Source organism: Hylobates moloch, unplaced genomic scaffold, assembly GCF_009828535.3.
Source record: "Hylobates moloch isolate HMO894 unplaced genomic scaffold, HMol_V3 SCAFFOLD_2, whole genome shotgun sequence".
In the NCBI taxonomy this organism is placed as follows: Eukaryota; Metazoa; Chordata; class Mammalia; order Primates; family Hylobatidae; genus Hylobates; species Hylobates moloch.
The window spans coordinates 58,225,929-58,278,420 of NW_026652277.1; the positions used below are offsets into that span (position 1 = coordinate 58,225,929).

Here is a 52,492-nt window from a genome sequence, read left to right on the forward strand (position 1 = left end):
GTGATATATATGACATATACTATATATGATATATATGATATATACAATATATGATATATATATGATATATATACATGTATAATGGAGTCATTAAAATGCTGCAAAATAATACTTAACGGCATGGAAAATGTCATTGTTAAGTGATAAAGACAAGATACACAATGGTACCCACAGAATGACCCCATTACTGTGTATACATACACACAGTCACATGCATGAAAGATTGCAAAACTATAAATGAAAATGTTAATAGTGGTAATTTTAACATGTAAGGGAAAAAAATGTAACTTAAACTTACTTAACATTACTTTGAAAATTTGCTAAAACAAACTTATTATTTTGTAATTAAAACAAATAATTTTCTGTAGTCTAGAGTATGACTTAAAGAGGTATAAGTAGCCATAAATTTAAAGGAAACTGTGAGCTTCTTATTAGATGTGTGCACATATGTAAACACCCACACCTTTATTACATGCTATAACTGGCTTCCAGTGACACAAGATCCTGCTACTGATGTTAGTGAATGACATTGAAGCCTGACCCCTAAACTTGTCCTTTGGTGGAATGTACACCCAGGAAGTCTCTTTTCCATAGTTGTAAACTGATGCATGACTGTTTTAAAGGGCCATGACCTCATGGATTTGTTTCCTGGGAAAGTATCCCAAGCCTGAAACCAAGTGCGGCACATTCTCACAAGAAAATGTAATAAGGTTGATTAGAATCTGTGGAAGAGGCATAGTTCTTTTTATTATATGCTAAATTTGCATGTTCTCTGTGTAAAAGCTTTCAAAATAATTCAATTACTTATTTTATAATTTAATTTCCAAGGTTAATTCCTTACATGTATTTTAGGACCTAAATTTTACAGGGTGGGCCTAGATTCAGAAACTTTTTCTGTTACAGTCTTTGTTTTAAGCCTTTTTACAACCTAGGTTGGTGCTAAGGAGGAATGACGAATTGCTATTAGTGTATTAATAATAAACATTGAATTCTTCTATTAAGTACCAAAGAATAACAAAGGACCAGAAAACAAACACATACTAACTACTGGAGGTTGCCCCCAACCTAAGGAATACCACAATGGAGATTCTCATATGAGGGGTAACAAATTGTTACCCCTGAAATGTCAGCTAAGATTTATATCCATTAGCCTGAAACCTCCTACTCATGATTTCTAAATTATACAACATTATCGACAGGTCCAGGAGACGCCGTGTGCATTGCAGGAGAATGAATTTTCAATATAGCTAATGTGTATGTTCTTCAATTCAGATTTCTGTTCCATAGCTCCACCCATGTATAAAAAGGCCCTACCCACTGATAAGGGACATATTCATATTCCCACAGCCAGATTCTCCCACTGTAATCAAGACTGCATCTAATGTAAGCACATGACTCACACACATTGGTCCCTTTCCTGAAACTCAGGGTGAGAGCCAACTCTCAGCTATCTGTGGTCTGAGTGACAGAGGTGACTGGAAGAAGTGAAAACCACTGGTATTCTCAACTTCCGTTTTAACTGATAATCTTAACCTCCTCCCTGATGTCAACTCTCCTTTACTAAAGATTGTAATGAACACAGAAAGGGCCCAAGAAAAAAAGCACAAGGCCTGCTAATTCTAAAACTATATAATCAACAACTGAACAATTGAGGGCTTGTCATTTCCATTTTCTTTCATGGCTAATATTCTAAATAAGTACTCTCTACCAACAGCCACCACCAGCTCCCTTAATCTAGTGCAATTCTGCCTCCACTTTCATCACTCACTAAAAGCACTCTCTTTCAACCTTCATGACATTCAGAGGTCAAAACCAGGGGCATTTTTCTTCTTTCCCAATTTTTTCTAGATTTTTTTTTTATTAGTGTTGCCTATCACTATAAACCTTGGATTTTTTTTTTCTTTCTTCTGAGTTTCATGCCATTATGTTCTCCTAGATGTCCTGGTTATAACTATCAGCAAGTCCTGTTGATTATAGTCTAGCTATACTCCCAATTCAACACTTTCTCATTACTTCCACTACTGCTATCTTTCCCCTAACCATTTAGGTGGGTTATTAAAATACTCCCCACCTTATCTTTCGGTCTTGTCCTTTTTAGTCTATTTTCGGCAGAGCAGATAGACTGGTCTTTTTGAGTTATTTCACCACCCTACCTCCAGCCCTCTGATAGTTTCTTATTGCTTTTTTAAGAAAAGGCAAAGACCTTACCAAATCTTATAGCCCCTAAAGTTTCTACCCTTGACTACCTCTCTGACTTCTCCTGCAACTGTCCATTGAGTATGCCCTGGGTCAGTCTGGTCTTACTGTCTTCTGAACATTAGCGTCCTTGCACTTATTGCTCCAAGCCAAGGATAGTTTGCCTCCACAAACTATAAGGATACCTCCTTGACCACCATGGCTAAAGACACCCTGAAATTGTAGCATATTAAGTTTTACTACCTTATTTTATCACTAACCATGAGACCTTGGACATGTTACCCTGTGTCTCAATTTCCTCATCTGAAAAATGCATTTTATATAAATAGTTACATAGCTCATCAAGTGGTTAGAAGGATTTCATAAGTTATTGTATTTGAAAAGCTTAACAACAAATAGCCCTATACACATTTGCAACTATTGTTGTTATTAGTATTTATTTTCTTTCTTTTCCTGATAGAATATAAATTTCAGGTTTTGTTTGTCTTGTTTATCACTTATTCTCAAGATACAGAACAGTAAGACACATAATAAGCCTTCAATAAGTATTTGAATGATTGAATGAAGAAATTAAATATTTAATTATTTTATTTGTCTGCAAAGTCTTCTTTTCTTTTACCCATTCCTTAGATAAAGTTTCTTTTATCACTTTCCTGAGACTCAGTAACTGGTTTTCTTGGCATTTTTCCTCTACCCTCATACCTTTGGAGTGTTTAACTTGAAGTGATTCTTTGGCTTCAGCCATGGTTACTGTGATGGGGGTTCTCATCATCACAGCTTTAGTCCAGACCACATACCCAACTTCTGCATTGGGGGGTTCCTCTAAGGGGAGAGAAATTTGGCCTGGGGCTTAGAGGATGCACTAAGATAATGTATGAGTTCTGTGACTTTACTGGCTTTGTGATCTGGTGCAAATCACAACTTCTCTGGAGACCATATTCTTTTTTAGGTAATAATTATGAATCTTACCTTCTATCTCAAAGTGTGCATCAAAACAAAGAGTTAATAGATGTCAAAGTATTTTGTAAATTGTAAAACAATAAATAATTCTGAAGTGTTGTCAGATACCTCAAATATGCTATTTCTACTATATGCCCTGCTGTTATTTTAGAGTCAACATATTGAAACCATTTTTCTTCTTTCCTAAACTCAATTCTTTCCAACGATGCTTTCTCTCATTTCTCATATCCAATTACTAAACAGCGGATTTTCCCTCTGTTATGTATCTAAAATGCTCCTCCTGTTTTCCCGGACATAATCCTAGTCTCAACTTTCTTCAGTTTACATCTAGGTCATTACAATACTCCATTAGTAGGTCTCTCTGCCTCCTGCCTCTCTCAAGCAGTGTTCTCAAATAATCTTATTTCAATCTTTCCAAAAAATTAACCATATTAGATTTCTTTTAATGTCAACAAATTGCTATGATTTCAGTGACTTAAAACAACAGAATTTATTATCTTACAATTCAGAAGTCTAATAGATGCCTGGGCTAAAGGAAAGTGTTGACACTGGGTGAAAATCGAGGTGTTGGCAGGGCTACATTCTGTTCTGAATAATATAGGGGAGAGTCTGTTTTCTTGTCTTTACAAACTTTCATAGCCCACCAGTGTTTCTTGGCTTGGGACCCTCTTCCTTTGTCAGCAACTGTGAGTCAAGTCCTTCCTTTTCACATCACATCTCTCTGACGATAACTGGGAATTACTCTGTACTTTTGAGAACTCATGTGATTAGATTGGGCCTACCCAGTTAATCCACGATCACCTCCTCATCTCAGGATCTGTAACCTTAATCATCAGTCATGTCCCTTTTACCATGGAAGGTAACATATTCATAGGTTCTGAGGATTAGAACACAGATATCTTTTGAGGTGAGGGGTATTGTTCTGCCAACCACACCAATTTATGGCGTCATTCTTCTGATTAAAAACTATAAATGAGGCCGGGCGTGGTGGCTCACGCTTGTAATCCCAGCACTTTGGGAGGCCGAGGCGGGTGGATCACGAGGTCAGGAGATCGAGACCACGGTGAAACTCCGTCTCTACTAAAAAATACAAAAAATTAGCCGGGCTTGGTGGCGGGCGCCTGTAGTCCCAGCTACTCAGAGAGGCTGAGGCGGGAGAATGGCGTGAACCCGGGAGGAGGAGCTTGCAGTGAGCCGAGATTGCGCCACTGCACTCCAGCCTGGGCGACAGAGCGAGACTCTGTCTCAAAAATAAATAAATAAATAAAATTTTAAAAACTATAAATAATTCTCAATGGTCCATAAATGTAAAGCTTATCTTTTTGGTACATCTTTACTGAGCCTTCAAACTAAATTAGTAACTGTTCCCAAATATAGATCCTCTGCTGTCAGGATAGTCTCCCTGACACATCGTAAACATGCTATGCTTTTTGTTAGTGTTTTTGCTGATTATTCTCCCATTTGAAATGTCCTACAATCTCTCCTTTGCTTATATCAAAGTCCTGTCATTTTTTCCAAGTCCAATTAAAGTCCTACCTCTTCAGTGAAACTTCCCCTCTTGAAGTTACCATTCTCTAAATTATTTTGTATGATACTATCTACTATATATGGTGGACTTCTGCTGTTTGTCTTTTCAGAATTTATTCATTCTTCTGGTAATAGCATTTTATTTTTCTTTGGGGGATTTTTTTTTCTTATTAGATACAGACTTTTGCTTTTCTCAGCTAAAGTGCCCTTCTTTGGCCAAGGGTGTACTCATATTCTCAGTTAGACAGTCATATGCCTGGTCTTCTTACACCATGAGCTCCTAAGAAGTAAAATGGTTGGAATACACAACTTCTAGAAACAGCACACTGCTACCTAAATCACTAGAACTGTCCTGTTTTTTAGCTTTTACTCTAATTCTATTGACTTTCTCATATCTTTCCTATAAATGTTTTAGTTTCACCAGAATTGGGTTTTTCCCCTAAAAATCAAGAAACCCTAACTATTAAAGCCTCCACTGTTCTTTAAATGTTCTCATAACTTTGAATCCCTCGTCTAAGATTTTGCAAACGATAGTATATTTTATACTCTTTTGAATATTCCACAACCATTTGCAAATTACTAGACACAGAAAAGCTTTTCAATAAATATTGATTGATTGATTCATAAAGCACTGTTTTTATCATTTTTTAAGAATGCAAATAGTTCCTGATAGTAACTTGAAGGTCAGAAACATGACACATACTTCTTTGGAACACATCCTGCCATCCCCAGAAGAAGGGACAGTGCTCAGAATAATAGAAAATCATTGATTCATAGATTAATTGGAAAGGTCATCAATGGTCAACAATATATGATTGTATTTTTATGTATATTTCATATCATCCACTAGTATAACCAATCCCTTATCTGTTCTGTATTACTTAGTCACATGGTCTCCATTTATTTAGCATGTAATAGATCCACATACATTATCTGCATTAAATGAGCGTAAGTTTTTCTTATTTTCTTAATAGGTACATTGCACTACAAGCTAATAAGAAAATTATGTAAGTCTTTTCCCAAGTATTTCTCTGAAATTTAGATAAACTGAGCAGAGTATCTGTGTTTGGTTTTGTATGATAGATAGTTAGCATTAGTGGGTGACCAGACAGGATATTTAAAAGAGATCCATGTTATATGTCTTTTCTTAATGAATTTATGTTGGAACTTAATGAACAGCACATATATTTCATGTTTTATGACTGCTTAGGGAAAAATATCTTCTAGAATTGATCAGAGTCAAATTCAGTGCTTATAATTTTATCCTTTTGAAGACTCTGATATTCTGTTTAACTCTAGTTTCTTGGAATCTTTTTCCCTCCTCTGCATAATTTCTTCAAAATGACCAATTCTGCCACCATTGTAAAAGTTTAGGGTATTTCTCTCTGAAATCACTTTAAGATGAGTAATTTAGCACCTCCCAGATAGAGATAGCAGGTTTTTGGTCTGAGATAAAAGAAAGATTGAGTTGAATTTTATTGAAATAGTAACTATATTGAAGAAACACAGGGGAATATTAGTTATTGAACGTGTCACCTTTGAATGCCTAGTGAATGTGTAAGTGGAGATGTTAAGTAATTGGACACAGATATCTGGAACTCATGGCAAATATCTAGACTGGGAGTAATCAGTATATAGACAGCAATTAAAGATATGAAACTGTATGAAATGAAGTAGGGAGTGGCTATACGGAGAGAAAAATTACAATATTGAGCTCTAGGGCACTCTACTGTTGATAGGTCCATGGTAGAGGACAGGGAAATATTGAGGAAGATCTAGCAAAAGACTGAGAAGCAGATAGAAAAGCAGATGAGTGTGATATCCTGGAAACCAAGAGAAAAAAAGTGTTTCTAAGAGTTATCTTCCTTAATCTTCTGGATTCTCAGACCTTGAACCAAATCAGTGTAATGATTCTATGACAATTCAAAGATTGTATTTTACAAGAATTTCTATTTCTCCCAAGAAAACTCTAAACTAGATCTGGGACTAACTCCTTATAATCTTCCTCTGCCTCTGACATGACCCGAACATCAGTGGAATTAGGAGTCAGAAGACCTCAATTCTCATGACAGCTCCACCTATTGCCAGTGGTGTGACCCAGGACAAATTGCTTAACCTCCTTGTCAAAGGGTTGAAGCCATCGGTCCCTTCCCCAGCTGCAAGCTAATGAAGGATCTAAGGAGCTAAGGAATGGAGCAAGTACTCTGTAGGCTGCTGAAGTGGTATATCAAGGAAGCCATCCATCACTGTGATGAAGGGTGGGAAGAATCAAGCTTGTCTGCTCTGAAGGCTCAGGGGAGCCAAGCCTCTTCACAGAGGCTGAGAGAATCATAAGACACTATTCTGGCTGATGAATCTTTTCAAATGATACTTCCCAATAGGAAATCTATTCTTTTTAGAAATACTCTTTTAAAATACTCTTTAAAATATTATTTTAAAAAATACTAACTCCAGGCTGGGCACGGTAGCTCACGCCTGCAATCCCAACACTTTGGGAGGTGGAGGCGGGCGGATCACCAGGTGATGAGTTTGAGACCAGTCTGGCCAACATAGTGAAACCCTGTCTCCACTAAAAATACAAAAATTAGCCTGGCCTGGTGGCACGTGCCTGTAGTCCTAGCTCCTCGGGAGGCTGAGGCAGGAGAATCGCTTGAACCCAGGAGGCAGAGGTTGTGGTGAGCCGAGATCGTGCCGCTGCACTCCAGCCTGGGCAATAGAGTTAGACTCCATCTCAAAATCAATCAATCAATCAATCAATCAATCAATCAATCCTAACTCCTAGGATTTTTAAATACCAGCACCTAGAATTTTATAACTAATGTGGCTCCTTCTATTTCAAGAAATTCTTCACTATGCTGGCTATAAAATGTGATACATTTATAGAATGTTTTCCCAAATTAACACCATTGAGTCTTTATATCTACACACATTATATCCCTGTCACTGCTTTTAAACCCTTTAATGTATTGTGGGGAAAAAAATTACAAAAGAAAAAAAAAAAAGAATGAGGCTGCATTGTCAGCATAGATTTTGAATGCATGATGTTCAATGCATTTTTATTTATTTCAATTTTTTTCAGTTCCCAAGAAAAATAAATAAAAATTAATAATATCTTGTAAATTATCTATTTTCTCCTTCAATATCTTCAGGTACACAATTATCAAAGCTGATATTGAACACAAACAAATTGATACAATTCAGTACTCCGATAACATTCATAGTCAAATAAGTTACTTTAAATTGCATGCAATACAACTTTATGTTCCACAGCATCTTTAATAAAAACTGTATACCAAAATGGCTCTTCAAACTTAAAAAGTGCAATTACAGAGTGCAAAATAAAAGGAAAATACGCTATATTACATTTAACATCATCAAATTTGAATAACAGATATTTAAATAAAATTATTCTTTTTAAAAACATTAAAATATACACCAGAAATACTGTTTGTACAAGTTGTCACTCCCCCTTCTCCCATATGAACAAGAATTTTTTAAAAGTCAGAATATGATGGGCATCGAATTAAAAACTTTTTTTTCAAAAGTCTACAGAATGGATATTGGAGCAAAAATTACAAAGTGGGTCAGATACAGGTTTTTAAAAACTGCATTATTGAATTTAACAAAAGTCAGACACTAGAATCATATATTTGCTACATAAAAGTTGATTTGATACCTGGTGGTGATTGAATTTAGTCTCAAAGACTCATAAATAAAAATCTGACTTTAGACGTAGTCATATCAGTATACCAATTCTCCCATCGCTTTGACTTTTGGCAGAGAGATTAGAGCAAAAAATATTCAAGAGAACGTGGAGTTACATTGTATTATGTATGTTTAATACAATGTCAATTTTAAGGTTAAGGTTAAGGAAATCTCAATTTTAAGGTTAAACCTTGAGTACCAGTTATAGAACTTAATATTCCTGGTTAAAGAGTAAGTTAACTGGGTTATTATGTGGCCTTCGTTGAAGACCCTAAATTATGCATTTATGCATTTGGGATTGCTTTGCTTCTCAATACACTGAATATGCATAGCCCCTTCTAGAAATATATATAGTGAGAAATCTGTAAAATGGGGGAGTTAGACTAAATGTGAACTAAAATCTTTCCACTGTGTACAGGACACATGAGCTGAGAGCAATCAGTTTTTATGTTTACTCAGCACCATCCTCATTAAAACAATTATTTTTGTCTTATTTTCACCCATAAAAAGTAATGTGAGTCATACTTTATTATTTAATATACATTTACAAAGGTCTAACTATTTTAGGGATTGGCTTTTTAAAGCATTCTTAAAGATGAAAAATACAAAAATGACTTGTATTTATGAATTGACATGCTTAAGATAAACTGACAAACCAAGATTGAGATGCTTACAATAAATCTTTTGTAAATGAAATAAATGGATTGCAGCTGATTTATTGAAGTCAATAGATTTTCTTTGAAACAGCCAAGATCACTGAAGATATTCAGACTCTCTTCACATCTAGTAAGTGTTAATAAATACAGTTGTATCCTGGTATCCACAGGGGAGTGATTCCCAGATCGCCCCCCCCGCACATACTAAAATCGGGCACAGATGTTCAAGTCACTTATATAAAAGGGCATAGTGCTTGCATATAACCTATTCACATCCTCTTGTATACTTAAATCATCTTTACATTACTTATAATACCTAATGTAAATGCTACGTGCGGTGGCTCACACCTGTAATCCCAGCAGTTTGGGAGGCTGTGGAGGGTGGATCACAAGGTCAGGAGATTGAGACCATCCTGGCCAACATGGTGAAACCCCGCCTCTACTAAAAATACAAAAATTAGCCGGGCGTGGTGGCACGCACCTGTAGTCCCAGCTGCTCAGGAGGCTGAGGCAGGAGGATCTCTTGAACCCGGGAGGCAGAGGTTGCAGTGAGCTGAGATCGTGCCACTGCACTCCAACCCGGGCAACAGAGGGAGACTCCCTCTCAAAAAAAAAAAAAAAAAAAAAAAAAAAAGTAATTAGTTGTTATAATGTATTGGTTTTTTGTTGTATTATTTTTTAAGTATTTTCCATCCTTGGTTGGATGAATCCACAGACGTGGAACTAACCACAGAGGGCCAACTGTAAGTAGAGTACTTAAAATGTGTTCTTACATACTTTGACTTCAGCTATATTAAAGAGGAAACAGAAATAACTGTTTAGATCTAATTGAGTTTTCTTTTCTCTTGTTTTTAAGTTTTATATAAATGGTTAATAGAGCACCAAATGACTGCAATTCTATGATCCATTAAGGTCATGTATACATACATGTTTGTATATGAATATATATACAATATGTCTATGACTATATATACAATATGTATAAGAACATATATATATTTACTTGTTTTTGTCTGTTTATTTTCCTAATAGTAAGGGTCAGGGCCAGGACTTTAGACGACAGTCGTGTGATTGCACCAGGGTATATAATGCATGGATACACATGGAGACAAGTCCTGGCACCTCGTGCTCCAGAGGTCAGCCATGGCTTATTATGTCTTCGTTGCCCTAGCACATGCCAGGATAAAAGTGGAGGAAGAACGGATCCTCCCTGACTTGGTATGTGATCCAGGGAGACTCTACTCAAAGGTTTAGCATTCGATGAAGCAGCCTCCCATAAAATCCAAAGGTGGTGGCAGCAGTGGCACCTTATGCAATAGCCCCAAAATACTCCTATTAACTCTCTGAGACCTATGGGCTCAGAGTGCAGAAGAAATCTTTGTCTCTTCCAAAAAATAAACAAATGTCAGAAAAATGAGCCCTAGTTTTCATCTCGGCCTCCACAGGAAGGTGTGTTTAAGTTTCTACATTTTAAAAGCTTTCAATTGAGATTTTTCATTTGGAAAAATACACCATATTAATTTTTAAGTTTTTTCCCATTTCCTGTGTCAAGATACAACTTTAAATGCATAACTTTACATTCTAGAAGAAGCCATTTACTGAGCTGTTTTAAAGTTAAAACTTTCTTGAATAAAAGATGAAATAACTGTATTTCCATCTTAAGACAACATGTAGAATTATTGTCTCCATATATTTTAAAATAATAATTAGCCCATCACATTTTGGGCTGTGATTTAAAGTTAGAATTCAGCAGAGCCCCTATAAAAAGAAATATTCTAAAAAGAAGCACAAATTTAGCCTTCAAGTGTGGACTTCGAATTGTCTGTTGAGCAATAATTACCTCACATAAATGTTGTAATATACAAAAAAAGGAACATTGTGAAGCTATGAAATGCCCACTACTTAAATAGAAGATTACAGAAAATTGTTTTTCAATTCATTTTACATAGGCAGAATCTGGTAGATGAGTGACTAGTACCTGTAGGAGTCGTGAGTTGGCATAGGGAACTGTCCATCATATAACAGAATTAGTAGCTGAGACCTGAGTCAAGAGACCATAGGCTCCCCAGGGTTAGCTTATTTCAAATGTGTAGTGTTAACACAGGACCTATATTTACTTCTCCCAAATTCTACTTGCATTATTGTTTTAGTATGTGACACTATGGTGCCAACTACATGTTAAACCGTGGTACACTCAAACCAATTATCATTGATTTGAGGAGCAGAAAAAAAATACTTACTAAATCGATTTGACTATATATATAGGCTTACAGAAATCTGTCATTTGCTAACAATTCTTGAGCTATGACCTGGGAATTGCTTACTTCTAAGCACTGTGCACCAGGCATATAAACTTTGAAGCTTTCGATGAAGCATTTAGCTCACGAAATTACTTTTATAAAAATATCAATTTTCTTTTGATATTAAATATTTTCTGCACATTATACATTAGCAAATAGTCTGTCAAAAAGAAAACAAAAATAAAAACATTTTTCAAGTATATTAAAATACAGTGTTATTGACCTAACACTTGACTCAACATAAATATTATTAATAAAATGGGAATATTAATATTAACTAGGCACACTGTTATCCCTGCCCATAAGTTTGACGGCGCCATTCAGACTTGCGGCAACTCTGGATCCCCTGAGGTAACTCTCTCATATTCCTTCTTTGGTTCTTTACTTTTTCGATTTCTGTACCTGGAAATATTCACAAACGAAACTGTTAGCACTGCAGTTAACAGGAAAGGAACAAGTGTGTTATATATGGACTCCAAAGGCACATTAGCATAGTGTTTCCAAAATGACAAAGTTGAACAGATTTAGGTTGGACAATGTTAAAAAAAAAAAAGAGGGATGAAGAGGTGGTGTGCTGTAGTCAAACAATTTTGGAATGAAATGATAAAATACACTTAAAGAGTTTCTCAAAGTCTTTAACGTGATCATGAATATTGTGAAATTTCAAGAGGCGTGTGGCCACATTTAAGTCTGAGTTTTAGGTTTTCTTTTTCTGTCTCTCTTTCTTTCTTTTTCCTTCCTCCCTTCTAAGGAATGAATATTTACAAATCATGCTACATTAGTACACTCTGTCCATCACATTGATATAATGCTATCACTAATCAAAATAAAAATAATATTTATCAGGCACTAATTTGGTGACCTACAATTTTCTAAGTGCTATGCATGCAGTATTTATTTTACCTTCACATTTGCTGTTACCATCCTCATCTTACAGATGAAGAAAGTGAAATACAAATGGGTTATATATAATGTGCCCAAAGTCCAAGGACTCATAGCTAGGATTCATAAATTTATCATAAATCAGAATCTTCTTTCATTTATTCATTAAGCTATTTTCCTAATATTTTTGAGTTTATTTTGTCCCTATTTTGGAAATGAGACATGTAGCTTTTAGGAAACCACATCATGTCTATGTTTACTGGAAGAATATGAATTAGAAAGAATTTGTTCTTCACTCTGGCATTTGTCAACTATATGAGCTGGGACATGTGAATGAACCCCTCTAAGGCTCAGTGCCCCATCAGTGCCCACAAAGGAAAGGATTGTGGTCAAAGATTTTTCAGGCATATTTCAGTTTTAATAATATTTAGTTCTGTCATGGCAACTTATTAGGAAGGCATTATTATTTGTTGGATACTTAGAATCAAATGTGGACAAAATAAAATTAATATTATGAAAGTAGCACACTTTCAGACCTTCAAAATTGGAAGTGCACTATTTTCACAGAAAAATAAAAACTTAAATTCACCTTGAGTAATTTGTACCTGTTTCAAAATATGTTTCATGGAGACATTTTAAAGGGAACTGTTATTAATTAATTCACACTGTTCCCATCCTTTGCTCCCAACGGTTAAAAAAAATGCCAAACTATACTTTCAATGTTCACTTTCTATTTTTCTGTTTTCAGCTTGTGACAACAACGCACATGAGGATGAGGTACGACTGTTTTGGGAGACTGACACAAACTATTTTTTAACAACCATTTTTTATAATTGTCTAGAAATAGTTCCACCAGTCTGCCTTAAACTGTAAGACAACCCAAGCTTCTAAGGTTATTAATTTACAAGGTTGTTTTTTATAAAATAAGAAATGTGACTTGATGGATTAAATTCAGGTGGTTGACTATAACAGTAGCACCTTTCCTATGATTTACTTTCACGTGAAATATCATATTACATACTAAAAGCAGCCACCCTATAACTAATGTAGGATAAGAATTTCTGTCCATATTTTATGAAGGAAGGAATTGATACTCTCAATTTGACTTATGTAAGGTCACATAGGTAATAAGTATTAGAGCTGATTATAAAGTTCAATCCAGATGTTCTGCAGCAAAAACATATTTTTTAAAAATAATTTCAAGTTATTTCAGATTCAGGGGTACATATGCAGGTTTCTTAACAGGGTATATTGTATGATGCTGAGATTTGGGGTACAATTGATCCCATCACTCAGGTATTGGGCATAATACTTAATAGTTTCTCAATTCTTGTAAATATCATTTGTACAAGTTCAATCTTATCTCTCTAATACTTTATCCATATTTTTACCCAGTTTATAGGTCTGCATTAATAAAAGTAATTTATAAAAGCAGAGTATAAAACTACAGTGACTTACCATCTACAGAAATAATATGTGGAACCGACGACTGTGATAAGAAACAAAATAATAAGAATCACGGTCAAAGCCATATATTCTTTGCTTAAAGGTTGGTGGACGGTTAAAAAGAAGTGTTCACATCGGACACCAGTATAACCCACTTCACACCTGAAAGATAATACGGAAGAAAGAAAGATCAGTTATTTAAAGAGGTAATCATGGTTGTGAATTAGTTTTATAGGGACTAACATCACACTGTAATGCAAGAAATCAACAAAATTTGCTAAAGGTTGTAAAGAGGATTTCAAAGATTAAGTTAGACCAGTAACGATAAAAGGGCTCCACATAGCTCTTGGACTAAATTGTAGTATTAAAATGATGGTTGTGTTCAGCTGTCATGGTGGCTGACAGTCCACAGTGGCGGGTGAGTAATGACAAAAGGGCTCCACATAGCTCTTGGGCTAAATTGTGGTATTAAATGATGATTGTGTTCAGCTGTCATGGTGGCTGACAGTCTACAGTGGTGTTTTATAAGTTGTATAGGTTTGAGATTCCTTTTGTCTAAATCAGTGGAATCAATTCTTTTTTGTTTGTTTGTTTGTTTGGTTTTTTTTGAGATGCAGTCTCCCTCTGTCTCCCAGGCTGGATTGCAGTGGTGTGATCTCTTGGCTCACTGCAACCTCCACCTCCCAGGTTCAAGCAATTCTCCTGTCTCAGCCTCCTGAGTAGTTGGGATTACAGGCATGCGCCACCACACCTGGCTAATTTTTGTATTTTTAGTAGAGGCGGGGTTTCACCATGTTGGCCAGGCTGGTCAGGAGCTCCTGACCTCAAGTGACCTGCCCGCCTCAGCCTCCCAAAATGATGGGGTTACAGGGTTGAGTCACCGCGCCTGGCTTGGAATCAATTCTTTTTTTTTTTTTTTTGAGATGGAGTCTCACTCTGTCACCCAGGCTGGAGTGCAGTGACGTGATCCCTGCTCACTGCAAGCTCCGCCCCCCGGGTTCATGCCATTCTCCTGCCTCAGCCTCCCACGCAGCTGGGACTACAGGCACCTGCCACCACGCCTGGCTAATTTTTTTGTTTTTTTGTATTTTTAGTAGAGACGGGGTTTCTTGATCTCCTGATGGTCTCGATCTCCTGACCTCGTGATCCGCCCTCCTCAGCCTCTCAAAGTGCTGGGATTACAGGCGTGAGCCATCGCGCCCGGCCTGGAATCAATTCTTAAAACAATACCTGATATAGAAGTTGAAGGAAAAGATCCAAAGCAGAGAGACACCATCTTGGCAAGTGTGAGAGGCATCAGAAGCCCTCCCTACTCTGCACCTCTGACATATGTGTGCAATTTAAAAGCTACTATTCACTACCTAATTTTTAAAAACTCAGAAAAATTTCTAATAATATATATACTGCATTTAACAGCCCATGGAAATATAGGGTAATTTCAAAATATAAAAATAGAAATACTAAGAGTAAAACTGCATTTGTTTCTCAAATGTTCTCACTTACAAGTGGGAGCTAAATCATGCGTACACATGGTCATAGAGAGTGGAGTAATAGACTCTGGAGACTTCAAAAGGTAGAAGAGTTTTTGGGGGATTAAGGGATGAAAAATTACCTAATGGGTCCCATGCACACTATTTGAGGGGTAGGTACTCTAAAAGCTCAGACTTCACCACTACTGAATATATCCACTAACAAATCTGCACTTGTACCCCTAAATCTATAAAACAAAATTTTACAAACTGCATTTGTTTATTTCTGACATATTACCTGCAGTAGTTTTGACTCATGTCCACCAGGTAGATGCACTGTCCGTGCAAACAGTAGCCATTCATGTCAGAGCTACACTTTGTTATTGACACTTGAGCCACACGTGGATTGTCTTCTGTCTGAACTGTAAAAGAAGTGGAAAGTTGAATATATTCTGCAGCCTTCATGGAAGAATTTCTCACTCTTTCGTAACCACTGAGCTACTTCTACAAAATAGATCAGATGCCAATCAGTCGAGGAGAATTTTGAGAAGTGAAGTCACTCTAGTTGTCACACCCCCTAGACCAATCAATAAACACTTGAATCCAAAGGAAAACGTCCAACAGACTAAACAAAAGAAGATAACATGCGAGGATTTCATTCTCAAAAGACAACCTGTAAGGGTAGAGAAGGCAAATTTAACACACACATGTGTCATTATCCTCCAAGTGGGTGTTATTCACTTCTTCAAGCAAAATTTGTCTAATTTTTCCCAAGTCCCAAAACGTTTCTGAAATCTATTACTCCCCAAAGCAGTTGCGAGCTCATACCATTAATTAATTCAAAGGAGCTTAATTCTACGGTGGATTTTTAATCAGTAAGCCTGGCTTTGGTGCATGTTCTCAAGTTGTTGAGGTTACCATTAATGAAATTAACCAGTCTCCCAATATCTCTAATGATGAGGCCTGAATCCAAACTAGACAAACCCTGAGGGAGAAGGGCCTCTGGTAGACAAATACAGCCATGAAAATAGGAGCCTCGGTGTAAAATTCACTTTAGAAAGCTTTAGATACCAAAATGTGAAAGACACTTATAAAATTACTTTTAAAACAGCAATTTGATTGTAATACTCTTGCCCAAATAACCAAAGAAGGAAAAAAAAAAAAAAAAAAAAGGTGATGCGGGGGAGGCTGACCAAACCTCCAGAGAACCTGATGGTGAGGGACAAAAGATAAAGTTGTTATGGAAAATATCCTGCTTCCTTAAAATAACTCAGTTATCTTGATTCAATAGCTCAGAATGAAGATAAAGCTGATCCCTCTTGGACCATATCTGGAGTCCACAGTCCTCGAGGGGAAAAAACTGTATTACATATCTTTGTATCTGTATGCCTTAGCACAGCATTTGGTGCATACTACATACTCGATAAATGTTTTCTGAATGAACACTGTGCCTAGAAAGAAAGCACTATCATTTGTTCTTCTTACAAAGAGAGAGAGAGGGGTAGAAAGAGAGAGATAGAGAACCTACTCTGTACGAAGTTTTCCTGTTTTGCTGTTTTGCCTGGAATCCAGTCAGTGTGGTCTCTGAGGATTTTTTGCAGTAAAGTGCCAGGAGACGGCCAAAGGGAATGCAATTTTTTGTTGTTGTTGTTCCCTATCTCTTCACAATCAAATCTGTGTATATAATTTGTCTGGTCCCTCTCCTACCAGTTATTCCTTTATATAACTTTTTCAGAACATTAGTTTATATTGTGGTTTAAAAAGTAATATAGCAGCTATTCTTACCCTTTTTTAAAATTATCACATACTTATAGTCTTTGAGTTTATATTTCTGTTTAAAAATAATGTAGTATCTTGATGCCACATTGACAAACTTGGGCTTACCTAAAGCTGTGCAGTTATCACTGGACTCTCCTGGAATACATGATGGAATCACAGTTGTACTGAGGACTGCCTGTAGAAGATGGAAACCTATTTATGAAGAAAAATCAAATATATAATTAATGTGTTAAGGAAAGAAATCTTGATCAAATTTCTACGTAACTGCAGAACTTATAGAGTTGTTTTGTTTCACGGATTTGGTCCATCAAAACCATAAAACAAAATAATTCATGGAAACAGGCATATAACAGAAAATACAAACTCCCCCAGCTATTCTGTGGAAGGATAAACGCCTTGGCATTACATTCACGGTTACAGATTTGACCTGCTCTAAATATTTCACAATAACATTTTCAAAGATTTGATTTTGAAGTTTGATTTCCTAAGACACACATCAGTTGGAGAATTTCCACTATTTTATTCCATCATGTGTTCAGAGAAATGCTCCTAATTAGACCCCATCACAAAAGAAGGCTCTAAATAAAAAATTGGTTTCCACTTATGGTAACAACAAGAAACTCAACCTAAGAAACATTCATTATTGATTTATGTACCTAAGTTACTCTTTGCATTGCATTACACATGAGTATAGATTTTAATTAATACAATGCAAGCTAGGTAAAATCAGAATATATCTTGTCTAATATGACAAGGAACAGACATACCAAATGAACCATACTGAGCCCTAGAATCCAGTTTCTATCAGCCTAGGAAGAGTCTGAATCAGCTGTTTCATCATGTGTATTCAGTGAAAAGATAAAATGTTGGAACACAGATTATCAGAATGACTCAAGTACTTTCTGAATTGTATAGGAATCATCGTAAGAAGAACTCTTTCAATTTCACAGATGTTTACTTAAGAGCTTTAGCTGCTTCTGTTTAAGCTTTAGGTATTTGCACTTCAAACACTCCAATTTATTTGAGTAACTGTTATATAGTAAATACTAATGGTGGTGGTAGTAGTCGTAGTAGCAGCAATTAAGCTCCACTAAATTAATTAATGGCTTCAGCTTGCAATTGCTTTGGGGAATAATGAATTTCAGAACTGAGATTTGGAAAAAAATAGACATTTTGTTTGAAGAAGTGAATAATACCTACTGTGGGGGATAATGACATGTGTGTTAAGCTTGCTTTTTCTACACCCTAAAGGTTGTCTTTTGAGAACAAATACCTCCTATGTTATTTTCTGTAGTAGGTTGGACATTTTCGATTGGATTCCGGTGCTTATTGGCCTAGGGTGCGTGATAACTAGAATGACTTCCTACTCCTGAAAATTCTTTTTGACTGATTGGCAGCTAGGTAAATGTAATCTAGGTAAAATCAGAATAAATCCTATCTAATATGAGAAGGAATAGGCATGCCAGATGAACCACACTGATAATCCAGTTTCTGTAAGCACAGGAAGAATTTGAATCAACCTGTTTCATTGAAGTAGCTAAGTAAGTGGTAACTGTTATGAAAGGATGATTAATGCCTCCATAAAGGCAAAAAATATATTCAACTTTCCATTTCTTTCACAGTTCAGACAGAGGACACTCCATCTTTCTAACATGTACTGTGTACCAGTGATATGGTTTGGCTCTGTGTCCCCACCCAAATCTCATCTCGAATTGCAATCCCCCTGTGTTGAGAGAGGGACCTGCAATCCCCACGTGTTCAGGGAGGGAGGTGATTGAATCAATGGGGGTGGTTTCCTGCATGCTGTTCTCAGGATAGTGAGTGAGTTCTCATTAGATCTGATGGTTTTATACGTGTTTGGAAGTTCCTCCTTCCCCCCGCTCCTGCCACCTCTTGAAAAAAGTGCTTGCTTCCCCTTCACCTTCGGCCATGATAAGTTTCCTGAGACTTCCCCAGCCGTACAGAACTGTGAGTCAATTAAAGTTCTTTCCTTTATAAATTACCCAGTCTCAGGGAAGTTCTTTATAGTAGTGTGAAAACAAACTAATACAACCAGGTATGGTCCTATTCACCTTATCTATATTACATTATTTAGTCCTCTCAGTGACAATTTGAGGAAGATACTATTATTATCCCCATTAGAGAAAACTAAGGCATAAAGAGTTTAAATAACTTTTCCCAAGGATACATATGGTTAAATGGGCCACTTTATAGAATTTGGAAATAGGCAATAGTACTAGAGTATAATGGACATCACAGAGAACACATTATGGTAGCTGTAATTGAAGTAGAGTATTTAACCCAACATAGAGGCCACAAAGTATGGTGGAAAGGCAGTCTTGTGAGGAAAACTTGAGCTACATGATCTTGAAAAAAAATTAATTTACCTTTGTGGGTCTTAATTTTTCCTATCTTATAGATTTTGGGAGAGAATACAGTGAAATAAACTAATGGTTTTTTTGTTTTGTTTTGTTTTTTCTGAAATGGCTGACACATCCCATAAATGTTCCTCGACTCTCAACTTCTAGCCTCTGGTTTCAGCAGTGTATGTGGACAGTGCCCTCTACTGGTTTATAACAAGATTGTATATCTCTGTAATTTGGTACTGTAAAGAAAGATTTAATTCGTGTAATAAAAGAATTTTATTTTTTCTCAGTTAGAGAAGGCTTGCATCTGTTAAGCCGATTGTATATTTTTAGGTTCTGAAAACTAAATTACACATCGGCATCAGCATCATAATGTATAACTTCATATATCAAATTTCACACTTAATTCTGTGAAGTAGTTATTAGTCTCAAATACCCTCAGTGTATTTAAATTAAATGTCTTGTCTAAGATCACTTATGACCACAGAAGAGTTACAAATTTATCTTTTGACATCAAGTCTCCTATTCTTCAATGATTCGAAAATTCTGTTGTCTTTAAAGGTTCAGAATTGTCCCCTCCCCACTCCATGCTTTTTCTACAATATAAATGCTGCTTCAATTGCTCTTGTGGAACCACAAAAAGTATATTTTTGCTGAATGACAAAGAAATAGCTAAAGCCTAGATTTCATTGTCAGTTGAACAGAGTTGAAAACTGTTTCACTAAGCTTTTTATGGAGGATAAGCTAGATTCTCATTCAAGTCAATTTTATTTTATATCCCAATAATAATTTCACCATACTTTCACTACTGAAGAATTAAATCCTTTAACTAATACAGTTTCCTCAGTACAAATTGGAGTTTTAGTTGCACGTGCTTACATCCTTGACGTTCCTATTCCTACATATTTCTTCATCTGAGGAAACTTTGGAGAAGACATTACCAATTCTCCCTCCAGGAAAATGCTAGCCAGGGAAAAAAAAAAATGCACATTTGAAGCTAGTTTCTCTATCCTTTGCATAAACTAAAGCCTAACCTTTCCTGCTTGGAATTGCCTCCAATTGCAACCTGCAACTATTATAGAATCTAACTTACTTTGGAGTGTTGCTGTTAGTCTTCTTTTTTAAAGGTTTTTAGTAGTTGTTAGTTTTTCCACCATTGGAAACTTTGTTCCAGTTGTTCAAGCCACAGGTGAAATACTTGTCTTTGTTAATTAAAGAATGTTCAGCCCAGGGTGTGCCTCCACAAAAACTGGGCTTTCCTTACTTGTGACGCTCCCTTGGACACAGTCCATCGCTCAGGATAGTTTCTGTGAGACTTGCTGCATTAATCCTACAGCAAGATATTTTACAGGTGGAATTGTATGTAATTTTAAATGTTCCTTTCAAATTAAAGTGTATAACTGCAATTCCATTATGGATGGATGTGGCCAAGAAAACAGCAAAATTAATTCTAAGTCATGTCCATCTGCACAGCACTATTGCTTTAAAACAGTGGTTCTCAAATGTTCCTGCAATATGCGTCTGCTCCCAAACAGTTGCAAACTAGGGTAGAAGAGTGAATGCGATCCAATGAATAAGAAATCTATCTCCAGAGAAATATTACATCCACTGTCCTGTTAACCTTAAGAATCACTAGTCAGGGCCAGGTGCGGTGGCTCACGCCTGTAATCCCAGCACTTTGGGAGTCTGAGGCGTGCAGATCACAAGGTCAGGAAATCGAGACCATCCTGGCTAACACAGTAAAACCCCGTCTCTACCAAAAATACAAAAAAAAAAAGAAAAATTAGCCAGGCGTGGTGGTGGGCACCTGTAGTCCCAGCTACTCGGGAGGCTGAGGCAGGGAGAATGGCGTGAACCCGGGAGGCGGAGCTTGCAGTGAGAGGAGATTGCACCACTGCACTCCAGCCTGGGCGACAGAGCAAGACTCCCTCTCAAAAAAAAAAAAAGAATCGCTAGTCATTATTCTAATGAGTCATACAGGGAGGGAATAAATGCTAAAGTCATGCATATATTTCCTTAATGTCAGGTTTTTCATGACCTTAGTGTTGTTTGAACATAATTTCTGTATGATTGGACCTCAAATACTATATTTGGCTTTTTCATTCTTGACAGTAGATTCTTGCTAAGCAAATAATTCACTATGATACTAAAGATTTTAGATAGTGTCTGTGTCAAAAATACAGATCTGGTGGCATTTCTTGTCTGGTGGCATTGGTAACTAAGATACAGAGGAATTTCTTGCCAGATGATATAACACAGACGATCTGTAAACTCAAAATTGGCAGTTGGCGCTTCTTTTACAATACAGGTACAAAAATGGAAATGCATTCAGAGGTCATTATTTCTATCAAATTTCCAAATGGGTTTTAGGAATGTGAACCTCACCTATATATCTCTCTGCCTTAATTTTTCAGGTTATGTTTCAGTGAAATCTCAGATGTGCCAGCAGGAAGTGGTGCCAGTGACTCAGAGGATACAAATCGCCTCTTCCCTGTGAGTCAGGGCCAAGCCTACACCCTTACACAATATTGGGGACCGCGCGTGGGAGAGGTTGAGTGCCATCACAGGAATGGCAATAGCAGTAAATGTCGTGGGCCCTGGAGCACTAAGAAGTGGTTGCCCAACAGTCAGACAAAATGCCAGATGTAGAAAATGTACTTCCTATTGCATATGGTTTCTTTTGACTTGCTTCATTTTTATTTATATTTATTTTGTTTTATGAGGCTCTTGCTCGTTTGCCCAGACTGGAGTGCAGTGGTGCAATCACAGCTCACTGCAGCCTCGAACTCCTGGGCTCAAGTGATCCTCCCATGTTGGCCTCCAAAAATGCTAGAATTCCAGGCTTGAGCCATTGTGCCTGGATTGACCTTGCTTCCTAAGGATCGCACTGAGGGCTCATCCAGAAGGAGGCCAGTACAGAGGAGGCTAGGATTTGATGACTGGATGACCAAGCCAAGTCAGCAAAATCAATTGCAAATCTTAGGGTGAAATGACTATTCTGGAAAACAGTCAAGAAAATAAAAATGATCCAAATTAAAATCAGGTAGATTACAGAATAAAAGAAATGCATCTCATTTTCCCAATTTAACCTTTTAGGCTATCTAGACCAGAAAAGCAAACTTGTGCAGAATCATAGCAATTGTCCAGCCCAAACACATAGCAAAATCCTCTTTGTTCACACTTTTGCTGTGGTCACATGCCAACCTTCTCAGACTATTCATTTTTTACCATCTTCCATGGCAGTCTGTGATTTTAGAATTTGTCTATAATAGGCTTGTTGGGTCTTGTGTGCTTTTAAGGAGTGAATATGCCTTCGCTGTTTTTGGATGTCTTTTTGTTTTAAATTAAATTCCACTATTTGATAAGCTCTTGCTTCACCTTGGTCAAAATAACTCTAAAACTCATTATCACATCAGATACTGAAAAGACTTACTGTCAGCACCTTCTAGCAGCAACCTACTTTTCAGAGAGTATATATATGTGTGTGTGTGTGTGTGTGTATACACATATATACTTATATATATTACTTATATACATATAAATATATATACACATACATATATACACATATATATATAAATCTATAGAAAACTAACCTTGCCTTCTGCCAGTAATAATTCTATTCCTATATATTTTTAATGTTAGCTTTGTAACTACACTTCATTAAGACCTAAGTGTAAAAACTGTCTATAGCAATTTGAGATAAAACATATGAAACCCGAGGTTAATATAACAGGTTAAAAATAAGTATTTTAATTTTGAGTTTTGAAAAATAGCCATAGAATCTTCCTTGTCAAGTAGCAAAAATATTAATATGCCATGTGTTTCTAGTCATAAGCATTAAGTTATACGCTCCAATTTAGGTAGTCATTTCTAAATCACACTTCAAATGCCAATATATTTCGCTTACATATTATCATACAATGCTATACTTAAAGCTAGTCAAATAAAGAATCAGTGAGTCAAAATATAAGGAAATTATCTATTTTACACTAAATATGAATTTAAAGATGTGTATCTTGTTCATAATGGAAGTATTTCCAGAATGCAGGAGAATACATACCAACTCTTGTGTAAAGAATATAACCCAGCACTTTGGGAGGCCAAGGCTGGTGGATCATGAGGTCAAGAGATAGAGACCATCCTGGCCTACAAGGTGAAACCAAAACACCAAAAAAAAAAAAAATAGCCAGGTGTGGTGGCAGGTGCCTGTAGTCCCAGCTACTCAGGAGGCTGAGGCAGGAGAATGGCATGAACCCGGGAGGCAGAGGTTGCAGTAAGCCAAGATCACCCTACTGCACTCCAGCCTGGTGACAGAGCGAGACTCTGTTTAAAAAAAAAAAAAAAAAGTACAATTTAAATTAATCTGAGTGTTTGGAATTTTGTGACTAAAATCTCTAAAGGTGGGACTTGCCTCCCCTAAAAGCCAAAGCTTCATTTATAGAGTATTGTTTCAAATTTTCTGTTGGAAACATATTTTTCTCCTCAAGGCAATTTTACATAAGAAGAGCTTTTTTATAACCTTTTCTACCTTGACTCCTTTCCATTGGGCTTCTCACTTCTATAAATCCAATTTAAATTATGCTTACATTGTTATTCCAAAAGAAAAATCTCCTAAAGGAGCAACAGTTTGGACTATAAGTGTCTGCAATTTGCCTTCTTTTCATTATGGCCACATTGTGGCATGAAGCTTGGATATTTAATGGCATTTTGAGAAGCATATTGACTATATTGTTTTCTCTGTAGATGTCTATGGCCAAACATGAATCTGAAAGGATAAAGTTTTAATCAGTGAGCACACACAAAAAAAGAGAAAGGGAATACATTAAAGATGATTTCAAAAGACTCGAAGTTAATTACTTTTTATCCAGAGAACCCACATAATACAACTCACACACTGGAGGCTGCTAAGGAATTCTACTTTCAGATAATATAGTTTATGAAAATATAGTTTGAGTTGACATTGGCGACCTTGACTTCGGTGAGAGCCACATATGCCTCCATAGCATGATAGCCGGGTGGGATGGGCATAGTTACAATCCAATCATCAAAAAGGAGGGCAGCTTACCCCATCCTTGCTTTTAGTAACTACATTTGTCAAATAATATTTACTCAATAAATATCTATTGAGAGTTGTCTACATGCAAGATATTGAACAAAACACTGGAAAGAAAACTGGTACAAAAGACATTGTTCCTGCCCTAAATAGACTTAAAGGAGTTGGACACCTAAGGGTGGTAAGGAAAGGAGAGAATTTATAGATGATGCCAATTTCTAGTCAGAAAAAAAACGGAGAATGTTGCCATTAAAAAAGGAGGAGACATAGGCAGGACAGCAGGCTTATGGTGGCGTTTGGGCACGAAGGCATGAAGGGAGTGAACATATTTGAGTTTAATGTTTATCTATAGGTATTACCTATTTGTATTTCTGAGGCTGTTGAGAATACAGTAAAGGAATAAAAATTTATTTGGAGACTAGGAGAAGTCTATTTGAAAGTCATATGAGGAGATACTACCTTTAAAGGAATGGAAGTCATTTAAATGTTCCAAGGAAAATAGTATGGTATGGAAAATAACAGAACTTTGAGAAACAGGTGGTACAGATCAGACAGAAGTGGCAAAGAAAAGAGAAAAAGAAATTAGAGAAAAAAGAAAATTAAGTGTGCTGAGAGCTAAGAGAGTAGAGTTGTAAAAGGAAGTAGAGTGTGGTTATCAAAGGAATAATCAGAGAAAGTATTCATAATTCCATCGTAAATAAGACTCATTATTATTAGATGTGAATGGTGCTAAAATCAGCAATAAATATTGCCAACCTGATTTCTTAAACATGAGAATGGGCTTTATATTTGTATCCAGATTATCATTAAAATTAATTTTGTCTTGGTAACTCAAGCACTAATTTTCCAAACTGTGAATTATGGGTGACAATGTGTAACAGCAATTAAAAAAGGTATATTTTATGTTATTGGTTCTCAACCAGGAGCAAAATTGCCAACCAGGGCTGGCAAAATTGTATCCCTTGTTGGCAAAATTGTTCCTGGGAACCATTGTTACCATATGGTAATGTCTGGAGACTATGTTGGTTGCCACAACTAGGGGATGCTACTGACATCTAGAGGGTAGAGACCAGGGTTGTTGCTCAACACCCTGCAGTGCATAGGACAGCCCCCCTGCAACAAAGAATTATTTAGTCCCTAATGTCAACTGAGACAAGGTTGAAAAATCCAGCATTAGACTCATGAGAAATGGAATCCAGTTTTAGCTCACATACTTATTTAGTTTCCCTGCAACTGAGCTGCCTTATCTCTGAAAACAGAGAACAATGAGTGAGGTGGGGTAGAGGGTGAAATGAAGTTTGGATTAGATTCCTCAAAGGTTTCTTTAATTTCTAAAACAATGCTTCTCTTTCCGCCACTGGTAGTCATATCACTGCCACTTTATTCAGTCCTATCATAGCTCAGTAGCCCCTCTCTCTTCCTCTCTTCCTCTTCTCTTTCTGTCTCTCTCTCTCTCCCTCTCTCTCTCTCTCACACACCCACACATGAATATCTTCAGTTAATACTGAATAATATAATAATATAATAGATAAAAATGTGAAAGAGAGGGAAGAAAACTTATTAGACTTCATCAGAAACAACAACAGAATTGAATTTTCCAAAACTGTTACTTAACCTCAAGATATTTTGCTTCTCAAAATATTTTTTAAATATTTTTAAATACATTTTTAAAGTACAGCTAATTGAGTCTATAACATAGCTGTGATAACTCCAAATAAAGTATCAATGCAATCATCCATCTAGCAAACATTTATGGTGTTTAATATAAGCCTATCACAATAGAAATGATAAAAGATGACTATAGCACCAGCAAGGAGGGACAGAGTTATACACACACTTACAGTATGGTGTGTGCTGTGACAGGGGCCATAGGACAAAAGGAATGGGAAAGGTGCAATGGAGGAGGGTCAGGGCTTATCAGAGAAGTGCCTAAGGAAGTGGCTCCTTTTTCAGTCTTAAAGGATGAGTACTTTCACCAAAAGTAAAGAGTGACTTGAGGGCATTGACAGTAAAGGGTACAGCATATTCAAACCCGAAGCCTGACATGCTGTGTACTCCTGTTTCCTCATTTGTAAAACGGGAACAATAATAACTTTCTGGGCTAAAAAGGCATCCTAAGAACTAAATGAGGCTTTTTTTTTTGTAAGAAACCATTTTGATGATGACAGCTCTAATTTTAAAAGTGCTTTCTATGAATTTGTGTATCATCTTATCCATTAAATCTACGGACAATTACCTGACAAGGTTACTGTGGATAACCTTTTTTTTTTTTCAGATGAGAAAACTGAGGCTCAAAGATAAATCACTCTTTCTGAAAGTATGAAAGAAAAAAATAGTGCATGAAATCTGTGTTTTATACACTATACACTATGCCTCAGTTCAAGGCTATAAAATTTACATATATAAAGATGTGTGTGTGTGCACCTATCAATCACTTTCATGCCTCAAATTTAAAATTGAGAATTTTTAACCTGAGAGATTAATGTTTAACATTTTTCTTTCTGAATGTTACATATGTCTCCATGGAATACATCCATATATCCATGGAATACTACTCAGCTGTTAAAAGGAATGAAATAATGTCTTTTGCAGCAAATTGGATGGAGCTGGAGGCCATTATTCCAAGTGAAGTAACACAAGAGTGGAAAACCGGAAACCGTATGTTCTCACTTATACATGTACTATCTGTACTATGAGTACTATGTACTATGTACTATGAGTACACAAAGGCATACAGAATGATATAATGGACTTTAGGGACTCAGAAGGGGAAGGGTGGGAGGTGGGCTAGGGATTGAAAAAAAACTACACATTAGGTACAATGTACACTACTCAGGTGATAGGCGCACTAAAATCTCAGAATTCACCACTATATAATTTACCCATGTAACAAAAAAACATTTGCACTCCAAATGCTACTGAAATTTTTTTAAAAGGAGTTGGAGGATAAACCTATATATTCAGAGTCTTATGAGATATATTAAAAAATCCACTTTTTCTGGACAATTATCAAATCATCCTGAGTATTATAAATAGTATCCTAGTAAGTTAAATCATTACTTTAACCTAGACGGCCACTCAACCTTTACGTGCCCTATAACTAAACACCCAGTCTTACGTAAACTGCATCTCCAGAGGACGCTGAGTATGTGGCATTACTTCATTTTTTCAAGGGTTCCAGAATTGCCATGTCAAGGCAATGGCTGTCAGACTACTCCTCCCTCAGGATCTCTTCTATTACACCATTGGGAAGCGTTCTCATTGTCTCCCAATGGAATGTTTCCAGCAGCAGTTACGGCCATATTAATTAGACGATTTGTGTAGGCCTACACTCAAAGTAAAGATTGACAGATGAGGAAATCCCACTTTAATTTACATTCTCTTTGAAGAGGATTTCTTACTTGACATTTGCATCTTTCACGTGAACATTAACCAGGAAGTGGGAGATTCTTTTGCAAAAATAGACAGAAAACATTCAAATTCAGTTTCTCCAAAGTGATTATATGAGTATCGTTATTTTTTTAAAACCAAGGAAATACATTTACGTTCTCACAGTTAACAGGAATGGGCTACAGATCCCAAGTTGATCCCTTATCGATGCTATATTCAATTCACAATAATATACAAAGAATACAGGGAATAAAACAGACATAAGTTACCCTCTTTATTGCTTTACTTAATGTAAATCCTGGAAAATATAAAAATAAGGGCCCCAGTCAACTGACTTCAATGACTGCTTTATAATAAAAATCATATCTTAGGAATTGTGTTGATTAGAAATTATGAACATTAAGTAAAAATTCAACATATTTTAGCACAGCTTAAGAGAATAGTCACGTTTTATTTGTCTGATTTTGCACAGAGTCAGAAAGCCCATTTGTACATGTGCCGTGCCTATGAGAGGGTCTGAAACCTGGAGCAGCCCCAGGCTTCTCTGGAACTTCTCTATTGGAATCTGCTATGTTTATTATGCTCCTGCTAACCCTGAATCTCACTGGCTCTTTCCTCATTATCACAGAGTGACCTGGCCATTTACTATCTCTGAGTCTTTGTAAGGTACTTGACTTCACTGGGCTAATCAAATCTACCTCACGCAGCTATTTTAAGAAGTAAAGGTGATGATGTATTTAAAGCACCTAATACATAACATGGCTGCCACACAGTAGGCATTTAGTAACTGTTAGTTTTCTTCTCAACTCCTGGATTTGGGTCCTAGTGCTGAATCAGACACCCCAATTACCCAAGCTGCTCACATGGCAAGACTGTGCAGAAGGTGGCTAGGGTACCTGGTCAAAATCCAGACAGGAAAGGCCTGTCATCACGTTTTCTGACAAGATTTGTCATCTCAGGTTGTGCCAAGACTCAGGTAACTCACAAACTCTCAGGGTCAACAGAAATGATCAAAGACAAGCCTATTGTCTCATTGAGATTTATGCTTCTCATATTTTCAAAAAAGAATATTTCTTCTGCTTCATGCTCTCTCATTGATGAAGTACCACTAAATTGTCTTGGAGATGTCATTCAGGAACATATTCAAACACCCATGTAGGCATGAATAAAAATGTTTGAGGTTAAATAGAAAGCCCCTGAACATAACTGCAGAATTCAAGATAAAAATTTATCCTCCTCTCTTTAGAAAAATCACAAGATTAAAAAAGACAAAATTCTGATCTAAAATTATAGATTATTTAGAAAAATGTTATTCAGTATTTCAACTCTTCTACTTAATGTTCAGTAGGCCAAATATGCTAGCAAGCCCAAGTGTGGACTCTCTCACTTTGTCACTACTTTTCTATGTGAACTTGAGTTACAGTTCCCCAATTTATAAAACAAGAACATCAGTATTAAACACGTGTAAAATTTAAAAGTAACCAAATGATTGTGTGTAGCAATTTAAATCTGTATGTGTTAAGAGTGGAGGCTGGAACTTTATTCCCTAGTCATAACTACATAAAGCAGTTATAATATGTATGCTAAAATTTAAAATAAATGTCTCTCTCTCTTTTGCGGGGGGGAAGGACAGGATTTGGGAAAAGTATTTTTAGGAAATATTTTGTTTGGGGAAAAGAAGGCAATTTCAGAAATAACAGGTGGTCTTGCCAAAATAAGGCTATGGGCTGTGCATAACTGAATAGAGTTTAGAGATATAATACAGAACTTGAAACAGGAACTTTCCTAGTGGCAGAGAAATATACAAACAAACTGGGAAAACAGAAACTGACCTAACTCATTTGGAAATGGGCTTGGCAGCTGACGAAATAGATGAACTATAATTAAGTAATGCAATGAAGGAGGTAAGCACTTTCATGACAACAAAAACACACACAACACACACACTAGTGGGTAGTAACCAGGTTATTCACAGGCTCTTGCTGTCTCAAATTAGAATATTCAATGAAACACCCAGAACAGACATGTGCATTGTTCAGATGCAACCTTAATGTGGGGAAAATAATAAGTGCTAAGTTATTCTGACCTCGAGGTTAATTTCTAACTCTAGGAAGACTGTCACCTTTCTAATTTAATTCTTTTCAAAACAAAGACAGCAAAGCCACATTGTTTGCTGAGAATCTTCTAGCAAGTCTTTCTTAGCTCAGTTTTGGCAGAAACCACATATCTAGTTTCCACTTGTGTTCCTGGACTTAGACTTGTAATTTTCAACTATGCATAATAGGCATTTCATTAGGTCTCTCAACCCCTGAGATAAGGTATGTCAAAATAATAATTTAACAGTCACATCTTTCACAGGTAGAGTTAGAGGGTCTGGGAAATCAGCCTCATTCCAACTCCAGGGAGAATATGAGACTAGTGGTAACTTTTATTTTTTTATTAAGATAGTCATATACGACTTCAAACTCTTTCAAATTCCTTAAACTGAAGTTTAAGGAATTAGAAAGAAGTAATTTTTTTTTTAACAGAAAGGCTATTTAGGAAATTTTTCCCCTTGAATTAAATCATCTCAAATAGGAAGACTGGCATTAAAATACCCTCAGCGATCACAGGCTACCGGGTGCAATTAGCAGCAAGTGCAGAACGCTTGCTCCAGAGGCTGCTCGGGAGGCTGCAAGGGAAAACGGAAGCAGCAGGTGTAGGGGCGAAGGGCGGTGGGGAGCGCCAGGACCTGCCCAGGGCCCTTCTGCTCCAAATACCCTCGACCAGTGTTTTATTTCTCTTGCGTCTGGAGCTCAGCCAACTGGCACTGGCGCACACCAGCTCCTCCTGGAAAGCTAAACCAGGCTAGGTTTTAGAAAACTGAGTGCAAGACAGAGGAGAAAAGCTTTCCCCCCGCCCCACAAAAAAAATTTCTTACGCTAGTTTCTATTCCCCACTCTCCAACAAAAAGGAACAAGACATGAAATGTTAACAGTGCGTTCCAGGCCTTTAGATTTCTAGGACTGCGACTTTTCAAAAAAAAAAAAAAAAAAAAAGCTTTTTCAACAACTTTTTATTTTGTTTAATACGGAGATATTTCAATCCATGCATAAAATATATGCCAATAATTAATTCACCAATAAAAGGCATTTTAACATCGATCCCCAGTCCCCACCCCCAGTCCCACCATAGCGGAAGACAGACTCACGAAACAAGACATAATTTTAAATAGAGCACACTTGAACCTGGAGACAACTCCGTACTTGTCGAATGACAAATGCACAGGAGCCTTCCTTACTTGTCTCCTCTTTGGGGCGGCCGAAAGCCAAAGGGGAAGAACTTACCCAGGCAGAGCAGCAGCGCAGGGACCCTGCTGGCACAGAGCATCTCCATCCTCCTCCCCGCGGTCATCGGCGATGGGAGCGGGCGCTGGGGCTTGGCGGAGGGCGGCTGCGGGGAGTGCACGGGCAGGGCGGGAGCAGACGGGCTCACGGCAGTGGCTGGAGCGCGGCTGTCAGCCTGGAAGGGGCCACACGTTGGCCGTGTCCCTCTGACACTGGAAATATCAGGCAAGTGAGCTCAACTGTCCGGTGCTGCGAACTTTATACTAGGGAGCCCCTCCTGGGCCCTAACGGGGTGAGGTCAAGAGTGCCCAGAGTTTCATAATTGGCCCGAGGGAGGAGCGGCAGGAGGACTGTCCGGAAGTCATCCTCCCTCCCTGGAGCACCTGAGAGTAGTGGTTGAGGAATGAAAAAACGTCCTTCCGATTGGCCGGGGACTACTCCCGAAACTTTTCCATCTCCCTCTCGGAGGTGGGGAGCGTGGACCAGATGGCTTGGTTTGCTTTGTGGGGTCACCTGCCCTGTAGTGGGTGGTTTTGGTTGCTCAGGGTGACGGACATAACTTGAATCAGTCTTTTAGCCAAGGCTGGCGTTCCCCGTACATGCCTTTGGAGAGCTGTGCGTGTGTGACTTACTAACCTCAGCCACGAAAACTCCCTTAACTTGAAGTCTGTCAGTGATTCAAGCGCCCTCCTTGCATTGAAACGCCACCGCCCAGAAACGCCTTTCCCATCTGCGCCTTCCTTCTGAGACCCCTGCTTCTAATGTGGCTCAGGCATTTATTACCTCAAAGTCGAGTCATTGTGAAGAAAATTCCTGTTATTTTTTTTCCTTCTGTCGTATTTGCCATTTATCAGGTTGCTGCTTTTGATATGACTTCCTCCTAAATAGTGCCTTAATCCTGTCGCTCCCCTGCACAAAACCTTTCAACGACTTCCCATTGCTTTTTGGACAAGGCCTGCCACAAATGTGAACCCAGTCAGTCTTTTCAACCTCAGCTCCCACTATTTCCCCAGGCAAATTGTCTGACCCCGGCCAGGCTGGAAAACTCTCTAAGCCTTTCCTCACTCCCACTTTCCTACCTATGCTGATGGAGTCGTACTTTGAGGGAATGGCTACTTTTTAAAGGAATTAGTCAAATCCTGCTCAAATTCATGGTTCTCCTCAAGGGCCTGGGCTACTTAGGCGTATGGATCTCTTTTCATTCTGATCTCTCATAGCTTTTGTCGTTTGTCTTCTCCCTAGCCTCATAGAATTCTAGACCCGGTACTTTACACCTGGGGAAGCTACTTTGTATTACTTAAACGTCTTTTTGTTTGTAAATCCTGTGTTCAGCTCTGTACTGTGTAAATTGTCTTCCTTTTCACTGCACTCCTCTATAGGACCTAAGAACTGTGAGTCAATTCAGCAGTACTCATTTGAATGTAAATATACATATTTGAATAGAAAATGGAATCTAATGGATGTTAACTCCTTACCTTTTTATTTCTACTTTTTAAAAAATTATTATTAATATTCCTTTTTTTCTTTTTCTGGCTTTTTGCTCTTACTCTAAGGCCCTTTACTGTCCAGAACGCTCTTGTTATAAACAAATACTTCATCATGTTAACAGGGGTTAAGATTTAAACTGTCTGTATGTGAATTCCTGGACAAGTTATTTAATCTGTCTCAATTTCCTCAGACATAAAACAAGGATAATAATAGTATCCAGCGCATAGGAAAATAATGAAAGTGCTTAGTAGAGTGCCTAGTACTGAGTTAGTGCTCACTAAAAATACCTACCATTATATGCAAACATTGATGCTTAAGATGGTGGTACTTGGTAGTTGGTCAATATTTGTGAGTTAAATGAATCAATGAACAGTAGAATAGAGGTAGGCTGGGTTCCTAAGTCTAGCTTCCAAATCTATCAAGAAAGCAGGCATTGAGTGACTTCTCACTTAATAGCTTTTTTTGGGAAAGAAGAAACGGAACCAAGGAAGATGATATTAGAAATGGGTTATAGTTTTATGGGGCATTGGTAGGGATCACAAGTTTCATAAATTAGAAAGAGGAAAAGTGACTTTCATGCTTATATAATGGCTTTTGTCCTACAAATTGGATCTGGAAAAAAAAAAGAGCCCCAATGTTTTTGAGGAATGAAAGCAGAATTCAAATGAGTAGAATGTCAACTGGGAGCATTTTCTGTTAGGTACTTGCAAAGAGTGAGAGAAAGAGTTTTTAATCCTGATTAATGTCTTGTTTCTTTAAATATAGTGTTGTGTTTTATGCTGAAAAGAAAGATGGTGGGGATGCGATCGGGAGAATGGGGTCATGCTGACAATAGTTGACAACAGTCACCTCTGTGGTATTGATATGTGAAGAGGAATTTTTTCACTTCGTAACTAATGCCTGCAAGCATGAGATATTATCACTGTGAAAAAAATCCTTGTGCTTGTCTCAAAATTTTCCACAGCAATGTGCTCTTCTGTGGGCTGATTTTATATGATGTGAAGAAATCTTTTCTTTATTAGTTCTATGTTTACTCAATTTTCTAGCCATTAGATTTTGAGAATGACTCCACCATGACACATCAGAGGATTTGCACGCACTGCCTCTGCAAAATAGTATTCTTCTTCTTTTTTTAAAAAATAATTGGAAACAATTTTCATTAATTGTTCATTTAAATATATATACATAGTATGAGGTATAATCATAATTCCTCTTAAAGGCACAAAGCTTATTTAAAGATAGAATGGTTTGGGAAGAAAATAACCGGGTCATATAGAATTTTCCTATTAGGAAGTCACCTTAATACATCAGCAATGTCACTAATTCCCAGTTTGAGATGTACTGGATTCCTTTCCAAGCGTTGGTAAATCGAATTATCTATAGACTAAAGACACACACACACACACACACACACACACATATATATATACTATTTTAAACATACATTAAGTATTGTGATTAGTAACATGTATTCATTTTAAATGGGTGCTGAATTCATAAAGGCTTTGTGGCATGTGTTTTTTAATTGAGATATAACAAACATATAAGCCCCGTTAAATGGGGAAGAAGAGTCTTGCAAAAAATAATCCTTTTAAATTAAAAGGGAATCCTCTCATGAGAAAAATTAGGAAATCCTAGACTGGGAACATACACACACAGGCCCTAAACTGATATCAGTTTTAAACCTATTGTAGACTGCACTCAGATGAAGCCCTGGGTCCTACCCATAGAACCAGCATTTAGCAACAGACAAGGACATTGAATACATTACAATTCTTCCATCTCTTCCTCTTTCCTTCAGGTTATTGTTTCTTCTGACTATAACTGGCACTTATTTATTATGAAATTACTGCTTTTCTAACTAAAAAAATGAGCATAGCTACTTCAGTGAATTGGTTTTTACATAACACAAAATATTTTAAGTCGTTTTTTAGTCCTTAGCAAAAACCACTGAGATAAAATGGTATTGGGTTGCCTTTTTACAATTAAGAACTTGAAAAATTTAGGAACGTGTTCAAGATCAAATTGTTACATTTAATATAAAAAAAGACCTTAAATATGAATTCTGTTCTAGCAGATGCTAATTTTTAAATTAACATCATAAATTTAATTGCATGTTAACCATAAGGGATATTTTTAGCAAGCTCCATGTAAATGAAAAATTTATGCCTTTTATGATATATATATATATATTTTTTTTTTTTTTTTTTGAGATGGAGCTTCATTCTTGTTGCCCAGGTTGGAGTGCAATGGCACGATCTTGGCTCATTGCAACCTCCGCTTCCTGGGTTCAAGTGATTCTCCTGCCTGAGCCTCCAGAGTAGCTGGGATTACAAGCATGCAGCCCGATGCCCAGCTAATTTTGTATTTTTAGTAGAGGCAGGATTTCACCATGTAAGTCAGGCTGGTCTCAAACTCCTGACCTCAGGTGATCCACCTGCCTCAACCTCCCAAAGTGCTGGGATCACAGGTGTGAGCCACCATGCCCGGCCTGTAATAGCATTTTTATAGAGATATATGTAGATATAGAGAAAGGTGCAATTCTGAACCCCAAAAACAATCCAGTTAGAGACAAAATAGAGAAAAGAAAGGAACATATATTGAATGTAGTAATACTCTATTTTACTTAAATAGCTTTTATCATAGATTTTTTAAAAAATATTTTTCCTGTGGACTAATCCATTCTTGAACTCAAAAAGAAAATTCTCTTGTTTTTCTTTCAATATATAATTAAATGTAGAAGAAAACAAGAACCAAGAAGGTTTTAAAGTTTACTGAAATCTAAACTACATTTTCTTATTGATTAACTTGATAATTTGAGAGTTTTTCTCAAATTAAAAATGACTCCAATGCATTTAAAAATTTACATACCATTTGAGTGTTGAGTGACTGATATGGATGGCTGATTACCCAATAGCTGATTAGATGAGAGGATTCATTAAAATACAATTTATTCTATTTATTCAAAACTATAGGTGGAAAGGAACATGAAAGTAATGGATACTTGTTCTTAAATCTAAATGAGATATAACAAATAATAAGAATAATAGCAGCAAATATTTCTACATGATACTTATAACTCACCAAGTGGTTCAAAATATATTTGGTGGCCAGCCGCTGTGGCTCATGACTATAATCTCAGCAATTTGGGAGGCTGAGGCAGGAGGATTACTTGAGCTCAGGAGTTTGACACTAGCCTGGGAAACATAGTGAGACTTTGTCTCTACAAAAAATGAAAATAAAAAGTTAGCCAGGCAAGGTAGCACATGCCTGTAGTCCCAGCTACTCGGAGGCTGAGGTGGGAAGATCACTTGAGCCCAGGAGGTCAAGGCTACAGTGAGCCATGATTACACTACTACACTCTAGCCTGGACAACAGAGTAAGACCCTGTCTCAAAAAAGTAAAATAAAATAAAATATAAATATATCTGCTTATTTATTCCTCAAAATAGCCCTATGAAGTAAGTACTCTTTTATTTCATTTTATAGATTAAAGCAAAAAGGATTAAGAAATTCGCCCAAGGTTCTTTAGCCCATAGATTGCAGAGATGGGATTCAAACCAGGCAGCCTGACTACAGCATCTCTTTGCCATCATATTATATTGCTTTAACCTGTAGCATTAAGTGCACCTAAAGTTCAGAGTTTGTTATACATATGATCCTCTCATTTCTTAAATTAAAATCCGTGTTTCTGGAGTTTTTTAGTCTCAGATTACTTGCAAAGAACATTCATATTCCTTTGCAGATAGTTTTTATTTTTTTCTGGAAAAGAAATTTATATGTTGTTGTCTTTTTATCAAGAAGAAAATCATATTTGCCAGTCTTTCAATTTCCATCACTAAAGCATTTGCTAATTACACTTTTATATTGCTCATTGTGTTTATGAAAACCATTTTATTCTAAAAATGTCACAGCGAATATGACATCAGTGAATTTCATCAACATAATTCTCTGGAAAATTATCCAGTAATCACAAAATATTAAAAGGCCAGATAGTATTTGATTTTCGGAACCTAGATGATTCTGAAGCTGCTGCTTGTTATACTTGCCATGAGTTGCGCCCTAATAATAGAAGAACCTCCCCTTCAGTCACTTATGCAAACCCACACAGCAGTAATTTATACACATAGTGATGATGAATTAGGAATGCAGCTATACCTACTTAAAGGACTGCTTTTTCATGTTTTATGTCTAGCTAACACCTAGTTGCATATAATTGTATGTTTCCTACTCCTTAAGCAACATTTAACAGTTAAAATGCTAACTTTCAAAAGGCCATTCATTCAACATTTTATGTCTCATGCAACCACAAGACAGCCATTTAAATGCATATATTTAATTCGAGGAACTTTGCATTTTACTTGTCAATCATTTACATGATTATTTCATAATCATATGTGGATTTATGTGATTTTTACAAATATTAATGTTAATGTTCTTCTCAGATGTAGAAGAAGGGTAAACCATACATAGTAGACATTTAAACTTGAAATCTTCTTGTCTTTCAATCTCCTTAAAGATATCTGAATTACTTCCTGTATCTAAGATTCAGTAAGCAGTACCTAATTTATGCAGACTCTGGAGGTAAAATACGCAGACGACTGAGTGCAATACCACAAAAGCTCCAAGAATTTTTTCATGATTAATATGTTTTTCTCTGTTTATCACTACCACCAACAGACAGTAAAACATTGCTAGTGAATGCAATAAAACAATAGCCATTAAAGTCTTTATTACTTGTAATATATGTTTGAACTTAAATAGCCCCCAATAAAATTACACTTAAATAAGATTATATCTTCTAGGGCATCTTACTCTGTAAGGGATTATTTGTGTAAATTATTAAAATTTTATTGTAAGATTTATTGGACTCTGGTTCTCACCTGTGGATACATTTTTAAATCATTTGGTCAGCTTCAAAAATATATAATTATATCTCGGCCTTACCTTTCCAGGATTCTAATTCATTTGGTCCAGAAAGAATCCCAAATCAATACAGCTTTACAAGCAAACAGCTGTAGTCTTAACTAAAACACGGAAAGAGAAAGAATATTGAACTATACATTCTAGATTCAAGCTCTCATCCTGACTCTGAAAATAAATTGTTACCTGATCTTGCGTAGGTTATTTAACCTCTCTGAATCAGACATTTCTCATCCTTAAAATGTAGGCTTGAACTATATGATCACTAATCACATAGCTTACTTAGTACCACATTAAGAATATAGAACGACAACTTCATCATCTCTTGACCTGTATGTGCCTTTAAACATTAGGCAACCTTAGGCAAGTGTGCAAAGGTATTGGCTAAAATATTCTAGAGTGATAGCACAGATAATGTCCTCAGGATATGGAAAAGTTATACATCCTATAAACAGGTTTCTCCGGTTTTCTAAAATCTTGACTTCATCTCTCGTAAGATTTTTGCTTAGGATCTTTTTTTCCTTTTTTTATGTTCCTCCCTTTGCTTAAAACATATGAATCATGAACTCCACTGAACACAATATGAGGATTTAGGAGCTAGAAAATCCAGATCCTGCTGAGGATTAAGATGTCAATCTTGTTGTATGACCCAAACCACATTTATAAAGAAAGTTTCAATTTTTCTGATGGGAGAAAAGTATATAAATTGAATATTCTAAAAACCAGAAAAGAAAATAATCAGTCAAGCCAAAAAGACACCAAATTAATAGTCAGAAGTCCTAGGTTTGAATCCTGTCTCTCACCATTTCTGAGTCCCTTGGCCTTATGACATTGAAACTATATTGGCCTTATCTCGACACCTTGCAGATAGTTGCTTCTGTCCTTCATGGGACTCAAATAAGATTATGTTTAATAAAAGAGTGAGACAAAACTATAAGATATAATCATTGACAATAATACACGTCAGATATTTGTTTAAGGCCAGGAGATACAAAAGAGTTAAAAATGGTAAGAGAGTAATCATGATAGCGCTGGATTCTCAAAGCAGAAGGAGGTGGGTGTTCCCAAGAGGAAGCATAGGCACCAATAGCAGGTGGAACAATGACGTCAAAACAATAGGAATGGAGGAAAAGATGTGGCAGTAATGAGATCACAGGTAACCTTTCAGGAGAAAGTTCAGAAGCATAGAGAGGATATAAGTCAAATTACAGACATATAAAATCATGTATTTCTTCTAATTCCAAATAATCTGCAAGTGAGGATGGGTATGAGTGAGCTTCAGAATGAGGACATTTATGGCCTGGGCCTCTTGTGAGTTGTCAAAGTGTTAAGTGTACAACTCAGGTAGTAGAGATAAATCATTCTTCCATGTGGGCCTTTGTCTAACCTACGATATAGTCAAATGAATAGGATAGAAAAGCTGCTTATGGTAAATCTTACTATGACATGCATACTTACATTTTTCCATTTAATTTGAAAGAAACATCAAAAATAATTTTCTCTAATACTACATAGCACTTATAAACATTATTTCTACTTAAGAAAAGTATTCTTGTACGTTGCAATAATGAGATTAGGAACAGTGATTCTCTAAGATTCTATACTTAATGTTACATTCAATCCTTATTTAAATTTATTGGTCTCTCTTCTTATTCCTTTCCAATCTACCTCAGTTTTGGGGGAAAAACTTTTATCTTCAGTGAGGGCTAAAAGCTGAGACTGAGAAACAAATGTGAGTCAACGTGCTCAGTGTTAACATGGTGCTATGGAACTTGAACTGATTTGAACCTCAGAATGGCATATCCGAAAACTGATGAAATGAAAGAAAATCATTCTTAAGGCTTCTAGACTCTACTTTCAAGTGACTGTGTCTCTCTCAGACTATAAATCCAGCCTCAAAATCCCTCAAAACACTTGTCATCTCACCAGTCAACCCCACAAACTTCCTGGAACACCATTAATTTTCCTTCCTCTAAAGACATCTTCCAAAACACACTTACATATAAAATCCAGTTAACTTTCCACCTTTGTACCAGAAGAAATAATACTTTAGATCTGTTCTTTCTGACTCAGTGCAACTGTATTCTTAAGAGTATATGAAAAAAATGAAGTTAAATGAAACTCCTAATCTTACCAACAGAATACCTAAGTTTTATGTAAAGTTTGAGCCAATTCCCTAGAGGCCATCTGTGTCCTACCTAGAGGACAAGGTGTGTCTTTGGACTTGGAAAACATGTATCCCATGTACCGTGGGTCTCCAAAACAAATGGTTGTTCATTTATAGCTACCCTTCTCTTTATAGCTACCTGCAATGCCAGTCTCGTGAACATTAGAGCACTCAAAGATGAAACTTTCTGCTCTTTCTTAACACATCTGCTGTACCAAGGTCTCTGGAAGCTCTGAGAAACCCTGACCCTCCAAAATCACAGGTCAATAAAATATATTTAGAAGGAAAAAACTAAATCAACCTCAATAGTACAACAACAAGGTAGGAATTTTTTTTTTATGTTAGAAGGTAAATTTGAGGGTTGAAGCCTTGGGGTTATATAACATTTCCACTTTTGTGACTTTTGAATTCAAAATATTTTATATGACACTTGAGATCAAGCTAATTGGTACTTTTGTTTATTTCTTGTCCTGGTCAACTCTCAAATTAGTCTCTACTTAAATACCACTTCCTTCAGAAGTCTTCCCTGATCTTCCTGGACCATGTTAGGTTACTTGAGTGATAACCTTGCCTTACATTTTGGACTTATTCTATCATAAAACTTATCACTTCTTCATATATATTTCTTTGCTTCTCCCATTAAAAGGAAAGCTCTAGAAGAAAGAGATAATTCTTTTTTAATTTATTTTATATTCTTGGTACTTAACATGGTATCTGACACACAATACATGCTCAATAAATATTTGGTAAATAAATTAATTGGTAAATGTCTATTGACCTCACTGATGATTTTGGCCACAAAATAAATATATAAATAAAAAACAGGCAAGGCACGGTGGCTCACACCGTGATCCCAGCACTTTGGGAGGCTGAGGCAGGCAGATCACCTGAGGTTGGGAGTTCGAGACTAGCCTGACCAACATGAAGAAACCTCTGTCTCTATTTTAAAAAATACAGAATTAGCTGGGCGTGGTGGCACATGCCTGTAATCCCAGCTACTCGAGAGGCTGAGGCAGAAGAATTGCTTGAACCTGGGAGGCGGAGGTTGTGGTGAGCCAAGATCGCACCATTGCACTCCAGCCTGGGCAACAAGAGTGAAACTCCATCTCAAAAAAATAAATAAATAAACAGTAATTTTGGAGGCATTATTTAAGTACCATGCAAAGAAAGTAAGCTGAGAAATATCTTTTATGATTACTTTTTGTTCTTAAATCAGAAGTTGTTGTTAAATATAGTAGCTTTTTTCTATATCCTCTGACTTTTTATATTAACTCATTTACCACATTGTTCTTCATTGGCATTTCTTAAAAAGAAGACTCCTTCTTCCTGGCCCTTCTTCATGTATTCTTTATTGACTTGCTTCTTACCTCCTTCTGAGTCTTGTCTGTTTATTATTCTCCCTTGAATCTTTAGCGGTCTCTTATTCTACTACTTTCTTTTCTTTCTCACCATACTTAAGTCCCATCTTCCCCGAGCCCTCACAAAGTCCTCCACTTCATCACAACCTTTAACAGTTTCACCTTTTCTTCATTGTTAAATATCTCGAAAGACAAGTTATAATTGACTTTCTAATAATCATAGCAAAAACATTTTCTCCACTCTGTTAACTTCCAGATTTTGTTCCCCTTTTCATTCTAAACTGCTTACCATCATCCCTGTGTTTAGATGTTAAAATCTCAATTACAGTTCAACTTTTATTTGCAAAACCATCCCATTTAAGAAGTTGTGATTTTGCAGTTGGGTGTGTATTTTTACATCTTTAAAAATCCCCATAATGTTTTACATATATCATTTGTTTTGTATCAGAAACGCTGCATGGCACACTGGAAGTAAGTGAAGGTTATTAGATGTCTGCCTTTGAATACAGGCTCCACTACTAAGTAATTGTGTGATATTGAGCAAGTTTCTCATATATAAAATGAGATGATAAGACAGTTGTGAAAATGAAAGCACTAAAGTTCTAAAAAAATTTTAGAACATTTCCTGGCACATTTAAGTTACTCAATAAGTACTAGCTATTGTTCTTCTTAGTGCTGATTTAAAAGTTGTGTCCTCCTCAATGCCAGGTTTGAATATTCTTGAAGCCACAATGATGCCTTCCTTGTGTTTGGACACCCTGCTGTCTCTAGTGTATTGTTTTGCATGTAGTGGACAGTAAATACATGGTTGTTGAATGAATTTTTTGATTACCAAAGCTGAATTCCATTTGATAGATTTGTAAAAGGAAAATAAATCTCCAGACCCCAAATTCACTATGCCAAAAGAGAAAAGTTAAGTGTGGAAGCTGAATCACACACACACACACACACACACACACACACACACACACACACACACACAAACTGCCTTTCCTTTTGTTGCTTAACTGATAGATTTACATGTAGAATGCCACATGTCTTTGCAGGTGTCCTCCCTCACCCTGACTGTGTATTAATATATAAACTGCTTATCTTCAGGGTACAGGACAAGAAAAAACCAGAAATTGTCCCCCTCACCCTGCCCATCCTGAGCCAAATGTATACTTGACTTCTTCCTCTACTCGACGTTGATTTATGTAAGTTGCAGGTGTACTGAGCACGAGATAAATACATAATTGTTTCCTCCACCCCTTCTTTTCACGTGCAACATGTGGATTCAGTGAGGCTAATAAAACTGTCATAACAATGTGATCATACCCTCCATCTTTTTTTTCTTTCCCCTTTCCCCTCCTGCCCACTTTTTCCCTTTTAAATATCAAAGCCCTCAAAATCCTCTTTGGAAAAAGTGTGGGCTACAGATTCTACTCTGGCTTGTGTTTCTTTTTTCGGGGCACATCCTCAACCTTGGCAAAAAAGAAAAAGAAAACCCTTTAAATTGATTGGAATGCACCTCAGTCATTTTCTTTGGTTTTACAGATTATAGGAAGAGAAGAAAATTACATTGGAACTAGGTCATTCTATATCTGATAGTAATCAAACACTACAATATTAATAATTATTGCAACTGTGATTCCTGTTACCTTAATGATGTGTATGTTATCTCAACTAGCTCCCAGACCAGTTTTGTTAGACATCTATGATTCAAATGTAGGGCCAATGGTAAGGAAGAGTTGCCCATTAACCAGTCCACATAAGATTACTTCTCAACATTGATCAGTATCACTCACAAGTCACAATGTCATATAATGGGTTTGGTGGAGCCTGTTGAGCAGAAGAAATACTTTAAGAAATCTTCAGAATATGCTGCTTGTTGAAGACTTTATGACATCTTGAATCATGTTAAGAAAAGCTGGTCAGAAATGAGATGCATCATTTTGAAAAAAACAGTGTAGCTTAAGGAGCCAAGGGAATCCTATTGGCAACTCAGAAATTAGGAGTCTAACCAACACAATATCTTTGTGCTCCACATAAAAAGAAACTGATCTCTTTTGGATGTTTATTTGAAAATTAATACAGGAATGATGCTGGAACCTAAAAGACAAATACATCTGCAGTGTTATAAGGAGAAGACACATCACCCAATTCCATGGATTTACTAAGTTATTTGCTATTCCCACTTTTTGCACTTAAAGCATTTGAAATATTTTCACATATGTTTCTCTATAAAGGACTTAGAGTGTAAGAGACAGGCCAAGTTATTCAATAATCTTAGGTTTGAAGCCAAAGCACTTTTTAGATAGATACAAAAATAGCATGGAACTTATAATGTTATAAATAAATAAACTGCTAAAAATATCCAGCTACTTTTTTTATTGCTAACAAAATTCTTGCTTCCAACTTCTTCATTCATTGGTATATACATGTGTTTAGTTATAACTTTTCTTCTAAATACACTTTCATTATATTTTATTAGAGTTGGAAGTTTGTCATTTAAAAATCACCTTACTAAAATGTTACCATTTTCATGACGTTTTCTCAACCTCATGAAGTAGTATGTGGTCTTCTAGACCTAAAATCCTTTTTAAATTCTGATGCAGCATACCCAGGAATATATATTCATTTATATCTGAAATAAATATTTAAAAAGAAATTGTTGAGAAGCCACTGTGATCTTTTAAAATTTCATTTGAAAGCTAAAATATAGCTGAGATTTATTAAAATTTATGTAATGACAAATTAATTGGTTACAAGAAGCAATTTAGAAAAAAAGGGGTTGGATGGTGCTTTAGAACAGTGACTATCTTGTGGATCCTGAAGCCTTAGGAGCTTTCTGAGGGAGCTGGGGGCTAAGAGTCTCTGTAGGGGTCAGACGTTGGAGAGAGAATATGTGTTTCTGAAGAAGATAAATTCCAGGTTCTCATTCTCACTCTTGCTATTTTTTATTATGTATACAGGTCTTCCACATAACATTTCATTTAAAGAAACATATTATTGGTTTAAAAAGTTTGACAGTTACCTCTGTACATTATAATTTCCCTAACTTATAAGTTAAATCCTGTATGACAAAAACTACTACTTCTAAAATTACTGTAAAAAAAAAAGATTTCTCATATAATTTTTTCATTTCAAGGAATACTCCTCTAGGTACAAGTACAGTAAAACTTGTCTGGGCCCTTAGAGTTTCTAATAATGTAATTTCCCTTACATTTTTTAAATATAGCATCATTAATTTTGGAATTAATATTACAGGCTTTTGTGAATTTGTTTAAATAATTTGCTTGTATTTTAATCATGAATTTAATGTTAAGTTTTGCTCAGAATTTAATGCTAAGTTTTGAGTGCTCATTGTTTTGTTTCTGGTAAGGGAATAAATTTTACCTTCTTAAGGCCAAGATGCTTTATTTATTGCTTTACTCTTCGTGCCTTTTTGGATAAAGAACACTTCACTTTAGTCGAAAGGAAAATTAGACTTTATCAGTTCATCAGAATGGGAACAGATTGTTCCTAGAGAAATGTATGATATTTCAAGCACAAAGGTAGAATTCCACAGTTTTAAACTAATTAGAAAGAATTGAAAATGGTTACCAGAACTTCCTAAAATCACTCAGTTTAAGACAGGTAAACAAAACCAGTTTATAAAGACGAATCGAGATTATGGTGCAGTTAGGGGAGGGGTAGAAGACTAGGAAGCAAAGAAAGAGAAAATTTGTATTTATTGAATGTTCACTGTGTGTGAAAAATTAAGCTAGGTACATTAGACATGTTCCTTCTTTTAATCTTCAAAACGATTCATGGACTTGGTATAATAATCTCCAATTTATTAATGAAAACCTGAAAGTTAAATAGCACATTCATTATCAGGCAGTGATGGAGCTGGGCTTTGAAACTAGGATTATTAGATTTCAAATCCCTGGCCTTTCTGATGTTCCATTTACATCGCAAGACTGGTCTACTTCTGCCATAGAGTTGACCTCCTAACTACTGCCCAAGCACCAGGTTTTCTCACTGATCACGGTCTTAATATTACACACTGTTCTCCATCAATTCAGTCCTCTAGTCACCAATCCCCTTGTGGCTCTTCCTCCTCCTTAGGAAACTGTCTCACCCTTCAGACTCTCAGCACTCTTCAACTCACTTTTAGCTTAGTTTCTGCTTGATCCCAGTTTGGCTTTAACTTTCAACTACACAGCATCAAACTACGTTGGGTTAATAAGCCTCTTAGTTTAAAGCCATATCAGAGGCCAACTTTATAAACCCCCTCCTCCAAGAAAGTCACATCTCCTTAGCTTAAACAGGACTCCAAAAGTAGAGAACACATGCAGACACTTCATCTCACAGTAACCCATGCTCTGGTGAGGAAGCATTAGGTCCAGGATTTGAGGATCATTTGCATGAGAATTACAGGAGCTGGCTGAGAAGTCCAAACAAGTAGACGATTTGAGGCTGACAATTGGCCTCCACTCTCAGAGGCCTGCAGAGCCAAAAATAACATCTTTTCCTAACCTAAATCGTCTATCAGATAGGGAGGAGGGTCACCCAAAGGGGAGGATGGTTGGGCAGTATTAGCTTGAAGTGAGCATCACTAGTTGGGGCTGAGAGGATACTGGGTGCATGAAAGGCAAACAACTCAGAATGTTTCCTAGCCAGAGGATGAACAGAAAAGGCCAGAATGATGAGTAAACCAATTGAAAAGCTGTAGTGTCTGGTTCTATAGAAAACTGAGGATGTAGGGGCACAGTTTCTTTGTGATATGACAACAGAATATAATGCTCTTGAGGAAGAAGGGATTTCTCCTTGTTTTTAAAACCATATGAAAGAAAACAATCAAGAATTTTTTTTTCAAGGGAAATATAGATCAAAGGCACAAGAAAGCAAGCCCATCTATGGAGGTCTGTTGTACCTAGGGTCCTATTGATAACCTGGAGAATTCCGGTGTGTGGAGTTTCCCAAAAGACTCTTCTCTCTTCTAGATTAAATAAACACTTGGGGAGGGAAGATGGATTTCTCTAGGCCATGCTAGAATGGCCTGAGGAACACTTTTTAAATTCTTTCCTTTTCTGGATGGCGAACCAGGCCCTATGTCTTGTACGTTTTTGCATATTCTCCAGTGCCTGGCTCTGTACATGGAACATTATTGTGCTCTATTAATATTCTTTAAATGAATGAGTGAAGTGATGTTAAATGGGATGATATATGGGAAAGCATTGAAGGGGGTGGGAACTAAAGGCATGAGCTTGGAGCCAGCTGGTTCAAATCCTGACTACCCCATTTACTAGCTGTGTGACTTTGGGCAAGTCATTTAATATTTCTGTGCCTGATTTTCTTCCCTTGTATAGCAGAAATAATAGGATCACTAGCTCCTAAAATGCTGTGGGTCTTAAATAGGCACAAAATATTTAAAACTGTGCCTGGCCCATGGTAAGAGTTCAGTAAAGTTTAGCCATTTTGAACTTTGAAACTATAAACTAACTTGGAAACTATAAGTCATACAAGGTTTTTACTGTTTTTAAAATGACCAAGATTGGATTAAAGACTAATGCAATACAGTAAACTCGTGACATTCAAGAATTTGACTTTTTATTATCATTTCTAAAGATTTTAATTTGGAATATTTGTAATTTTATTTAGGCTTGAACTTGAATTGCCAGTACTTTTAGGCTTGTATGCAAGATCAGTCTTCATTCTGAAGAGAGTTCCCAAATATTGCCCACAACACCTGGCATTTCTTATCTTTACATATGCAATATCTGTTTTACTAATAAGCACTACGAGGACAAGAAGTATGCATGTTTTATTTCCAGAGGCTAATAAAGTAATAGAAATGGCTAAAAATGATGGTGTCTTTACTATGTGCCAACTACTATGCTGAATTTACATAAATACATAACTTAATATCCTATTTCAATACTTACAATAACCATTTGAAGTTGGCAATATTATTGTAATAGATTATTATTCTGAGATATTCACCCTTTTAGCCCCACTTCCATCCATGTGTGGAAGGTACTTCCCTACCTCTTGATTCTGGTTTTGGCCATATGACTTGCTTGGGCCAATGGGATGTAGGCAGATAACGATGCAAGCAAGAGGCTTGAGAAGTACTTGCATGGATGGGCTTGCTTTCTCACACCTTAGACAGCACTGGTAAAACTAATGCCTGGGATAGTTACAGGTCTCAGGGGAAGGAGAGAGTCCTGTAGAGCAGAGCTAAGCCCCCAGATAAAACCAGTCTAGATTAGCCTACCTCCAGCCAAATCCCAGACTCATGGGTAAACCCACCTAAAACCAGCAGAACTTCCCAGCTCTGCATTGACACTGCTTTGTCTGTATCCTGCAAATTTTGGTAAGTTGTATTTTTATTTTCATTTAGTTTAAAATATGTTTAAATTTCACTTGTGACTTCCTTAACTCATGTAGTATTTAGAAGTGTGTTGTTTCATTACAAAATATTTGGGAATTTTCAAGCTTTCTGTTGTTGACTTCGTTTAATTCCAATATTGATTTTGAGTGCTCTAAAATCTTATTGTATAATTGCTATTCTTTTAAACTTGAGGTTGTGTTGAGGTATGTTATAAGGGCCAGAATGTACACTATCTTGATGAATGTTCCATGTGAGCTTCAAAAGAACGTGATTTTTGCTGTTGTTGGACATATTCTATAAATGTCAATTAGATCATATTAATTGATTGTGCTCTTCAGGTCATTTATATCCTTACTGATTTTCTGCCTGCTTGATTTCTTAACTACTGAACAAGGGGTGTTAAAGTCTCCAAATATTATGGCAGTTTGTCAGTTTCTCTTTTCACATCTATCAATTTTGCCTCGCATTGTCTTCCTTTCTTTATGTAGATTCAAGTTTTATTTTTATTCTCCCTAAAGAACTACCTCTAACATTTCTCACAGTGCAAGTCTGCTGGTAATGACTTCCACCAGTTTTTGTTTGTCTCAGAAAGTCTTTATTCCTCCTTCACATGTGAAGGGTGATGCCACTGCATATTGGATTCTAGGTGGTTGTTTTCTGTCTTTCTTTCTTTTAATTATGTCACTTCACTTTGTTATTGTTTGCATGGTTTCTGATTGGAAGTTTACTACAGTCCTCATTCTTAGCTCTCTACGGGAATGTTCTTCTCTAGTGTATTTCAATATTCTTCTTTTGCCTTTGGTTATCTGCAGGTTGAAAATGATATGCTTAGTCCTAGTTTGTTTTGTTATTTACCTTGCTTTGTATTCTCTGAGCTTCCTGAATCTGAATTTTGTTGTTTGTCATAAATTTGGGAAAATTCTTAACCACTATTACTTTAAATACTTCTTCTGCCCTGTTTTCTCTTTCCTTTCCTTATAATATTCCCATTATGTAAATGCTACACTTTTGAAATTTTTCCATACGCTTGGATGCTTTGGTCTGTTTTTGTGTATTCCATTTTTTTCATTGAATTTCAGTTTTGAGCAGTTTCTATTGATTTATCTTCAAGTCCACCGATTTGCTTATCACTTGTCCTGTCTACTCTTGAGTCCATCAAAAGTAATCTTCAAGTCTGTTATAGTATTATGGTTTCTAGTGTTTCCTTTTAGATATTTCTTAGAATTTCCATCTCTATGTTTATGTTAACCATCAAGTCTTTCATATTGTCTGCTTTTTCTATTAGAATCTTTAACATATTAATCACAGTTATTTTTAATTCCTTATCTCATAATTCCAATATCTTTGTCATATCTGAGTTCTGATGCTTGTTTTATCTCTTCATATAGTGCTCTTTCTTGCCTGTAGGCATGCAATTTTTTTGTTGAGAGTTGGGCATGATGTATCAGGTAACAGAAAGTTGGGTATATAGGCTTTTAAATTCCTCTAGGGTTTTTTTTGGGGGGGTTATTTGTTTGTTTTGCATTTTTGTTTCTCATCATTACTTTGGACTTTCCTAAGTACTCCTCCGTGGAGACAGTCTGTTCACCTTCCAGCTGCTCTTTTAGCTGTATTCCACTGTTACCATACTGGAGAACCACTGATGTACTGGTGAGGGATGTAAAAAGGGAAATGTCCTATAATCTGTAAAACAAAAAATAAAATCTCAAGCCACCCCAACCAACTGAAGAGATCCTCTCTGGGCCTAGGGGATCCCAGAGAAAACTGAAAAATAAATTTCTGGCCATGATGGGAAGGGAGGTCAGAAGTGCCTCATTAAACCCCATCCTTTTGGAAGTTTAGGCACAACTGACCAGCATTAACATTAAAACAGAGATCATAAGATTGACAGACTCTTTGTGGCAATAAGATATCAAATTCTAACCTGACTCAGGTATAGCATCACATGAAAGATAGCAGACTCTGAAGGAAATAAAAATATTTTATCCTAAAATATATTTTTGACATATTTTGAAAAAGCCCTGCAAAGCAATCTTTTATGGGGAAAATTTGCATCAGTAGAGAATCTCCATTAATGCAGCCAGTTCTTTCTCATTCTAGGAGAGATAAATTGAGTCTCATATCTTTTAATGTCTGAAAGGAGATATTTGCTATCTATTATCTCTGAAGACTGCTACCTATTAGGTTTCATCTCACAGCAAGAACCTCGGTCTCCACAAGCCCCCTTATCTTACTCAAGCATTTCTTTCTACTCCAAGTCCTTAGACAAAATTTAACTCTTTCAACCAATTGCTGATCAGAAAATATTTGAATCCACTTATGACCTTGATATAGTTTAAATAAATGTCCCTGACAAATCTCATGTTGAATTGTCATCCCCAATGTTGGAGATGAGACCTGGTAAGAATTGTTTGGGTCATGGGGGCAGATCCCTCAAGGCTTAGTACTGTGCACACAATAGAGAATGAGTTCTCAAGAGATACGTTTTTAAAAAAAAAAAAAAAATGTGTCACACCGCCTACCCCAGTCTCTCATTCCCATTCCTGCCATGTAAAGTGATTGCTCCTGGTTTGCCTTCCACTGTAAGTCAAACCTCCCTGAGGCCTTCTCAGAAACTAAGCCAATGTTGGCACCATGCTTTCTGTACAGCCTGCAGAGTTGTGAGCCAGTTAAAATTACTTTCTTCATAAATTACCTAGTCTCAGATATTTCTTTATAGCAATGCAAGAATGGCATAACACAGAAAACAGGTACCAAGGAGTGGGGGTATTTCTATAAAGATACCTGAAAATGTGGAAGCAGCTGTGGAACTGGGTAACAGACAGAGATTGGAAGAGTTTCGAGGGCTCAGAAGAAGAGAGGAAGATGAGGGAAAGTTTGGAACTTCTCAGAGACTGGTTAAATTGTTGTGACCAAAATGCTAATAGTGATGTGGACAATGAATTCCATGCTGATGAGGTCTGAGATGGAAATTAAGAATTTATTTTGGAAACTGAAGCAAAGTTCACACTTGTTATGCCCTAGCAAATATAACTTGGCTACATTCTGTTCCTCTCCTATGGATCTGTGAAAGTCTGAAAGTCTGAACTTGAGAGACATGACCTAGGGTATTTGGAGGAAGACTTTTATTTATGTATTTATTTTCTTTGAGATGGAGTCTTGCTGTTGTTGCCCAGGCTGGAGTGCAATGGCGCGATCTTGGCTCACTGCAACCTCCACCTCCTGGGTTCCAGTAATTCTCCTGCCTCAGCCTCCTGAGTAGCTGGGATTACAGGTGCCTGCCACCACGCCCAGCCAATTGTTTGTGTTTTTGATAGAGATGGGGTTTGACATGTTGGCCAGGCTGGTTTTGAACTCCTGACTTCATAATCTGCCAGCCTCAGCCTCCCAAATTGCTGGGGTTACAGGTGTGAGCCATTGTGCTTGGCCTGGAGGAAGAACTTTCTAAGCAGTAACACATTTAAGATGTAACCTGGCTGCTTCTAACAACCTATGCTAAGATGCAAAAGCAAAGAAATGACTTGAAGTTGGAAGTTGAAGTTGTATTTAAAAGGAAAATAGAGCATAAATGTTAGAAAAATGTGCAGCCTGATCATGTGGCAGAGAAAGAAAAAGTTCTTTAGGGAGTGGAATTCAAGGAGGCTTTGGAGCAACCACTTGCTAAAAAGAATTGCATAACTAAAAGGGAATTGAATGATAATGTCCAAGACAATGAGTAAAAGCCCTTGAAGGCATTTTAAAGATCTCTGAGGTAGCTAGCCCCTTGCAACAGAGGCCCAGGAGGACTGAATGTTTTCAGGGCCAACCCAGGGGCACCACTGCCTTGCAACACCTTAGGAAGCTGCTCCTCACATCATGGCCACTCCACCTCTGGTTCCAGCCTCTGTTCAAAGGGGCCCAGCTAACTCAGGGTACTGTTCTAGAGGGAACAAGCAGTAATCCTTACTGGCATCTCTGTGGGTTAAGCCTGTAATTTCATAGAGTGCATGAATAAAGGAGGCATGTCATCCTCCACTAGATTTCAGAGGATACATAAGACGGTCTGGGCATCCAGGCAGAAGCCTGCTGCCAGGGTGGAGCCCTCACGGAGAACCTCTACTAGGGCAATGCAGAAGAGAAATGTAGAGTTGGAGGCCCCAAACAGAGTCCCTGCTGGGGCACTGCCTAGTGGAGCTATAAGAAGAGAGCTACCATCCTCCATATCCCAGAATGGTAGATCCACCAGCAGCTTGCACCCTGTGCCTGGAAAAGTTACAGGAACTCAACTCCAACCTGGGAGAGAAGCCATGAGAGTTGAACCATGCAAAGACACAGGGGGTGGAGGTGCCCAAGGCCTTGGGAGCCCACCCCTTGCAACAATGTGCCCTGAATGTGGGACATGGAGTCAAAAAAGATTACTTTGGAGCTGCACTGATGGGTTTTGAACTTGCATGGGGCCTGTAGCCCCTTTCTTTTGGCTGATTTCTCCCTTTTAGAATAAGAATGTTTACCCAATGCCTACACTCCCATTGTATCTTGGAAGTACATAACTTGTTTTTGATTTTATAGGCTCAGAAGTGGAAGGGAATTGCCTTGTCTCAGATGAGACTTTGGACTTTTGAGTTAACACTGGATAGAGTTAAGAATAAATTTCAGGGACTATTGGGAAAGCATGATTGTTTTTGCAATGTGAGAAGGACATGAGATTTGGGGGGCCAGGGGAAGAATAATATAGTTTGAATATATACCCCTGCCAAATCACATGTTAAATTGTAATCCCCAGTGTTGGAAGTGGGGCCTGGTGGGAGGTGTTTGGGTCACTGGGGGGCGGATCTCTCATGGCTTGGTGCTGTCCTTGCAATAGTGGGTGAGTTCTCAGGATATCTATTTTTCAAAATGTATGTGGCACCTCTCCTGACACTCTTTCTTGTTCTCATTCTCACCATGTGATATGCCTGCTCCCACTTTATCTTCTGTCATGAGTAAAAGCTCCTTCAGGCCTCCCCAGAATTTGAGCAGATGGTGGAACCATGCTTGCTGTATAGCCTGCAGAGTTGTGAACCAATTGAACCTCTTTTCTTTATAAATTACCCTGTCTCAGATCTTTCTTTACAGCTATGCAAGAATGACCTAACACCAACCTGTAAGTGCTCCTCCCA

General features: G+C 36.9%; 1 protein-coding gene across 1 annotated transcript; it reads right to left on the reverse strand.

Annotated features, from left to right (window-relative positions):
* Positions 1–11,664: 11,664 nt before the first annotated feature.
* On the reverse strand, positions 11,665–31,125 carry EREG (epiregulin). The gene is made up of 5 exons (XM_032150114.2): positions 31,059–31,125; positions 17,026–17,112; positions 15,440–15,563; positions 13,685–13,834; positions 11,665–11,746 (listed from the first exon to the last, which is right to left on the reverse strand). The coding sequence occupies exons 1-5, from the start codon at positions 31,123–31,125 to the stop codon at positions 11,665–11,667; spliced, it is 510 nt and encodes a 169-aa protein (XP_032006005.1).
* Positions 31,126–52,492: the final 21,367 nt, after the last annotated feature.

What these genes read in the sequence shown, in the direction of transcription:
- EREG (XM_032150114.2), bottom strand. Translation starts at nt 31,125, where the DNA reads ATGACCGCGGGGAGGAGGATGGAGATGCTCTGTGCCAGCAGGGTCCCT. An exon ending in TGCGCTGCTGCTCTGCCTGG is followed by an intron (nt 17,113 to 31,058) that starts GTAAGTTCTTCC and finishes CTTCATAAATAG; the next exon opens with GTTTCCATCTTCTACAGGCA. An exon ending in ACATATTATTTCTGTAGATG is followed by an intron (nt 11,747 to 13,684) that starts GTAAGTCACTGT and finishes GAATATTTCCAG; the next exon opens with GTACAGAAATCGAAAAAGTA.